Source organism: Oryctolagus cuniculus, chromosome 16, assembly GCF_964237555.1.
Source record: "Oryctolagus cuniculus chromosome 16, mOryCun1.1, whole genome shotgun sequence".
Classification (NCBI taxonomy): domain Eukaryota; kingdom Metazoa; phylum Chordata; class Mammalia; order Lagomorpha; family Leporidae; genus Oryctolagus; species Oryctolagus cuniculus.
The window spans coordinates 68,027,524-68,099,612 of NC_091447.1; the positions used below are offsets into that span (position 1 = coordinate 68,027,524).

The following is a 72,089-nucleotide window of genomic DNA, read 5'->3' on the forward strand; positions in this document are numbered from 1 at the left end:
TGGAGGCTGGTTCAAGACCCAGCTGCTCCACTTCCAATCCAGCTCTCTGCTATGGCCTGGGAAAGCAGTAGAAGATGGTTCCGGTCCTTGAGCCCCTGTACCTGGTGGAAGACTAGGAAGAAGCCGCGGCCTCCTGGCTTCAGATCAGCACAGCTCCGGCTGTTGTGGCCAACTAGGGAGCGAACCATAGGATCGAAGACCCCTTTCTCTCTCTCTCTCTCACTCTCTCTCTCTGCCTCTCCTCTCTGTGTAACTCTTTTTTTAAACTTTTATTTAATGAATATAAATTTCCAAAGTACAGCTTATGGATTACAATGGCTTCCCCCCCATACCGTCCCTCCCACTCGCAACCCTCCCCTTTCCCACTCCCTCTCCCCTTCCATTCACATCAAGATTCATTTTCGATTCTCTTAATATACAGAAGATCAGTTTAGTATGCATTAAGTAAAGATTTCAACAGTTTGCTCCCACACAGAAACATAAAGTGAAAAATAATAGATGATTTTTTAAATGATGATGAAATCAGATCAGACCTATTGTCATGTTTAATCCCAGTGAGAATCAATTTGGGAATTGATAATTTCTTTTTTTTTTTTTTACAGAAGATCAGTTTAGTATGCATTAAGTAAAGATTTCAACAGTTTGCACCCCCATAGAAACACAAAGTGAAATATACTGTTTGAGTACTCGTTATAGCCTTAAATCTCAATGTACAGCACACTAAGGACAAAGATCCTACATGAGGAGTAAGTGCACAGTGACTCCTGTGGTTGACTTAACAAATTGACACTCTTGTTTATGGCATCAGTAATCACCCTAGGCTCTTGTCATGAGCTGCAAAGGCTGTAACTCTTTCAAATAAATAAATTAATTAAAAAAACTTTGTGGAAGATACATATCATGAATCAAAATAGGAATTTCAAAAATCACACTGCACCAAGAAAACTTTTCATTTCATTTATTCCACACACCTACGAGTTACCTTTGTGTTATACCCGTGACCAGCTGAAATGAAAATATATACAAGTGCTATGTGACCATTCATCTGCATCATTTTACCAACACTGTTTTCTTTTCCAGAAGGAGTATGGGTTACATTGGAAAACAAAATCTCACACATGTCTCAGATTTCCATCTCATGGGCTTCACAGAGGATTGAGACTTGCAGCCCCTCAGTGTCTTTTGCTGTTCCTATCCATGTACCTGATCACGGTGCTTGGGAACCTGCTCATCATCCTGGCCATCAGCTCAGACTCCCACCTGCACACCCCCATGTACTTCTTCCTTTGTAGCCTCTTCTTGGCTAATGTGGGTTTCAGCTCCTCCACAGTTCCTAAGATGATTGTGGATGTTCACACTCACAGCACAGTCAACTCCTATGTGGGCGGCCTGACACAGATGTCTTTCTTCATCATCTAAGGTTGCATGGATGATTTGATTTTGACTGTCATGGCCTATGACCAGTTTGTCACCATCGGTCACCCATTGCCTTACCAGGTCATCATGAACCCCCAACGCTGTGGCTTCTTAGTTTTAGTGTCGGTTGTGGCCAGCCTTTTTGATTCCCTGCTGCACAGCTTGATGGTCTTGCAAGTTACCTGCTTCAAGGATGTTGAAATTTCTATTTTCTCTGTGAACCTTCTCACCTTCTCAACCTCACTTGCCTTGACACCATCGCCCATTTGTTTATTTTGCTGGCATCATGTAGTTTTTTTTCCCCTCAGGGATCCTTTACTGTTCCTATGAATGTGTTTCCTACATTCTGAGAGTCCCATCACCAGGTGGAAAGTCCAAAGTCTTCTCTACCTGTGACTCTCACCTGTTGGTTGTTTCCTTGCTTTATGGAACAGGCCTTGGGGTGTATCTGATTTCAGTTTTCTCACTTTCTCCCTGGAAGTGTGCAGTGGCCTCAGTGGTGTACAGTGTGGTCACTCCCACAGTCTGAGCAGCAGGGACATCGAGAGCACTATGCAGAGGCTCCTCAATAAAAGTCTAATTTCAGTCCCTGTGCCCTCCATTGGATGGGAGTTTGGACAAGGCAGGAAACTAGACATCTAGGGACTGGTGCTGTGGCACAGCAGATTAATGCCCTGGCCTGAAGCATCAGCACCTTATATGGGCGCCAGTTTGAGACCCGGCTGCTCCTCTTCTGATTGAGCTCTCTGCTACAGCCTGAGAAAGCAGAAGATGGTCCAAGTCCTTAGGTCCCTGCACCCGCATGGGAGACCTGGAAGAAACTCCTGGCTCCTCTCTTTGGATCAGCACAGATCTGGCCATTGCAGCCAATGGGATGTTAACCATAGGATGGAAGACCTCTCTCTCTCTCTCTGTTTCTCTCTCACTCTCTGCCTCTCCTTTCTCTGTTTAACTCTTTCAAATAAATAAATAAATAAATCTTAAAAAAAAACCTTTGCACATCTTAACCAGTTCATGCCTGAGTTTTTTTATATTATGGAGCCTTCTTCAGTATGTTATTAATAATCCAGGTATCCTGTATAAACAACTTTTTTGTATCCTTAATGCTTGCCTCTTTACCATAATTCATATGTGCTTTCCATACACAGTTTTTATCTATTTTCTTTATCTATGCTAGTGTCTGTGGGGATGCACATTGCTGCTCATCTTTAGGGAATCACCCAGGGAGCTTCAACAAATCCAGGCCTGTGTCTCACCACCAGAGATTCTCATTTCTTGAACTGGTGTTAAGGCTGAGTTAAGAATTTTTAAAGCACTGTAGGTATGTGCTGAAAACTATGCTGATAAAAAACGTCTGTTGTTGGTTTTTAAGCAGCTTCATTTTATGTAATGTCACTTTTCACTCACTGCTTTTAAATTTTCACCTTTTTTTGACTTTGGACAGTTTCATTATAATTTTTTGTGGTAGTTTTTTGGCTTTATTATAATTGCAGTTTAATGAGCTTCTTGAATGTGTATGTCCAGTTCCTTCTTCAAATTTGGGAAGTTTTAATTTTCAGTCATTATTTCTTCAAATTGGTTCTCTGTTATACTTCTCTTCATTCTTACTCTGTATTCTTTTACTTGAAAATTTCATGTGAAAAAAAAAAACCCAATTAAATAGGAATACAGAATGTTGATTACTAGAGGCTATGAAGATGGAGAGAATAAAAGGTTTTTGATTAAAAAAATAGGGGAATCTTGGTATGGTTCATTAATTGTAATGAGGATGTTAATATGAGAGGTAATAGGGGTTACAGGGTGAGGGGTACTTGGGGCCTCTTTTACTACCACACATTTTTATTTTTGTAATTTTAAAGATTTTTTACATTATTTACTTTATTTGAAAGTCAGAGTTACACACACACAGAGAGAGAGAGGTCATCCAACCACTGGTTCACTCCTCAGATGGCCGCAATAGCCAGAGCTGTGCCAATCAGAAGCCAGGAGCCAGGAGCTTCCTCCAGGTCTCCCATGTGGGTGCAGGGGCCCAAGGACCTAGGCCATCCTCCACTGTAAAAGCTATTTTGAAACACAGTGTTAAAAAACAATGATATAACTTAATACTTGAAAAGTAAAATAGTTTACTGATTTTTTCTTCTTCTTAAAAAGTCTGTTGTTGACCACTCTATCTAATGTTCTAGTTTGGTTATTCTTCATCTACACTATTTCTGTTTCTGTCTTTGTTAAGTGTCTTTTTTTTTAAAAAAAAAGATTTTATGTATTTATTTGAGAGGTAGAGTTAGAGGAAGAGACAGAAAGAGAGGTCTTCCTTCCACTGGTTCACTCCACAAATGCCTCCAATGAGATGTGCAATTTGGGACATGCTCAAGCTGACTTGCCCCAAATGGTAGAGTTAGAAACATACCAGGGGATTCCAATTCAATCCCATCAAGGTGGCATGTACCAATGCCATCTCACTAGTCCAAGTGATCAATTTCTGTTCACAATTGATCATAATGATAGGACTAAGAGTGAAAGGGATAACATAAACAAGACTAGTGTCTGCAAATACTAACTGATAGAATAAAAAAGGGAGAGAACGATTCAACATGGGAAGCGAGATACACAGCAGACTCATAGAATGGCAGATGTCCTAAATAGCACTCTGGCCTCAGAATCAGCCCTTAAGGCATGCAGATCTGGCTGAAATGCCCATGAGAGTATTTCAGGCATGGAAAGCCAAGACACTCTGGCAAAAAAAAAAAAAAATTACCTAAATGAAAGATCTCTGTGAGTGAGATCCCAGTGGAAAGAACAGGTCATCAAAGAAGGAGGTACCTTTCTCTGTAGGAAGGAGAGAACTTCCACTCTGACTATGATGTTGTCTAAATATGATCAGAGTCGGTGAACTCAAAAGGTTTGCATAGCCTTGGCAACTCATGACTAGAGCCCAGGGTGATTACTGATGCCATAAACAACAGTTCCAATTTGTTAAGTCACCAACAGGAGTCACTGTGCACCTACTCCTCATGTAGGATCTCTGTCCTTAATGTGCTGTACATTGTGATTTAATGCTATAACTAGTACTCAAACAGTATTTTTTACTTTGTGTTTCTATGTGGGTGAAAACTGTTGAAATCTTTACTTAATATATGCTAGACTGATCTGTATATAAAGAGAATTGAAAATGAATGTTGATGTGAATGGAAGGGGAGAGGGAGCAGGAAAGGGGAGGGTTACAGGTGGGAGGGAAGTTATGGGGGGGGGGAAGCCACTGTAATCCATAAGCTGTACTTTGGAAATTATATTCATTAAATAAAAGTTTAAAAAAACATTTTCTTATGGGATATGTACTCTATGAAATACTACACAGCAGGTCTGCGCGCCAGTACAGGAAGGGGAGTGCATGTCACACAGACAGCAGCGGGGAGAGTTGGGACGTCCAGGGCTCTGAGTCCACACATCAGCGCTGGAAGGGGAGGTGAGCTCAATAACCCGAGACATTGGCGGGGAAACGGGGGTCAGAATCTAGAGGGGGGCCGGAAAGTGCAGCAGACTCACTACTGGAGAGAAGGAAAAAAAGAAGCTTGGGGGTTTCTCTCTCCCCCAATCTTGCAAATGTTGCAAGGCTGCAAAGCTTGAAGAATTCCCAAGAGACAAAGAGCAGGCCCCCTCTCTGGATTTACATATCAACAGGGGAGAGCTAAGGAACTGAGTCACTACAATTCAGTAGCCTAGGCAACCCAGTGGGAGTCCAGAGGAGCCTACACAGACTCTTTGGGTAGAAGACAGAGACTGGAAGCTAAATACCATCAATTCTGCACAGCCATGCCATGCGGTATTACTTACCCCCTGAATAAATAAAATAAATAAATAAATAAATAAATAAAAAGAGAGAGATTTACCATGCATAACCTGAGGGTGTCACCTTTGCACACCCTTAACAAGGAAGAACCAAACAGAGCTCTCAGGCCACACCCATCTCAAGCCTCCAAGTCTCCTCCAACAGCAGGCAGTCCACTTAACACGGATAGTATAAAATAAAAAAAATTAAAAAAAAAACGCACAGTGACGAAAGAAGAATTAACTATGCCAAGCAACAAACACAGAAATTGAGGGAACAAGATCAACGATGACACTATGATGCCTCCAAATAAACAAAACACCCCAAACCAAGATTATGAAGATGATGAGATAGAAGAAATGCAAGATACGGATTTCAAAAAATTTAAGAACATTTAGAAGTTTTCAAAAGCAAATCCTTGAACTACAGAAATCCTTATTGACAGGATTGAAAATCTCTCTCATGAAAATGAAATTTTAAGGAAGAATCAAAATGAAATGCAGAAACTGGTAGAACAGGAAAGTGTGATAGTGAAGAGAAATCAAAATGAAATGAAGAGCTCAATAGATCAAATGACAAACACATTAGAAAGCCTTAAAAACAGAATGGGTGAAGCAGAAGAGAGAATATCAGACTTAGAAGATAGAGCACAGGAAAACATACAGTCAAACCAAAGAAAAGAAGAAGAAATTAGAAATCTAAAAAATATAGTTGGGAATCTACAGGATACTATTAAAAAAACCAACATTCGAGTTCTAGGAGTTCCTGAAGGCATGGAGAGAGAGAAAGGATTAGAAGGCCTTTTTAGTGAGATACTAGCAGAGAACTTTCCAGGTTTGGAGAAGGACAGAGATATCCTAGTACAGGAAGCTCATAGAATCCCCAGTAAACATGACCAAAAGAGATCCTCACCATGACACGTGGTAATTGAACTTACCACAGTGAAACATAAAGAAAAGATCCTAAAATGTGCAAGAGAGAAACATCAGATTACTCTCAGAGGATCTCCAATCAGACTCACAGCAGACTTCTCATCAGAAACACTACAGGCTAGGAGGGAATAGCGAGACATAGCACAGGTGCTAAGAGAGAAAAACTGTCAGCCCAGAATATTATATCCTGCAAAGCTATCATTTGTGAATGAAGGTGAAATAAAGACCTTTCATAGCAAACAGAAATTGAAAGACTTTGTGGCCACTCGTCTGGCCCTGCAAAAGATACTTAAAGATGTGCTACACTTAGAAACACAGAAACACGGCCATCAATATGAAAGAAGGGAAAGGAAGAACACCTACCAGTAAAAGAGCATGGGAAGCTCAAAGCATATACTAGAAAATATCTTTGGGAAAATGGCAGGGAAAGTCACTATGTATCAATAGTCACATTAAACATTGATGGTCTGAATTCTTCAGTTAAAAGACACCGATTGGCTGATTGGCTCACAGAACACAACCCAACTATTTGTTGCCTACAAGAAACACATCTCTCTAACAAAGAGGCAAGCAGACTGAAAGTGAAAGGTTGGAAAAAGATATTCCATGCCAACAGAAACCAAAAAAAAGCAGGTGTAGCCATATTAATATCAGACAAAATAAACTTTAATACAAAAACTGTTAAGAGAGACAAAGAGGGACACTATATAATGATTAAGGGTTCAATTCAACAGGAAGATGTAACTATTATAAATGTATATGCACCTAATTACAGGGCACCGGTCTATTTAAAAGATATGTTAAGGGACTCAAAGGGAGACTTAGATTCCAATACAATAGTACTGGGGGACTTCAATACTCCACTCTCAGAAATAGACAGATCATCCGGACAGAAGATCAACAAGGAAACAGCAGATTTAATTGACACTATTGCCCAAATGGATCTAACAGATATCTACAGAACTTTCAATCCGACATTTAAAGTTTTTACATTCTTCTCAGCAGTGCATGGAAGCTTCTCTAGGATTGATCACATACTAGGCCATAAAGCAAGTCTCAGCAAATTTAAAAGAATTAGAATCATACCATGCAGCTTCTGGGACCACAGTGGAATGAAGGTGGAAATTAGGAACTCAGGAATCCCTAGAGAGCATGCAAACACATGGAGACTGAACAACATGCTCCTGAATGAACACTGGGTCATTCAAGAAATCAAAAGAGAAATCAAAAACTTTCTGGAATTAAATGAGGATAACAGCACAACATATCAAAACTTATGGGATACAGCAAAAGCAGTATTGAGAAGCAAATTTATAGCAATAGGTGCCTAGGTCACTAAATTGGAAAGGTACCAAATAAATGAGCTTTCAGCGCATCTTAAGGACCTAGAGAAACCTCAGCAAACCAAACCCAAATCTAGTAGGAGAAGAGAAATAATTAAAACCAGAGAAGAAATTAACAGGATTGAATCCAAAAAAACACTACAAAAAATCAGCCAAACGAGGAGCTGGTTTTTTGAAAAAATAAACAAAATTGGCCCAACTTACTAAAAAAAGAAGAGAAAAGACCCTACCCAATAAAATCAGAGATGAAAAAGGAAACGTAACAACAGACACCACAGAAATAAAAAGAATCATCAGAAATTACTACAAGGACTTGTATGCCAGCAAACAGGAAAATCTATCAGAAATGGATAGATTCCTGGACACATGCAATCTACCAAAATTGAACCAGGAAGACATAGAAAACCTAAATAGACCCATAACTGAAACAGAAATTGAAACAGTAATTAAGGCCCTCCCAACAAAGAAAAGCCCAGGACCAGATGGATTCACTGCTGAATTCTACCAGACATTTAAAGAAGAACTGACTCCAATTCTTCTCAAACTATTCAGAACAATCGAAAAAGAGGGAATCCTCCCAAATTCTTTCTATGAAGCCAGCATCACCTTTATCCCTAAGCCAGAGAAAGATGCAGCACTGAAAGAAAATTAGAGACCAATATCCCTGATGAACATAGACACAAAAATCCTTAATAAAATTCTGGCTAATAGAGTACAACAACACATGAGGAAAATCATCCACCCAGAGCAAGTGGGATTCATCCCTGGTATGCAGTGATGGTTCAACATTCGCAAATCAATCAATGTGATTCACCACATTAACAGACTGCAAAAGAAAAACCATATGATTATCTCAATTGATGCAGAGAAAGCATTTGACAAAATCCAACACCCTTTCATGATGAAAACTCTAAGCAAATTGGGTATAGAAGGAACATTCCTCAATATAATCAAAGCGATTTATAAAAAATCCCATGGCCGGCATCCTATTGAATGGGGAAAAGTTGGAAGCATTTCCACTGAGATCTGGGACCAGACAGGGATGTCCACTCTCACCACTGCTATTTAACATAGTTCTGGAAGTTTTAGCCAGAGCCATCAGGCAAGAAAAAGAAATCAAAGGAATACAAATTGAGAAGGAAGAAGTCAAACTATCCCTCTTTGCAGACGATATGATTCTTTATTTAGGGGACCCAAAGAACTCTACTAAGAGAATATTGGAACTCATAGAGGAGTTTGGCAAAGTGGCAGGATATAAAATCAATGCACAAAAATCAACGGCCTTTGTATACACAAGCAATGCCATGACTGAGAAAGAACTGCTAAGATCAATCCCATTCACAATAGCTACAAAAACAATCAAATACCTTGGAATAAACTTAACCAAGGACGTTAAAGATCTCTACGATGAGAATTACAAAACCTTAAAGAAAGAAATAGAAGAGGATACCAAAAAATGGAAAAATCTTCCATGCTCATGGATTGGAAGAATCAATATCATCAAAATGTCCATTCTCCCAAAAGCAATTTATAGATTCAATGCAATCCCAATCAAGATACCAAAGACATTCTTCTCAGATCTAGAAAAAATGATGCTGAAATTCATATGGAGGCACAAGAGACCTCGAATAGCTAAAGCAATCTTGTACAACAAAAACAAGGCCAGAGGCATCACAATACCAGATTTCAGGACATACTACAGGGCAGTTGTAATCAAAACAGCATGGTACTGGTACAGAAACAGATGGATAGACCAATGGAACAGAATTGAAACACCAGAAATCAACCCAAACATCTACAGCCAACTTATATTTGATCAAGGATCTAAAACCAATTCCTGGAGCAAGGACAGTCTATTCAATAAATGGTGCTGGGAAAAACTGGATTTCCACGTGCAGAAGCATGAAGCAAGAACCCTACCTTACACCATACACAAAAATCCACTCAACGTGGATTAAAGACCTAAATCTACGTTCTGACACCATCAAGTTATTAGAGAACATTGGAGAAACCCTTCAAGATATTGGCACAGGCAAAGTATTTCTGGAAAAGACCCAGGAGGCACAGGCAGTGAAAGCCAAAATCAACTGTTGGGATTGCATCAAATTGAGAAGTTTCTGTACTGCAAAAGAAACAGTCAGGAGAGTGAAGAGACAACCGACAGAATGGGAAAAAATATTTGCAAACTATGCAACAGATAAAGGGTTAATAACCAGAATCTACAAAGAGATCAAGAAACTCCACAAAAACAAAACTGACAATCCACTTAAGAGATGGGCCAAGGACCTCAATAGACATTTTTCAAAAGAGGAAATCCAAATGGCCAACAGGCACATGAAAAAATGTTCAAGGTCACTAGCAATCAGGGAAATGCAAATCAAAACCACAATGAGGTTTCACCTCACCCCGGTTAGAATGGCTCACATACAGAAATCTCCCAACAACAGATGCTGGCGAGGATGTGGGGAAAAAGGGACACTAACCCACTGTTGGTGGGAATGCAAACTGGTCAAGCCACTATGGAAGTCAGTCTGGAGATTCCTCAGAAACCTGAATATAACCCTACCGTTTGACCCAGCCGTCCCACTCCTTGGAATTTACCCAAAGGAGATTAAATTGGCAAACAAAAAAGCAGTCTGCACCCTAATGTTTATCACAGCACAATTCACAATAGCCAAGACCTGGAACCAACCTAAATGCCCATCAATGGTAGACTGGATAAAGAAATTATGGGATATGTACTCTTTAGAATACTATACCGCAGTAAGAAACAATGAAATCCAGTCATTTGCAACAAAATGGAGGAATCTGGAACACATCATGCTGAGTGAAATAAGCCAGTCCCAAAGGGACAAATACCATATGTTCTCCCTGATCGGTGACAACTGACTGAACACCAAAAAGGAAACCTCCTGAAGTGAAATGGACACTATGAGAAACGGTGACTTGATCAGCATAGCCCTGACTATTAATGAACAACTTAATACATTATCCCTCTTAGTATTTTTTTTGTCTGTTCTACTTAATATGACTGGTTTAATTCTGTAATTAACACACAGTTATTCTTAAGTGTTGAAAATTAACTGAAATGTGATCCCTGTTAAACATAAGAGTGGGAATAAGAGAGGGAAGAGATGTACAATTTGGGACATGCTCAAGCTGACTTGCCCCAAATGGTAGAGTTAGAAACATACCAGGGGATCGCAATTCAATCCCATCAAGGTGGGATGTACCAATGCCATCTCACTATTCCAAGTGATCAATTTCAGTTCACAATTGATCATAATGAAAGAACCAAGAGTCAAAGGGAGCACATAAACAAGTCTAGTACCTGCTAACACTAACCGATAGAATAAATTAAGGGGAGAGTGATCCAACATGGGAAGCGAGATACTCAGCAGACTCATAGAATGGCAGATGTCCTAAATAGCACTCTGGCCTCAGACTCAGCCCTAAAGGCATTCCGATCTGGCTGAAAAGCCCATGAGGGTATTTCAGGCATGGAAAGCCAAGATACTCTGGCAAAAAGATCTCTGTGAGTGAGATCCCAGTGGAAAGAACAGGTCTTCAAAGAAGGAGGTACCTTTCTCTGAAGGGAGGAGAGAACCTCCACTTTGACTATGACCTTGTCTAAACAAGATAAGAGTCGGAGAACTCAGAGGGCTTCCATAGCCTTGGAAACTCATGACCGGAGCATAGGGAGATTACTGATGCCATAGACAGGAGTGTCAATTGGTAAAGTCAACAACAGGAGTCACTGTGCACTTACTCCTCATGTAGGATCTCTGTCCTTAATGTGCTGTACATTGAGGCTTAGTGCTATAACGAGTACTCAAACAGTATATTTCACTTTGTGTTTCTATGTGGGTACAAACTGTTGAAATCTTTACTTAATGCATACTAAAGTGATCTTCTGTAAAAAAAAAGAAATTATCAATTCCCAAATTGACTCTCACTGGGATTAAACATGACAATAGGTCTGATCTGATTTCATCATCATTAAAAAAATCATCTATTATTTTTCACTTTGTGTTTCTGTGTCGGAGCAAACTGTTGAAATCCTTACTTAATGTATACTAAGCTGATCTTCTGTATACTAAGATAATCGAAAATGAATCTTGATGTGAATGGAAGGGGAGAGGGACTGGGAAAGGGGAGGGTTGTGGGTGGGAGGGACGGTATGGGGGGGAAGCCATTGTAATCCATAAGGTGTACTTTGGAAATTTATATTCATTAAATAAAAGTTAAAAAAAAAGAAATACTACACAGCAAGAAAAAAATGAAATCCAGTCATTTGCAACAAAATGGATGAATCTGGAAATCATCATATTTAGTGAAATAAGCCAGTCCCAAAAGGACAAGTATCATATGTTCTCCATGATCTGTGACAACTGAGTACCCAAATGGACACTTGTAGAAGTGAAATTAACACTATGAGACCTTTTCCTTACTGTTGAGGTACAGCTTATTATTTATTTTCTTTTTACTCTTTTCTTTTTCTACTTAATACCATTGGTTGAACTCTTTACTAATACAGAATTGTTCAGAAGTGTTTAAATCCAACTGAAAATTGATCCCAGAAAAAGTAATAGTTGATATAATAGAGGGAGGAGATGTACAGTTCAGCACATGTTCCCACAGACTTATCCCTAAAGGTAAAGCTATAAACTTGCCATGGGACTTCAAATCCTAAAAGCTGAGTGGTACTAATGCCACCTTACTAGTTAAAGTGATTATCTTAAGTGCAAAGCTGATCATACAGATAGGAATAAGTGTCAAAGGTATCATATGAATAAGACCAGGTGTCTGCTAATAACACTAGATAGAATTATAGCAGACTCATAGAATGACAAATACCCTAAACAGCACTCTGGCCTCAGAATCAGCCCTTAAGTCATTCGGATCTGGCTAAAAAGCCCATGAGAGCATTTCAGGCATGGAAAGCCAAGACAAAAAAAATTACTTGAAAAGTAAAATAGTTTACTGATTCTTTCTTCTACTTGAAAAGTCTGCTGTTGACCACTCTATCTAATGTTCTAGTTTGGTTATTCTTTATCTGCACTATTTCTGTTTCTTTGTTAAGTGTCTTTTTTTAAAAAAAAAAAGATTTTATGTATTTATTTGAGAGGTAGAGTTAGAGGAAGAGACAGAAAGAGAGGTCTTCCTTCCACTGGTTCACTCCCCAAATGGCTGCAATGGCCAGAACTGGGCCAATCTGAAGCCAGGAGCCAGGAGCTCCTTTCAGGTCTCCCACTTAGCTGCAGGGGTCACTTGAACCATCTTCTACTGCTTTCCTATGCCGTAGCAAAGAGATGGATCAGATGAGGAGCAGCTGGGACACCAACTGGCACCCATATTGGATGCTGGCACTGCAGGCAGAGTCTTAGTCTACTATGCCACAGTACTGGCCCTGTATCTTTATTTTTATTTTCATTCGATTCATGTTTTCCTGTTGGCTTTAAGCTCTCAATCTGTGTCATCTTTTAGTTTTTGACTAGTTTTTATGTTATTTTTTTAAAGATTTATTTTATTTATTTGAAAGACAGAGTTAGAGAGAGAGGTAGAGAAAGAGAGAGAGGTCTTCCACCCACTGGTTCACTCCCCAGATGGCCGCAATGGCTGGAGCCATGCCGATCTGAATCCAGGAGCCAGGAACTTCTTCCTGGTCTCCCACATGGGTGCAGGGAACCCAGGGATTTGGGCCATCTTCTCCTGCTTTCCCAGGCCATAGCAGGGAGCTAGATTGGAAGAGGAGCTGCCAGGATTAGAACTGGCACCCATATGGGATGTCAGTGCTTCAGGCTAGGGCTTTAACCCACTGCACCACAGCACTGGCCTCAGCTTTTGACCATTTTAAAGAGGATTTTTTTTTTTGATTTTGTTGTCAGAAGATCCAATAACTCCATATCTTTTAGGAAGGTTTTCTAATTTATTTCTGGAGAAGTAAAGGTTTCCTTTGACTGGGCTGTATTTCCCTGTTGTATGCATTACCGTGTTCTCTGCTGAGATTTGAGTATTTAAAAAATCAGGTTCTCCTAGTCCCTATGGATTGGCTCTATGCATGGAGAGGCCTTTGCCACTAGATTTTTCAGAGATTCTGGGGGACCCTCAAATCTTTTGTGGGGGAGGCATCTTCTCTGGGCTTGTGTTGTACTTTTCCTTTAAAGAGGTCTGCCATAATTCTCAAGGGCTTATCATCTCTTCCTTTAGCTGGTGTCTGTGGTACAGTAATTCCTCTAAGGTATGTAACTAGGGGCCTTCTATTATTCTCAGTGGCTCTTGAACTTGTACCCACATAACATTGTAACTACCATTAGCACCTGAAGAGCCAAAGTGACTCCATTTTAAAACAATAAAAAGCAGCCTCTGTTTCCCGTAGCAGACCCGAGTCCTTGTAAAAGCAGGCATTCTGGAGATACCAAAGCTTAACAAAGGGCAGTTCAGTAGACCAAGGACAGCTTAGTAGAGATTGCTAAATAAAGTAACTCCCTGAACCCAAGCCAAATGGAGCCCCCCCTTCCACTAAGAACAACCCAGAAAAGTCCTGTCCAATCACCAAAAGCCCCCATACTGTAAGCCCATGCTGATGTAACCCTATGGTTTTTTTCCTTTAAAAGCACTCCTAAAACAAAGGCCGGGACCTCCATCCTGCCTCTGTTGTGCTGGTAGGTTGGATGGGGTCCTGGCTGCGGCTTGTACTCCCGAATAAACCTTGCTTTTGCATTTTGGTGTGATTGACTCTCTGGGGGAATCTGCGGGGATCTAGCGATCTGGGCACTTTGGTGCCCAAGTTAGCCAGGGTATCCACCAGTTCCTCAGGCAGCCCCGAGAAGACAGAAGAACACTACACCTTCTCTGCCCCTTCCAAGACAGACTGTAGTATTTGGATATTTTCTTCTGCCTAGCTGTTTCAGGGACTTGGAGGATCTTGGTGGGCCAATGCAGTAAATGTTCTTATCCATTTTGACACAGTTCTCCTTGGCTTTGCACTCACCTGGATGATACAATCTCTTAATGTGTTTGTGGCATTCTCACAAAGGCAATTGGGTCCATATATGTTGCTAAGTCCTGCGTCAATGGGGGAAGTGAGGACCTGGAGTTCCTATTCCATCACCTTCCTGATATCACTGTGGCCCAAAGTATATTACATTGAAGACATAATGAGCTGATAACACATATGAAAAATATCTAAAGAAAATACATTCTGAAGGGAAATGAGCACTTACTTGATGAGTAAACACCAGAAGCCAGTGGGAACATGTGTTTCCTTTGGACACAGAATGCCTAACACTGTCTGTGACATCATAGATTCTGCTGGAAGAAGGGAAACCCTGGTTACTCCTTTGGACTGTATGATCATGGATACACCATGCAGCAGTATGATAGACACTGTGTAACTGCACAATACAGAGAAACATCTGTCCATATGGTAGTTCTTCTGTAGGAACATTTGGCTGAGAGCAGATGGTTTATGGGTTGTGTAACATGCTGGGAAGAAGAGGAATATATATACAACCTTGTGGTGCTTCCAGAACATCAAAAGTACTCGTTAGTCTCTAAAGTGCTCAAGAACAGCACGGGCAATCACAGCCAAATATACAAATGGGATTACATCAAGCTGAGAAGCTTCTCCACTGCAGAAGAAACAACAAAGTGAAGAGGCAACTTATAGAATGGAAGACAATATTTGCAAACTATGCAACTGATGAAGGATTAATACCCAGAATCTACACAGAGCTCAAGAACCTCAACAACAAAGCAATCCATTTGAGAAATGGTCAAAGAACTTGAACAGGCATTTTTCAAGAGAGGAAACTCAAATGGCCAACAGACACATGAAATAAAATGTTCAGGATCACTAGCCATCAGGGAATTGCAAATCAAAACCACAGTGAGGCCTTACCTCAGCTCTGTTAGAATGGTTCTCATACAGAAATCAACAAACAGTAAGTGCTGGTGAGGACGTAGGGGAGAAGGTACCCTAATCTGTTGCTGAGAAGGTAAACTAGTACAGCCATGTGAAAGTCAGTATGCAGATACCTCAGAAAGCTGAAAACAGATATGCCTTATGGCCAGCAGTCCCACTGCTAGGAATTTACCCAAATGAAATGAAATCAGCATATGAAAGTTATCTGTACCCTATGTTTATTGCAGCTCAATTCACAATAAGATATCGGATCAACCAGATGTCCATCAACTGATGACTGGACAAAGAAATTATGGTAAATATCCACTATGGAGTACTATTCAGCTGTAATACAGAATGAAATTCTATCATTTGCAACAAAATGGATGCAACTTGAAACCACTATACTTAGTGAAATAAGCTAGTCCCCAAAAGACAAATTCATGTATTTTCCATGAACTGTAGTATTAGAGTACCAAAAATGTAATGTATAGGAAAGAAATTGACATTTTGAGCTTCAACAATTGTTTACAGCCCTTGTATTTACTGTTGAGGAACAGGTTTTTTTCTTATTATTTGTTGAACATATAATCTTATGAATATAAAGTAAACTGAAAGTAGATCATTGTAAAAATTAAGAAAAGGATTAGGAGAAGAAGGAAGAGGAAGGGTAGGAGTGTGGGTGGGAATGAGAGCAGGCTAGGAAGTATCACTATGTTCCTAAATCTGTATATATGAAATTTATATACCTTAATTTTTAAAAAGCAATAAAAATAAAAAAAGAACCTATGAGAAAGATATCAATCTATATTCAGTCTTTAAGATGCTGGTCCCAGGAGAAGGTGTTTTGCACAGCAGTTAAGATGCCACTTGGGATGCAGGCATCCCATAACTGAGTGCCTGGATTTGAGCCCTAACTCTGCTTCATTGTCTGCTTCATGCTAATATGCACCCTGAGGTGAAGCAGACAATGGCTCAGGTATTTCTGTCTCTGCCACCTACATGGGAATTCCTGGGTTTGCCTGGCTTAGCACTGGCTCTTATGATGTTGGGGGAGTGAATCAGTCAATGGAAATTCTCTCCCTCTCTGTCCTTGTCTCATTTTGCCATTCAAATGAAACATATTTTAAATAAGAACACTGTTTCCAGTCTAGTAAAAATTGTACCGGTGTCTCTCCCCCGAGTCACCTGTAAGAGGAAGCCAAGTCCTGGCTGTGTTCCTAGCAGTCCTGAGGAGAGAGCCTCAGCCTGCATTGCCCAATGGACATGTAAGGGAAATGGACCCTCACTCCCCAGTCATGCCCCACAGAAAGGGAGCCCCGTGAGAGGCCTGCAACCTTGAGCAGAGTGTGTGGGTTACAGCCACAGCCCCAGTTCAAATTCCCACTTCCTACTAATGCACACACTGCAGGGTAGCAGTTGCGAGCTTAAGCAGTTGGGTTCCTGCCACCCATGTGGGGAATTGGGTTGGGTTTTTAGATCCAGGCTTAAGCCAGAGCCATAACCAGCTGTTGTGAGCATTTGGGGAGTGAACAATAGATGGAAGTTCTTTGTATCTCTTTGTCTCTCTCTGCCACTTAAATATTAATAAATACTAAAAGAATAATTAGATATTAAAAAGAATGTTGGTCCCAAGCCAGTAAAATAGTATGTGTATGTCTTTCTCCAAGACTCACATGCATTAGGAGGCCCAGGCCTGGCTGTTTTCCTGACAGTCTTGAAGAGAAAGCCTCAGCCCTCATTGCTCACTGGGCATTATGGGGTAGTGGACCCTCACCCCCCAGTCATGCCCCTCAGCAAGGGAGCCCAGTCCCATGAGTCCTCTGGGACACAGAGGATGCAGGAGGGAATGTTGGGAACCTTGTCTCCTTGAGTGTAGGACCAGCAATGTGGTTGGGTAACCAGATTGACCAGGATCAATATGAAAAGTCTCAGCCCCAAAGCATGAGGTGTATAATCTAGGATTTTAGAGGGACTTCCTAAACCATAAGTGAGAATTCTAATTTTCTTTAACATTTTCTCTTTATAGGGCTAGTCATCACGTTTACACAACCATTTGCTACACCTCAAGAATAACTGAAGATATTTTATATACATGGGGTCTCTCAAAAATTTTACAGAAGACAGATATCATGAACATTAGTTTCAATTTTTGAAACAAACATTTTGAAGTATCTGTTCTTCCTGTTGCTCCTATATTACTTAAGTATAAAATAACAAGTAAATATGTGATTATCAATAGTTTTATAATATATCAATTTACTTCCATAAGAGACACAACTCAGAAATGAAGACTAAATCAAACTGGTAAAAGGCCCAGAGGTCCCCAGACATGAAATATCAATCCAAGCAAGGGCTTAGGAAATAAAAGTAGGAATTTGTGTTTTGAAACTAAGAAAATGGTAAAGGCATCAGATTCTTGGCACAGAAAACCCAATTATCCTACTTTTATAATTTATATAATATTTGGACAGATGAAGCAATCACACATTGAGGTGTGAAAATGTAAACCAGAAACTGAATTTCATGTAAAGATCCTACAACTTGGAAGTCAGCAGCAAGGAGCACCAATGGGTGAGCTCTCTGTGAACAGGTTCTGGGTACACTTGCTTTTCTCCTTTTCCTCTTCCAATGATATCAGAAAGTCCTCAGAGACGAGGGTGACATGGACCTATGGGCTAATTAGGAGCTCTGTGCCTTGTGCACACCCCCACCCCGAGTCCTACAAGTGCAAATAATGAGCCAGTGACTTCAGAACTTGACTTGCCAAATGCAGTGGCTCTCTACTCATGTCTGGTCCTCTTGAACATCTGTGTGTCAGGAGGCCCAACCTGTCTGTCTTCCTTCCACCCCTGAGTACAGAACCTGAGGCTTCCCCACATACCATGCAAGAAGCAAGCAGTGGACCCAGCTCTTTCTGCCATGCTTCAGTGAGTGCTGAGGGACACAGTGGAAGGAGGTGGGAATATCATCCTTGATCTCCACATCTTTGGGACAAACAGAACAATTGGAGTAGATGGATGGGAAGGAACCAGTGGGCAAAGTTCCAGCTTAGATAATTGTGAAGTTCACGTTCTTGGTTCTCAAGGGTCTCAACTTATTGAGCATTTTTCTTTCCTTCCACACTGATTCTTCTCACTAGATTCTTCTTCTTGATAGGAGCAAATGAGTCTCTGAATTTCAGAGCACTCACACGTAATCATGAAGGTGAGGAGGAGGAGGATGCAGTAACCATAAAGTCTCCAACCTTACTGAGGGCTTCCTACGAGCCAGGCTCTGAATTCTAGATCCTATTCAATCTGCTTCTTCTCATCTATGTACTCCCCCACATTATGTTGCAGATGCTACTTTTGTTTTACAGAAGAGGAGAGGAGCACAATGTTTTTTGCAACTTGTACCAGGCTGTGATGTAGAAATGGGTGAAACCACAACTGAGTCAGGTTGTCTGACTGCAGACACGAGCATGCCCAGTCTCCCCCCTGACAACCCATCCATTCATCTCTCTTTCCTGTCACTCCAGGCTGACAGCCCTGCTCACCGTGCTTTGTCTTTGGGGTTTCTTGGTAAATCACAGCAGGCAGCAGCGGGACAAGGTGACTGAGCTCACAGAGAGAGCAGACATGGGATCAGAGTCTCTCTTTCTCCACCCCACCCCACACTTCAGTCATCCACTTTCTCCCCAACTCTTGTAATCACCTCATTTGATCTCAAAGAGAGACAAGATTGGGGTCTTGGGTTCCATTTCTATTGCCAAAACTGGGAACAATTTTAAAGGACCTCGTAGAACCTGTGGTTTGGATCTCTGGTTCTCTAACACTCCCTGATGGTTGGGAGAAAATGGGGGTCTTTGATAAATTGGATCCAGAGACTTTCAATGTCATTTTGACTCCTGCCTGCTCCACTGATGATTTCTGTGATGTAGGGCAGGTTGTCAGTACCCTGAGAATCTGCGTTGTCATCTGAGATGATGCCTCATTGATAGCACTTCACTGGGTAATTTTTGAACTGATGATAGATACATCCCAATCATCCAAAATCATTTTGGAGCATAGCCATACTCTCACAAATGTATTTGCTGTGTATTTGCTGAAGAACAGTCTTTCATTTCAGATTCCTCAGACACTAATCTGTTGCTTGGCACAGAGGAGGCATAAAAAAAGAAGTTAAATAATGAATAGACCTTACCTTGGCTCACAATAGCTGGCCATACTCAGTAACATGGGTCCTATAATCTCATCAGCAGCATCTGCAGCATTACTATTGTTTATAGTTATTCAAAAATCAAGGCAGAGGTTGTTTTATGTAGAATAAAAAAAAACCTAGAGAAAGGGCAAACATGTTGTGTGGGTGAGACTCATTTTCAAGTTGGATATCATTGTAGCTTCCCGTGCCTTGGACAATGGTATACACTGACAAACTTGCTATCTCCATAATGAGAGAATTGTGTATTTTATATTTTTAAAAAATATTTATTTATTTGAAGGTGGAATTATAGACAGAGAGGAAGTGACAGAGAAAGGTCTTCCATCTGCTGGTGCATGTCACAATGGCTAGAGCTGGGCCAATCCAAAAATCCAGGAGCCTCCCATATGGACACATTGTCCCAAGTGCTTGGGTCACCTTCTACAGCCTTCCCAGGCCAGAACAGAGAGCTGAATCAGAAGAGGATCAGCTGGGACTTGAACCAGTGCCCAAATGGGATGTTGGCACCACAGGCAGAGGCTTAGTCTACTCTGTCACAGTGCCAGCCCCAAATTCTGTGTTTTAAAATGTCACAATGACCAAATATTTCGGTTCTAAACTTCCTTAGATGCTATGCCTGTCATAGATATGTGTGTTCTTCTTCCTGTATCCAGTAGACAATACAAGCACACAGGGGTGCAGAGATTCTCACGCATTGTGCCTATAGTGGGTGAATGATCTGGGATGGAAACATTGATTTCCTCACTCCTTCTCAGAGCACTGTCTCCTTCACTGGAGTCAAATGGAAATATTATTCTGTCTACAAGATGAAACATCTCAGTGAGTAATCATGGGGGGATTATGACTAGATATAACCCAGGGATATATATTCAATGGTATATCTTAATAAGAGGATGTAAGTTGATTACAATTGTTTTATTGGGGCAGCAGATGTAAATGATTAATAGTAAAATTGCCCGTGTACTGAATATTGCAACTCAAACAACTCTATCCCATGCACATATCTTATAGCAATTCTCATTTGTGATATGGAGACAAGAATTTTTGAAAGATTGTCAGAATAAATAGACAAATGAAATGATGTTCCTCTCTCAGGTAAGGACAGGAAACAAAGTATATGAAGGAGACATGAGCACTTCACAGAGAGACTTAAACCCAAACATCAATGTATGCTTGTACATTTCATGGGCAAGAGGTATAGAATTCTACTCAGATGAGCTTCAAGCACTTTGCAGGTAAGTTTTAGAGAAAACTATTTAGGGATGCAGAAATTACTGCTGACTCAGAGGGGCAGGCATTGTGATAAAGTAGGTTAAGCTGCTTCATCCATATTACATTGGCTTACTCTTCCTCCAATTCAGCCTCTTGCTAATATGCCTGGGAGGCAGCAGATGATGGTCCAAGTACTTTGGTTCCTGCTACTTGTGTGGGAGACATGGATGGGGTTCCTTATTCCTGGCTTTGGCCTGGCACAGCCCCAGCTGTTGTAGGGATTTGGGGAATGAACCAGAGGATGGAAGATCAGTCTCTATCATTTTTACTCCAGATCTCTCTGCCTTTTGAATAAAATAACAGAAATCTAATAACATATTTAAAAAATTTTTCTTACAACAGCTCTACAAGGGAGATAATTATTATTGCTATTTTACAGAGGTGGTAACTATTGAGTATCTTTACATTGTTTTCTGGAATTCTGTTTCACATTTTTTCACCATTCAATGATAGTATAACCTAGCAAAATAATAAACTAACATTGCTTTTAGGCAGCTGAAGTTAGAAAAATTCATGTACCAGGAAGTGGTGACATAAAAATCCTTGAATTATGCATAGGAAGTTTGGGACTCAGAGCTGTCTTTGGAGCTTTCCTGATATCACTCACCTCAAATGGTTTATGACCAGAAAAACAACCAAGCAGTATTGCCAGGCCATTAAGTGACACATAAGAAAAAATTTAAAAATGTTCAAAGTAAAAAGCTCTCATATATCAGGCATTTATTAAGATTCTCAGGGGACCATACAAAGAAACCTGTAGAAAATTTAAAAAATTCAAGTAGTTCTTAATAGTTCACTGTTTCTAATCATTGACAGGTCCAGAATGCACTATTGTTCCAATGGTGGTCATTGAGTTCACATGACTATGTGTATTTGACAATGACTTTTATGAAAATTCGAATTCCACCAAAGCTAAGGACTGGAGTTATATATTAAATGGCACTAAGAGGCAAAAAGGAGTGAGTGTAAATAGCATAGTGGTTAAGGTGCCACCTCCCACACAGTACCTAGGGTTGATGACTGGCCCTGTTTCCTGACTCTTGCTTCCTGTGAATACAGATCCTGGCAGGCAGTGGTCAGATGGTTGAGTCTCTACCCAGGGGAGACCTGGATTGAGATAGGATTAAGAACTCACAATTTCTACCTTGTTCCAGCCACAGCCATCACAGGCATCTGTGGAGTGAAGCAGTGGATGAGAGTATTCTTTCTCTCTAAGCAAATGAGTTAAACAATATTAGAGTGAGCACATACATCCACGAAGGAGGGGAGTCAGAAAAGTCAGGAATGGGTAGATCCCTGGAAGACAACAGACACACAACAGTATTTCCTGGTTGTGAACAATCAATGTTAGTTTGGGGTTCAGACAATACATTTGTAGCTTTATAGATGACTTATAAAAATTGTGACTGAAAGGAATTTGTTCCATTGTCTTAAAATAAAAAAGGCATATTTAACTGTTTTTAGATTTCCTTTAATTAGACTATTTGTCATAAATACTAGATTGCATTAGACTCTGAACATAGACTCGTTAGTTCTAATGTTCTTGGCTTTCTAAAATTTGTGAGACTCTTTAAGGCTTTTACATAGAGAGAGGTAGCTCAGACACCAATCATAAAAGATCTCTCAGAAGACTGAGTTTGTCACCATTGAGAAAGATGACAGAATTTGGTTACCGAGTGTGAATATGAAAGTGGAGTTCCAGAAGCTACTGGAAAATTTGTATCATGCAAAAAATGCATGAATTTCACAACTGTATTACAACAAGAAAACCCTTTTCTTTGAATTCAACTTATTCTGTGAACACTAGTGTTACCCTCATGCTATACCCATACAAACTTGACTTGAAGACATAAAGAGTGCTGGGTGCCTGTTTATCTGTTTCCTTTTACCAATCCTACTTTCCTTTCCAAAAGGAGTCCAGGTTGTTTTGAAACACAAAATCTCACACAAGTCTCAGAATTTCATCTCATGGGCTTTTCAGAAGATCCAGCCTTGCAGCTTCTCCTCTTTGTGCTGTTCCTGTCCATGTACCTGATCACGCTGCTCGGGAACCTGCTCATCGCCCTGGCCATCAGCTCAGACTCCCACCTCCAGACCCCCATGTATTTCTTCCTCTGCAACCTGTCCTTGGCTGATGTGGGTTTCACTTCCACCACGATTCCCAAGATGATTGTGGACATCCACACTCACAGCACAGTCATCTCCTATGTGGGCTGCCTGACACAGATGTCTCTCTTTATTATCTTTGGGTGCATGGGTGATTTACTTCTGACTGTGATGGCCTATGACCGGTTTGTTGCCATTTGTCATCCATTGTATTACCAGGTCATCATGAACCCCTGCCGCTGTGGCTTCTTGGTTTCAGTGTCAGTTGTGGCCAGCCTTTTGGAATCCCTGCTGCAGAATTTGATGCTATTAAGAGCTACCTGCTTCAAAGATGTTGACATTTCTAATTTCTTCTGTGAATCTTCCCAGCTTCTCACTCTTGCTTTCTCTGACACTTTCACTCATGGCATAGCCATATATTTTGTTGGCATCATATATGGTTTTCTCCCTATCTCAGGGATTCTCTACTCTTACTACAAAATCATTTCCTCCATTCTGAGAGTCCCATCAGCTGGTGGGAAGTACAAAGCCTTCTCCACCTGTGGCTCTCACGTGACTGTTGTATGTTTATTTTATGGAACATCCCTTGGGGTGTATCTCAGTTCAGCAGCCTCACTTGCTTCCAGGAAGTGTGCAGTGGCCTCAGTGATGTACACTGTGGTCATCCCCATGCTCAACCCCTTTATCTACAGCCTGAGGAACAGGGACATCAAGAGGGCCATGTGGAGACTTCTCAGTCAGCAAGCTATTTAGAGCACAGATTGGAAGGCAGCAAAACTCAGCATCCAGACCCTAATATCTCACCTGGTTCATCACATCACACTTGAGGCTCTCATGGCTTTCATGCATCTTCTTTTGTAACTGAGATTTCTTGTTTTGCTCTTTCTTTATGGAAGTATTATATCTTTACCCTTGCATACCTGACTCATATTGTACCTATGGAGCCTTCTGTAGTTCGTTATGGACAATCCAGGTATCCTGGAAAATGAAAATATACTTTGCCTTTTTGTTATTTAAAATTGATATCTGGGCCATCCCTGTGGCTCAATAGGCTAATCCTCCACCTTGCGGCGCCGGCACACTGGGTTGTAGTCCCAGTCGGGTCGCCGGAGTCTGTTCTGGTTGCCCCTCTTCCAGGCCAGCTCTCTGCTGTGGCCTGGTAGTGCAGTGGAGGATGGCCCAGGTGCTTGGGTCCTGCACCCCATGAAGGACCAGGAGAAGCACCTGGCTCCTGCCTTTGGACAGTGCAGTGCACCGGCTGCAGCACGCCAGCTGCAGTGGCCATTGGAGGGTGAACCAAAGGCAAAAAGGAAGACCTTTATAAAAAAAATAAAAAAAGAATTGATATCTGTTCCATAATTTTAATGTACTTTCCACTCACATTTCCATTCTTATCCTTGCAACTTATTTGACCTCGTTATCCGTGAGGATGCATATCACTGCTCCTTTTTATGAAACCCTCTAAGGAACTTTAACAATTCTGTTGCCTGGATTTCACTACCAGAGGTTCTGATGTCTTGAACTGATGTGTGGTCTGAGTATGGAAATTTCCAAGCACCCAGGATAAGCTGAAAAATTTGCTGACAGTTCATTAGTAACTTGATTTTATGTTATGAGTCATGTTTCCCTTGCTATTTCCATGATTTTCTCTTTGTTATTTTTACAGTTTAGTTATAATTTGTGTTGAATGTGTTATAATTGGGGTTCATGGAGCTTAAATGTGTATGTCCACTTCTTTCTTCAAATTTGGGAAGTTTCCAATTGCAGTCATTATCTCTTCAAACTGGTGCACTTGCACTCTCTCTCTCCTTTCTGTAGATCTCCCACAATACATATACTTGTCTGCTTGTGTTATCCCATAATATCCTTCCAATAAATAAAAGCCCAGGACCAAATGGCTTCACTGCTGAATTCTATCAGATATTTAATGAGGAATTAATCTCAAATCTATTCAAGACATTCAAAGCAGTTGAAAGGGAGGGAATCGTCCCAAACTTCTTCTATGAGGCCAACATCACCTTAATTCTTAAACCAGAAAAAGATACAACAAAGAATTATCGATCAATACCCTTGAGGAATGTAGATGCAAAAGTCCTCAACAAAATACTAACTAAATGAATCCAACAACACATCAGAAAGAACATTCACCCAGATCAAGTGGGATTTATCCCTGGTATGCAGGGTGGTTCAATATTCAAAAAGGAATAAATGTGATATATGTCACATTAACAAACTGAAGAACAAAAGCCATACGATGATCTCAATAGATGCAGAGATAGCATTTGCTAAAATACAACACCCTTTCATGATGGAAACCTTAAGCAAATTGTGTATGGAAGGAACACTCCTCAACAGAATCAAGGCAATATATGACAAATCCACAGCCAGCATTTTATTGAATGAGGAAAAGTTGGAAGCATTCCAACTATGATCTGGAAACAGATAAGGATGCCCATTCTCACCACTGCTATTCAATAAAGTTTCAACCAGAGCCATTAGCCAAGAAAAAGAAATCACAGGGATGACAATTGGGAAGGAGGAAGTCAAACTATCCCTGCATGCAGATGACATGGTTCTATATATAGGGAACAAAAGACTCACTAAGAGACTATTGGAACTCATAAAAGAGTTTATAAAGTGGCAGGATACTAAAATTTTTGGTATTTTTTTAACTTTTATTTAATGAATATAAATTTCCAAAGTACAGAATATGGATTACAATGGCTTCCCCCCCATAACATCCCTCCCACCTGCAACCCTCCCCTTTCCCACTCCCTCTCCCCTTCCATTCACATCAAGATTCATTTTTGATTCTCTTTATATACAGAAGATCACTTTAGCATACATTAAGTAAAGATTTCAACAGTTTGCTCCCATACAGAAACATAAAGTGAAAGATAATAGATGATTTTTAAATGATGATGAAATCAGATCAGACCTATTGTCATGTTTAATCCCAGTGAGAGTCAAGTTGGGAATTGCTAATTTCTTTTTTTTTTTTAACAGAAGATCAGTTTAGTATACATTAGGTAAAGATTTCAACAGTTTGCACCCCCATAGAAACACTAAGTGAAATATACTGTTTGAGTACTTGTTATAGCATTAAGCCTCAATGTACAGCACATTAAGGACAGAGATCCTACATGAGGAGTAAGTGCACCGTGACTCCTGTTGTTGACTTTACAAATTGACACTCCAGTTTATGGCATCAGTAATCTCCCTATGCTCCAGTCATGAGTTTCCAAGGCTATGGAGCCCCTTGAGTTCTCCGACTCTTATCTTGTTTAGACAAGGTCATAGTCAAAGTGGAGGTTCTCTCCTCCCTTCAGAGAAAGGCACCTCCCTCTTTGAAGACCTGTTCTTTCCACTGGGATCTCACTCACAGAGGTCTTTTTGCCAGAGTGTCTTGGCTTTCCATGCCTGAAATACTCTCATGGGCTTTTCAGCCAGATCCGAGTGCCTTTAGGGCTGATTCTGAGGCCAGAGTGCTGTTTAGGACATCTGCCATTCTACGAGTCTGCTGAGTATCTCGCTTGCCATGTTGGATCACTCTCCCCTTTATTTATTCTATCGGTTATTATTAGCAGGTACTAGACTTGTTTATGTGCTCCCTTTGACTCTTAGTCCTTTCATTATGATCAATTGTGAACTGAAATTGATCACTGGGACTAGTGAGATGGCACTGGTACATGCCACCTTGATGGGATTAAATTGGAGTCCCCTGGTATGTTTCTAACTCTACCATTTGGGGCAAGTCAGCTTGAGCATGTCCCAAATTGTACATCTCTTCCCTCTCTTATCCCCACTCTTATGTTTAACAGGGATCACATTTCAGTTAAATTTCAACACTTAAGAATAACTGTGTATTAATTACAGAATTAAACCAGTCATATTAAGTAGAACAGATTAAAAAAACTACTAAGAGGGATAATGTATTAAGTTGTTCATTAAGAGTCAGGGCTATGTTGATCAAGTCACCATTTCTCATAGTGTCCATTTCACTTCAACAGGTTTCCTTTTTGGTGTTCAGTCAGTTGTCACCGATCAGGGAGAACATATGGTATTTGTCCCTTTGGGACTGGCTTATTTCACTCAGCATGATGTGTTCCAGATTCCTCCATTTTGTTGCAAATGACTGGATTTCATTGTTTCTTACTGCGGTATAGTATTCTAAAGAGTACATATCCCATAATTTCTTTATCCAGTCTACCGTTGATGGGCATTTAGGTTGGTTCCAGGTCTTGGCTATTGTGAATTGTGCTGCAATAAACATTAGGGTGCAGACTGCTTTTTTGTTTGCCAATTTAAATTCCTTTGGGTAAATTCCAAGGAGTGGGATGGCTGGGTCGAATGGTAGGGTTATCTTCAGGTTTCTGAGGAATCTCCAGACTGACTTCCATAGTGGCTTGACCAGTTTGCATTCCCACCAACAGTGGGTTAGTGTCCCTTTTTCCCCACATCCTCGCCAGCATCTGTTGTTGGTAGATTTCTGTATGTGAGCCATTCTAACCGGGGTGAGGTGAAACCTCATTGTGTTTTTGATTTGCATTTCCCTGATTGCTAGTGATCTTGAACATTTTTTCATGTGTCTGTTGGCCATTTGGATTTCCTCTTTTGAAAAATGTCTATTGAAGTCCTTGGCCCATCTCTTAAGTGGGTTGTTGGTTTTGTTTTTGTGGAGTTTCTTGATCTCTTTGTAGATTCTGGTTATTAACCCTTTATCTGTTGCATAGTTTGCAAATATTTTTTCCCATTCTGTCGGTTGTCTCTTCACTCTCCTGACTGTTTCTTTTGCAGTACAGAAACTTCTCAATTTGATGCAATCCCAATAGTTGATTTTGGCTTTGACTGCCTCCCGGGTCTTTTCCAGAAATACTTTGCCTGTGCCAATATCTTGAAGGGTTTCTCCAATGTTCTCTAATAACTTGATGGTGTCAGGTTGTAGATTTAGGTCTTTAATCCATTTTGAGTGGATTTTTGTGTAAGGTGTAAGGTAGGGGTCTTGCTTCATGCTTCTGCATGTGGAAATCCAGTTTTCCCAGCACCATTTATTGAATAGACTGTCCTTGCTCCAGGAATTGGTTTTAGATCCTTAATTAAATATAAGTTGGCTGTAGATGTTTGGGTTGATTTCTGGTGTTTCAATTCTGTTCCATTGGTCTATCCATCTGTTTCTGTACCAGTACCATGCTGTTTTGATGACAACTGCCCTGTAGTATGTCCTGAAATCTGGTATTGTGATGCCTCCGGCTTTGTTTTTGTTGTACAAGATTGCTTTAGCTATTCGAGGTCTCTTGTGCCTCCATATAAATTTCAGCACCATTTTTTCCAGATCTGAGAAGAAGGTCTTCGGTATCTTGGTTGGTATTGCATTGAATCTATAAATTCCTTTTGGGAGAATGGACATTTTGATGATATTGATTCTTCCAATCTATGAGCATGGAAGATTCTGTTATCTAGCAGAGAGCTAGATAACAAGTGGAGCAGCCAGAACTTGAACAGGTGCCCCTATGGGATGCTGGTGCTGCAGGCTTTGACTTGACCTGCTATGCCACAGCACTGGCCCCTACAATGTTTCTTAGTCTGAATGTTTACATGTCTATTTACTGTATCACAAGGTTAAATGAAGATATATATATATATATATATATATATATATATATATATGGGATCCTTCAAAAACATGAGGGAAACAAACTTTGAAATTTGTTTTCATCCTGCCTTTCCACAAACTTCTAGAAGTATCCCCAGCCTTTCTTACTGCTGCACTAAGCATAAGATATCTAATAAATGTGTAATTATCAATAACTTGGTAATATATATTCAATCCTAGAAACAATTGAGAAAAATCCAGGTAAATGATTAAAATGCCCATAAACTTTAACAATTAAATGCCAGCTCAAACAAGGGCTTAGGAAATGAATATAGGAAATTGTCTTTAGAAACTCTTGCTAACTGAGAAAATGCAGATAGTCTCAGATGCTTGGCATAGAAAATGGAATTCTCCATGCTTTTCATATTGCTGCAATGGACTCAAAGAATCACATTGGGATTTGTGAACATGGAGGACAGAAGTCTGAATTTTATGTAAAGATCCTGCATCTTGGAATTCAGCAGCAAGAAGCAGAGGTGAGCAGTCCTTGGAGAACATTACAGGTGCACTTTTCTATTTCTCTCCTATTTGCATCAGCAAGTCATCAGAGACTGGGCTACATGGGCCTACAGGTTAATTAGGAGCTCTGTGCATTGAGCCCCTGAGGTCCTCCAGCACAAATGATGAGCAGAGCCTCCAGACCGTGACATTGCACTGGAAATATAATGGCCACTCCTCCCCATGTGAGTGTCTGCATCACAAAGCCCCAGACTGAGTCTGTCTCCTTCCTTGTCCTGAGTCCAAAGCCTGAGGCTCCCTTGAACTCCAGGCAGAAGAGCAGCAGTGGAGCCATCACCCTTGGTCATGACTCTGCTCAGACTCAGCACAGCCCAGTAAGTGCTGAGGGAGACAGTGGAAGTTGATGGGGCTGTCAGGAACACTGTTGCTTCATTATTAGGACAAGCAGGACAGCTGGGGTAGACAGCTGGGAGGGAAACCATAGACAGTTTCAGCTCAGAGGCCTGTGCCAGTTTATGTTCTTGGTTCTCATCAAGGTCCAAGATTTCTCATTTTGAATTTTTCCCTCCCACAGTGATTCTCAGTCCCACTGGCAGACCCTTCATGACAGCAGCCTGTGCATACCTAAAACTGTCCCCTGAGCACTCAGCAATGTCATGAAGGTGATGGTGAGGAGGAGGGGGAGGATGCCATGTCCCTAACATCACACAGCTTTATTGAGGGCTTCCTAAGTGCCAGGCTCTGAACCCTAGGTTCTAAGTAGCTTGTTTCATTTCATCAACATAAAACCATGTTCCATTGCCCATATTATTTTTATCTTACAGAAGAGGTGAGGAGCCCTGAGTTTTTGTGTAACTTGTGTGAAGCTGTGGGGTAGAAATGGGTGAAATCATGTTGGAGACAAGTCGGTAGTCTGACTGTAGACACGAAGAGCATGTCTAGTATTCCCCTCTGACATAGCAGCCATCTCTTTCTCTTTCCTGTCACACCAGGATGGGACCCCAGTTCATTGTGATCTCTCTTTGGGGTTTCTTGGTAGATCACAGTGGGCAGCAGTAGGTAAAGTATGGTTGAGTTCAAAGGGAAAGATCACAGAAAGACTACAGGATCATTTTGGGGATTCCCTCTCTCTCTCTCTCGATCCCATTTCAAGTTTTCACCTCAGCCATCCACTTTGTCCCCAACTCTTGAAATCACTCAATCTGAGAAAGAGGCATGTGGTTTGGGTCTTGGGTTCCAAGACCAAGGAATGAATTAGCATTGCCTTTAGGCAGCTGAAGTTAGAGAACTGTAATCCAACTATCAGCAAGGGGTGTCATGACAATCTTTGAATTCTACATACGATGATGGGAACTCAAAGCTGGTGCTGGGTCTTCCCTAATCTCCTCACTTCAGCTACAGGCAAGGCTTATGATCAGAAAAACAATAAAGCAGAATGACCAGGCCATGAAAGGAAACAGAACAAAAGCTTTAAACTTGTTTTAAGCAAAAATCTCTTATATAACAGTTTTTTTTCTAAAAACACCTGAGGTTATAAGGGGTGTATATTAAAAAAAAATTAGAAAAATTCAGGTGGCCCTTAAAGTTCATTATTCTATATCATTGTCAGGTGCCTAGTGTAGCAGTGTTACATATGTGGTCACTGATATTACATGATTGTATGTACACACATAAACTATTTTTATCAAGATTTGAAGTCCACAAAACAAATGAAAGGAGTTATATATTAAAGGATGCTAAAAGACAAATTGGAGTGGGCATATAGAATTGTGGTTAAGATGCCCGCCTCCCACACTGGCACCCCTGGGTTGGATTCCAGGATCTGGCCCCTCACTCCAGCTTCCTGCTACTGCAGATGATAGGAAGTAGTGGTGATGATCAAATACTGGGGTTCCTGCCACACATGTGGAAGACCTGGATTGAATTCCATCTCCCAAAGCTTCTGCATGGGAAACGTGACAGTTCACTGGGGCAGTGAACCAGTGGAGGGAAACTCTCAAATCTCTATCCGCCTGTGTCTCTGCCTCTCAAAACAAGCAGATACATGATACTTGAATGACTACTTCCATCTACAGAGGAGGGCAATCAGAAGAGCTAAGAATGATAAAACCCTAGAGGGCAACTGACACCCAGCAATATTTCCTGATTGTGAATACCCAACTTTAATTTGGTGATTATATAATGCAATTCTAGCTCTTAAGGTTATTATAGTTTGTTCAAGTAAACTATACTGTTGGTTACAAGAAAATAAGGTATATAGCACACTGTTAGCAAGAATGTTTTTCTAAACAGGGAAAAGACACTTTTTATTCTTCCTTTTTAAAAACAAAGGGCGCTTCACCAAATGAAAATTTAGCAAGTAGGAAAGCAAAAAACCCTAGTTTAACAGCAATATAGGCAAGTGCTATAAATAGTAATTGAATGGAAAGATGACCATTTCACCCATAGATAGTAAATGTTCAAGTAATCACTGATCATTAAAAGTATAGTAGTATAACATAATGTCAATTACAAATATATTATCTCAAAAAGGAAAGAAAATTAGTGAGGGAGGGAATGAAGAGTGAATATTATTATATTGTATCTATGAACTAAATTAAATCTGCTAAAAACTAAAAAACTAAAAATGAATTCAAAGAATAAGTTACAATTGACTGTGATCATGGACTGAGTCCTTCTAATGTTTATGGTCTTTTAAAATTTTTCATTTGAGTGTCTCTAAAGTAGATGTGCATGGAAGGAGGTGAGTAACATGGAAACCAATCATGAAACACCCTAAGAAGCCTGAATATGTCATGGCTGAGAAGACTGGAAGTTATATGCTCACCAGTGTGAATAAGATGGGGGAAACACATCATAAAAATTATGAATTTCAAAATTATATAGCACCAAATAACATTTTCTTTTAATTCTGTTCATTGTATCAACCTTCGAGTTACTCTTGAACTACATCTATGACTAGTAGATTTGAAAACATATACAGAGTGCTGGATGCCTGTTTATCTGTTTCCTTTTACCAACACTATTTTCTTTTCCAGAAGGAATGCAGGTTATATTGAAACACAAAATCTTACACGTGTCTCAGAATTCCATCTCTTGGGATTCTCGGAGGATCCAGACCTACAGCTCCTCATTTTCGTGCTGTTCCTGTTCATGTACCTGGTCACAGTGCTTGGGAATCTGCTCATCATCCTGGCTGTCACCTCAGACTCCCACCTCCACACCCCCATGTACTTCTTCCTCTGCAACCTATCCTTGGCTGATGTGGGTCTCACCTCCACCACGGTTCCCAAGGTGATTGTGGACATCCACACTCACAGCATAGTCATCTCCTATGTGGGTTGTCTGACACAGATGTCTTTTTCCATCACCTTTGGATGCATGGATGATTTGATTCTGACAGTGATGGCCTATGACAGGTTTGTTGCCATCTGCCACCCTCTTCATTACCAGGTCATCATGAACCCCCAACGCTGCGGTTTCTTAGTTTCAGTGTCGGTTGTGGCCAGCCTTTTGGATTCCCTGCTGCACAGTTTGATGGTCTTGCAAGTTACCTGCTTCAAGGATGTTGAAATTTCCAGTTTCTTCTGTGACCCTTCTCAGCTTCTCAACCTCACCTGCCTTGACACGATCACCCATGACATATTCATATGTTTTGTTGGTGTCGTATATGCTTTTCTCCCTATGTCAGCACTCTTCTTCTCTTATTATAAAATTGTTTCCTCCATTCTGAGGGTCCCATCACCAGGTGGGAAGTACAAAGCCTTCTCCACCTGTGGCTCTCATCTGACAGTTGTTTGCTTATTTTATGGAACAGCTATTGGGGTGTATCTTAGTTCAGCAGCCTCACTTTCTCCAAAGACGTGTGCAGTGGCCTCGATGGTGTACAGTGTGGTCACCCCCATGCTCAACCCCTTTATCTACAGCCTGAAGAACAGGGACATCAAGAGGGCCATATGGAGGCTCCTCAGCAACACAGTCTCTGTGCCGTGCATTTGGAGTACTGGTTGGAAAAGCAGCAAAGCTTAGTTCTAGAACTACACATCTCACCTCCCTCATTCCATGGTATTTGAGGCTCTTGTTCTCACCATTTTTTTATATTTTATTTTATTTAATGAACATATATTTCTAAAGTACAGCTTATGGTTTACAATAACTCCCCCCCATAACTTCCCTCCCACCCACAACACTCCCCTCTCCCACGTCCTCTCCCCTTCCATTCACATCAAGTTTAATTTTCAATAATCTTTAAATACAGAAGATTAATTTAGCATATATTAAGTAAAGATGGTCCAGGTCCTTGGTCCCCTGTACCTGGTGGGAGCCCAGGAAGAAGCACCTGGCTCCTGGCTTTGGATTGGCGCAGCTCCATGTGTTGAAGCCAACTGGGGAGAAAACCATAGGATGGAAGGCCTCTCTGTCTGTCTGTTTGTCTCTCTCTGCCTCTCCTCTTTCTCTGTGTAACTCTTTCAAACAAATAAATTAATTAAAAAAAACTTGTGGAAGATACATATCATGAAACAATATAGGAATTTCAAAATCATACTGCACCAAGACAACTTTTCATTTCATTTATTCCACACACCTGAGAGTTACCTTTGTGTTATACCCATGACCAGCTGAATTGACAATATATACAAGTGCTATGTGACCGTTCATCTGCATCATTTTACCACCACTGTTTTCTCTTCCAGAAGGAGTAGGGGTTATACTGAAAAACAAAATCTCACACATGTCTCAGAATTCCATCTTAGAGGATCGAGACTTGCAGCCCTTCATTTTGGTGCTGTTCCGGTCAATGTACCAGGTCACTGAGCATGCGAACCTGCTCATCATCCTGGCCATCAGCTCAGGCTCCCACCTCCACTCCCCCATGTACTTCTTCCTCTGCAGCCTCTCCTTGGCTAACATGGGTTTCACCTCCTCCACATTTCCTAAGATGATTGTGGATGTCCATACTCACAGCACAGTCATCTCCTATGTGGGCTGCCTGACGCACATATCTCTCTTCATCATCTATGGTTGCATGGATTTTTGATTATGAATATCATGGCCTGAGCAGTTTGTTGCCATCTGCCATCCTCTTCATTACCAGGTCATCATGAACCCCCAACGCTCTCTTTTGTGGCTAGTCTTTTGGATTCCCTGCTGCACAGTTTGATGGTCTTGCAAGTTACCTGCTTTAAGGATGTTGGAATTTCCAGTTTCTTCTATGACCTTTCTCAGCTTCTCAACTTCACCTGCCTTGACACCATCACCCATGACATATACGTTTATTTTACTGGCATCATGTAGGTTTTTTCCCCACTCAGGGATCCTTTACTCTTACTATGAACGTATTTGCTACATTGTGAGAGACCCATCACTATCTAGGAAGTACAAAGTCTTCTCCACCTGTGACTCTCACCTGTTGGTTGTTTCCTTGCTTTATGGAACAGTCCTTGGGGTGTACCTGATTTCAGCTTTCTCACTTTCTCCCTGGAAGTGTGCAGTGTCCTCAGTGGTGTACAGAGTGGTTACTCCCACAGTCTGAGGAGCAGGGACATCGAGAGCACTATGCAGAGGCTCCTCAATAAAACAGTCTAATTTCAGTCCCTGTGCCCTACCTTGGATGGGAGGTTGGACAAGAAAGCCAAACTAGACATCTAAGGGCTGGAATGTGTTGCAGCAGGTTATTGCCCTGGCCTCAAGTGCTGGCACCTCATATGGGCACTAGTTTGAGACCAAGCTGCTCCACTTCCCATCCAGCTCTCTACCATGGGCTGGGAAAGAAGTAGATGATGGCCCAAGTGCTTGGGCCCCTGTACCCACATGGGAGATCCAAAAGAAGCTCCTGGCTCCTGGCTTCTGATCGGCATAGCTCTGGCTGTTGTGGCCAATGAGAAGTGAATCATAGGATAGAAGACCTCTCTCTCTTTCTGCCTCTCTTTCTCTGTGTAACTCTTTCAAATAAATAAATACATCTTAAAAAAAAACTAGACTTCTAGACACAAGAATCTCACCTCTCTCATGTTTGAGACTCTCGTGGCTTTCATCATTCTCTGCATTTCCTAAAGAAAATACATTCTGATGGGAAATGACTACTTACTTGATGAGGAAACACCAGAAGCCAGTGGGAAGCCAGTTTGGGCACAGAATGGTTAACGCTGTCTGTGACATCATAGATTGTGTGGGAAGAAGGGAAACCATGGTTCCTCCATTGGACTATATGATCATGGATACACCATGGAGCAGTATGATAGACACTGTGTAACTACACAATACAGAGAAACATCTGTCTATATGGCAGTTATTCTGTAGGAACATTTGTCTGAGAGCAGATGGTTTATGGGTTGTGTAACATGCTGGGAAGAAGAAAAATATATATGCAATCTTGTCGTGCTTCGAGAACGTCAAAAGTACTCTTTAGTCTCTAAAGGGCTCAACAACAGCACAGGCAATCACAGCCAAATAGACAAATGGGATTGCATCAAGCTGAGAAGCTTCTCCACTGCAGAAGAAACAACAAAGTGAAGAGGCAACTTATAGAATGGAAGAAAATATTTGCAAACTATGAAACTGATAAAGGATTAATATCCAGAATCTACACAGAGCTCAAGAACCTCAACAACAAAGCAATCCAGTTGAGAAATGGTCAAAGAACTTGAACATGCATTTTTCAAGAGAGGAAACTCAAATGGCCAACAGACACATGAAAAATATGCTCAGGATCACTAGCATTCAGGGAAATGCAAAACCACAATGAGGCCTTACCTCAGCTCTGTTAGAATGGTACTCCTACAGAAATGAACAAACAGTAAGTGCTGGTGAGGATGTAGGGAAAAATGCACCCTAATCTCTTGGTGGGAATGTAAACTAGTACAGCCATGTGAAAGTCTGTATGGAGATACCTCAGAGAGTGGAAAACAGATATGCCTTATGACCTAGCAATCCCACTGCTGGGAATTTACTCAAATGAAATGAAATCAGCATATGTAAGAGTTATCCATACCCTTATGTTTATTGCAGCTCAATTCACAATAAGACAGTGAATCAACCAGATGTCCATCAACTGATGACTGGATAAAGAAATTATGGTAAATATCCACTATGGAGAACTATTCATCTGTAATACAGGATGAAATTCTGTCATTTGCAACCAAATGGATGCAACTTGAAACCACTATACTTAGTGAAATAAGCTAGTCCCAGAAAAGACAAATACATGTTTTCCCTGATCTGTGGTAATAGAGTACCAAAAATGCAATGTATAGAAAACAAATTGACATTTTGAACTTTAACAATTGTTTACAGCCCTTGTATTTACTGTTGAGGAACAGGTTTTTTTTCTTATTATTGGTTGCAATATAATGTTATGAATATAAAGTAAACTGTAGATTATTGTAAAAATTAAGAGAAGGATTAGGAGAAGGAAGAGGAAGTGTGGGAGTATGGGTAGGAGGGAGGGCAGGCTAGGAAGTATCATGATGTTCCTAAATCTGTATATATGAAATGTGTATACCTTAAGCAAAATTTAAAAAGCAATAAAAATAAAAAAGAACTTATGAGAAAGACATCAACCTGTATAATCAGTCTTTAAGATGCTGGTCCCAGGAGAAGGTGTTTTGTACAGCAGTTAAGATGCCACTTGGGATGCAGGCATCCCATAACTGAGTGCCTGGATTTGAGCCCTGGCTCTACTTCTTTTGTCTGCTTCTTACTAATGTGCACCCTGAGGTGAAGCAGAGAATGGCTCAGGTTTTTCTGTCTCCACTACCTACATGGGAATTCCTGGGTTTGTCTGGCTCAGCCTGGCTCTTATGGGCATTTGGGGAGTGATTCAGTCAATGGAAATTCTCTCCCTCTCTGTCCTTGTCTCATTTTGCCATTCAAATGGAACAAAGACCATCCTGAGGAGAGAGCCTCAGGCCTCATTGCCCAGTGGGCATGAAGGGGCAATGGACCCTCACTCCCCAGTCATGCCCCTCAGCAAGGGAGCCCAGTGAGAGGCCTGCATCCTTGAGCAGAGTGTGTGGGTTACAATCACAGCCCCAGTTCCAATTCCCACCTCCTGCTAATGCACACACTGTGGGGTAGCAGGTGAGAGCTTAAGCAGTGGGGTTCCTGCAACCCATGTTTGGAACTGGGTTGAGTTTTTAGATCCAGGCTTAAGCCAGAGCCATAACCAGCTGTTGTGAGCATTTGGGGAGTGAACAATAGATGGAAATTCTATGTATCTCTTTGTCTGTCTCTGCCACTTAAATATTAATAAATATGATTTAATGCTATAACTAGTACTCAAACAGTATTTTTCACTTTATGTTTCTGTGTGGGAGAAAACTGTTGAAATATTTATTTAATGTATGCTAAACTGATCTTCTGTATATAAATAGAATTGAAAATGAGTCTTGATGTGAATGGAAGGGGAGAGGGAGTGGGAAAGGGGAGGGCTGCAGGTGGGAGGGATGTTATGGGGGGAAGCCATTGTAATCCATAAGCTGTACTTTGGAAATTTATATTCATTAAATAAAAGTTAAAAATAAAAAAATAAATAAAAATAAATAAAATAAATACTAAAAGAATAATTAGATATTAAAAAGAATGTTGGTCCCAAGGCAGTAAAATAGTATGTGTATGTCTTCCTCTAAGACTCACATGCATTAGGAGGCCCAGGCTTGGCTGTTTTCCTGACAGCTTTGAGAAAGCCTCAGCCCTCATTGCTCACTGGGCATAAAGGTGCAGTGGACCCTCATTCCCCGTCATAGCCCTCAGCAAGGGAGTCCAGCACCATTAGTTCTCAGGGACACAGAGGATGCAGGAGGCAATGTGGGAATGTTGGAAACCTTGTCTCCTTGAGTGTAGGACCAGCAATGTGGTTGGGGTAACCAGATTGACTAGGATCAAAATGAAAAGTCTCAGCCCCAAAGTATGCGGTGTATAATCTAGGTTCTTAGAGGGACTTCCTAAACCATAAGTGAGAATTCTGATTTTCTTTAACATTTTCTCTTTATAGGGTTAGTCATCATGTTTACACAACCATTTGCTATACCTCAAGAATAACTGAAGCTCTATAAGGGAGATAATTATTATTGCTATTTGCAGAGGCGGTAACTATTGAGTGTCTTTACATTATTTTCTGGAATTCTGTTTCACATTTTTCACCATTCAAAGACAGTATAACCTAGGAAAATAATTAATAAACTAGCATTGTCTTTAGACAGCTGAAGTTAGAAAAATTCATGTACCAGAAAGTGGTGACATAAAAATCCTTGAATTATTCATAGGAAGTCTGGGACTCAGAGCTGTCTTTGGAGCTTTCCTGATATCACTCACCTCAAATGGTTTATGATCAGAAAAACAACCAAGCAGTATTGCCAGGCCATTGAGTAACACATAATAAAAAATTTAGAAATGTTTAAAGATAATAGCTCTCATATCAGGCATTTATTAAGATTCTAAGGGGAATATACAAGAAACCTGCAGAAAATTTTAAAAATCAAGTAGTTCTTAACAGTTCACTGTTTCTAATCATTGACAGGTGCAGAATGCACTAATGTTCCAATTGTGGTCATTGATTTCATATGACTATGTGTATTTGTCCATGACTTTTACAAAAATTCGAAGTCCACCAAAGCCAAGCACTGGAGTTATATATTAAATGGCACTAAGAGGCAAAAAGGAGTAAGTGTAAATAGCATAGTGGTTAAGGTGCCACCTCCCACACAGTACCTAGGGTTGATTACTGGCCCTGGTTCCTGACTCTTTCTTCCTGTGAATACAGATTCTGGCAGGCAGTTGTCAAATGGTTGAGTTTCTACCAGGGGAAACTTGGACTGAGATGAGTATAAGAACTCGCAATCTCTACCTTGTTCCAGCCACAGCCATCACAGGCATCTGTGGAGTGAAGCAGTGAATGAGAGCATGCTCTCTACGAAAATGAGCTAAAGGCCAGTGCCATGGCTCACTAGGCTAATCCTCCACCTGCGGCACCGGTACCCCAGGTTCTAGTCCCGGTCTGGGTGCTGGATTCTGTCCCGGTTGCTCCTCTTCCAGTCCAGCTCTCTGCTGTGGCCTGGGAAGGCAGTGGAGGATGGCCCAAGTACTTTGGCCCTGCTCCTGCGTGGGAGACCAGGAAGAAGCACCTGGCTCCTGGCTTTGGATTGGTGCAGTGCACTGGCTGCAGTGGCCATTTGGGGGGTGAGCCAATGGAAGGAAGACCTTTCTCTCTGTCTCTCTCTAACTCTGCCTGTCCAAAAAAATGAGCTAAAACAATATTAGAGTGAGCACATACATCCAAAAAAGGAGGGATGTCAGAAAAGCCAGGAATGAGTAGATCCCTGGAAGACAACAGGCATACAACAGTATTTCCTAGTTGTGAAGAATCAACCTTAGTTTGGGGTTTGGACAATACACTCATAGCTTTATAGATGACTTATAAAAATTGTGAATGCATGGAATTTGTACCATTGTCTTAAAATAAAAAAAATTAACTGTTTTTAAAGTTCCTTTAATTAGACTTTTTTCATAAATACTAGATTGCATTTTACTATGGTCATAGACTTGTGAGGTCTAATGTTCTTGGCTTTCTAATATTTGTGAGACTCCTTAAAGCTTTTGCATAGAGAGAGGTAGCACAGAAACCAATCATAATATCTCTCAGAAGATTGAGTTTGTCACCATTGAGAAAGGAGACAGAATTTGGTTGCCAAGTGTGAATATGAAAGTGGAGTTCCAGAAGCTACTGGAAAATTTTATCATGAAAAAAAATGCATGAATTTCATAACTGTATTACAACTTGAAAACCCTTTTCTTTGAATTCAACTTATTCTGTGAACACCAGAGTTACCCTCATGCTATATCCATACATACTTGACTTGAAGACATACAGAGTGCTGGGTGCCTGTTTATCTGTTTCCTTTTACCAATCCTATTTTCCTTTCCAAAAGGACTCCAGGTTGTTTTGAAACACAAAATCTCACTCAAGTATTGGAATTCATCTCATGGGTTTCTCAGAGGATCCAGAACTGCAGCCCTTCCTCTTTGTGCTGGTCCTGTCCATGTACCTGATCACAGTGTTCGGGAACCTGCTAACTGACCTGGCCATCAGCTCAGACTCCCACCTCCACACCCTCATGTACTTCTTCCTCTGCAACCTGCCCTTGGCTGACATGGGTTTCACCTCTATCACGGTTGCCAAGATGATTGTGGACATCTACACTCACAGCACAGCCATCTCCTATGTGGGCTGCCTGATGCAGATGTCTCTCTTTATTATCTTTGGGTGCATGGGTGATTTGCTTCTGACCATGATGGCCTATGACCGGTTTGTCACCATTTGTCATCCACTGCATTACCAGGTCATCACGAACCCCTGCCGCTGTGGCTTCTTTCCAGGTCCTTTGTGGCCAGCCTTTTGGAATCCCTGCTGCAGAATTTGATGCTATTAAGAGCTACCTGCTTCAAAGATGTTGACATTTCTAATTTCTTCTGTGAACCTTCCCAGCTTCTCACCCTTACTTGCTCTGACACTTTCACTCATGACATAGCCATAGATTTTGTTGGCATCATATATGGTTTTCTCCCTATCTCAGGGATTCTCCACTCTTACTACAAAATCATTTCCCCCATTCTGAGAGTCCCATCAGCTGATGGGAAGTACAAAGCCTTCTCCACCTGTGGCTCTCATGTGACTGTTGTATGTTTATTTTATGGAACATCCCTGGGGGTGTATCTCAGTTCAGCAGCCTCACTTTCTTCCAGGAAGTGTGAAGTGGCCTCAGTGATGTACACTGTGGTCGTCCCATTGCTCAACCCCTTTATCTACAGCCTGAGGAACAGGGACATCAAGAGGGATATGTGGAGACTTCTCCATCAGCAAGCTATTTAGAGTACAGATCGGAAAGCCAGCAAAACTCAGCATCCAGACACTAAAATCTCACTTGACTCATCACATCACACATGAGGCTCTCATGGCTTTCATTCATCTTCTTTTGTAACTGAGATTTCCTGTTTTGCTCTTTCTTTATGGAAGCATTATATCTTTACCCTTGCATACTTGACTCATACTGTACCTATTGTACCTTCTGTAGTTCATTATGGATGATCCAGGTACCCTGGAAAAAGAAAATATACTTTGCATTTTTGTTATTTAAAATGGATATCTGTTCCATAATTTGTATGTGCTTTCCACTCACATTTCCATTCTCATCCTTGTAACTTATTTGACCTCGTTATCCATGAGGATGCATATCACTGCTCCTTTTTATGAAACCCTCTAAGGAGCTTTAAAAATTCTGATGGCTGGATTTTACTACCAGAGGTTCTGATTCATGAACTGATGTGTGTCCTGAGTATGGAAATTTCCAAGCACCCAGGATAAGCTGAAAACTTTACTGCCATTTCATTAGCAGCTTGATTTTATGTGATGATTCATGTTTCCCTTGCTGTTTCCATGATTTTCTTTGTGATTTTTGTAGTTTAATTATAATTGAGGTTCATGGAGCTTAAATGTGTATGTCCACTTATTTCTTCAAATTTGGGAAGTTTCCAATTTCAGTCATTATCTCTTCAAACTGGTGCACTTGCATTCTGTCTCTCCTTTCTGTGGAACTCCCACAATACATATACTAGTGTGCTTGTGTTATCCCATAAGATCCTCCCAATAAATTAAAGCCCAGGACCAGATGGCTTTGCTGCTGAATTCTATCAGATATTTAATGAAGAATTAATCCCAAATCTATTCAAGATAATCAAAACAGTTGAAAGAAAGGGGATCTTCCCAAACTTCTTCTATGAGGCCAACATCACCTTAATTCTTAAACCAGAAAAAGATACCACAAAGAATTATAGATCAATATCCTTGAGGAACATAGATGCAAAAGTCCTCGACAAAATACACATTAGAAAGATCATTCACCCAGATCAAGTGGGATTTATCCCTGGTATGCAGTGGTGGTTCAATATTCAAAAAGGAATAAATGTGAGATATGTCACATTAACAAACTGAAGAACAAAAGCCATACAATGATCTCAATAGATGCAGAGATAGCATTTGATAAAATACAACACCCTTTCTTGATGGAAACATTAAGGAACTTGTGTATGGAAGGAACACTCCTCAACAGAATCAAGGCAATATATGACAAATCCACAGCCAGCATCTTATTGAATGGGAAATGTTGGAAGCATTCCAACTAAGATTTGGAAACAGATTAGGATGCCCATTCTCACCACTGCTATTCAATAAAGTTTCAACCAGAGCCATTAGCCAAGAAAAAGAAATCACAGGGATGCCAATTGGGAAGGAGGAAGTCAAACTATCCCTGCATGCAGATGACATGGTTCTATAGATAGGGGAACCAAAGACTCACTAAGAGACTATGGGAACTCATAAAAGAGTTTGTAAAGTGGCAGGATACTAAAGTAACACACAAAAATGAATAGCCTTTCTATATGAAGACAATGTCATGGCTGAGACAGAACTTCTAAGATCAATCCCATTTACAATAGGTACAAGAACAATTAAATCCCTTGGAATAAATTTAAACAAGGAGGTCAAAGACTTCTATGATAGAAATTACAAAACCTTCAAGAAAGAAATGGAAGAGGAGATAAAAATGGAAAAACCTCCATTTTCATGAATTGGAAGAATCAATATCATCAAAATGTCCATACTACCAAAAGCAATTTACAGATTCAATGCAATACCAATCAAAATATCAAGGACATTCTTTTCAGAACTAGAAAAAATGATGGTAACATTCATATGGAAACAAAAGAGACCCTGAATAGCTAAAGCAATTTTATAAGACAAACACAAACACAAAAAAGGCATCACAATGCTAGATTGCAAGACATACTGCAGGGCAGTTATTATCAAAACTACCTGGTACTGGAAAAAATATAGATGTGTATACCAATGGAATAGAATAGACACTCCAGGCATCATCCATGCATCTACAACCAACATCTTTGATGAAGGAACTAAAATCAATCTCTTGAGCAAGGACAGTCTCTTGAACAATGGTCCTGGGGAAACTGGATTTTCACACGCAGAATTATGAAACTAGATACTTACACAAAAATCCACTCAAAATAGATCAAACACCTAAATCTATGACCCGATACCAGCAAATTACTAGAGATCACTGGGGAAACTCTGCATGACATTGGCATAGGCAAAGACTTCTTGGAAAAGACACAAGAAGCACAGGAATCACAGCAAAAATAGACTAATTCTCTCCTCTGCCAAAGAAACACTCAGCGACATGAAGAGGCAAATGACAGAATGGGAGACATTCTTTGCAAGCTATGCAACAGATAAAAGATTAATATCCAGAATTTTGAAGAACTCAAGAAACTCAATAACAACAAAACAAACAATCCAGCTAAGAAATGGGCAGAGGACTTAGACTGGCATTTTTCTTTTTTTTTTTTTCAAGATTTATCTATTTATTTATTTGACAGGTAGAGTTACAGACAGTGAGAGGAAGAGACACAGAGAAAGGTCTTCCATCCATTGGTTCACTCCCCAAATGGCCACAATGGCCAGAGCTGTGCCGATCCAAAGCCAGAGCCAGGAGCATCTTCCAGGTCTCCCACGTGGGTGCAGGGGCCCAAGGACTAGGGCCATCTTCTACTGCTTTCCCAGGCCATAGCAGAGAGCTGGATTGGAAGAGGAGCAGCCGAGACTATAACCAGAACCCATTTGGGATGCTGGCGCCACAAGCAGAGGGTTAACCTACTGTGCTGCAGTGCTGGGCCCTAGACTGGCATTTTTCAAAAGAGGAAATTCAAATGGCCAATAGACACTTGAAAAAATGCTCAGGATCACTAGCCATCAGGGAAATGCAAATCAAAACCACAATGAGGTTCTATCTCCTACCCCAGTTAGAACGGCTTTCATACAAAAATCAACAAACAACAAATGCTGGTGAGGATGTGGTCAAAAGGCATCCTTGTCCACTGTTGGTGGGAATATATACTGGTATAGCCACTGTGGAAGACAGTATAGAGATACCTCAGAAATCTGAATATAGACCTACCATATAATTTAGCCATTCCACTCTTGGGAATTTAAACAAACCAAAAGAAATCAGCATATGAAAGAATTATCTGTACCCTCATGCTCATTGCAGCTCAATTCACAACACCTAAGAGATGGAATCAACCCAGATGTCCATCATCACAAGACTCAATAAGGAAATTATTGTGTGTACACACTATGAAATATAACACCAGTGGTTAAAAAATACCAAAATCCTGTTATTTACAACAAAACGGATACAACTAGAAACCATTATACTTAGTGAAATGAGGGTGTCCCAATAAGACAAATACCACGTTCTTCCTGATCTGTGTTAACTAAGAGAGCCCATAAAAGGTAATCAATAGGAGTGAAACTGACACTTTGAGATGCAATGCTTTTGAGCAGCCCTTGTCTCAACTGTTGAGCAACAGTGCTTTTTTTTTTTTTCTTTATATTTGTTGAACTCTTTACAGAGTATAGAGTAAATCTTATGGTATAATGTTAACTGAAAATAGATCATGTAAAAAATAAGTATGAGAATAGGAGAGGGAAGAGGAAGAAGGGTGGGAGTATGGGCAGGGAGGAGGCTAGGGTGGGAAGTATCACTATGTTGTTGAATCTGTATATAGGAAATACATGAAAGTTGTAGACCTTAAAATTTTGCAAAAATCTAAATACAATTGGGAGTGAAATGAGCACTTAAGTGATAAGCAAACATCAGAAGCCGCTGGGAACATCTGGTGCATTTGGACCCAGAATGGCTGCCCCTGGTTGTGATGGCACTGGAGAGATTCTTCTGGAAGAGGAGAAAGCAGGGTCACTTATTTGAACTATATGACCTGGAATACACCATGGAGAAGTATGGTGGAATAGGAATAAATACACGAGGCAGACAAAACCTGCCTTTCTAAATGCTCTCCTGCAGGACAATTTGGCTGAGAGCATGATGGTTTGCTAGGATGTCTGATATGCTGGAGACACAGAGATGTAGTCACAGTCCGTGGTGCTCATAGACCACCACCAAAAGCACTGTACATCTCAGAGTGCTCAAGAGCACACAGGAGGACAGATCAGCCTGTGTCTTCAGCCTCACAGAATGCTGGTGCCAAGGGCAGGCATTTGGCTGAGCACTTGGGATTCCTCTTGGGATGCCCACATCCCATACTGAAGAACCTGAGTTTGACTCTTGGCTCCTCTGTCAGTTCCCTCTTCCCATTAAAGTGCTTGTTGAGAGGCAGCAGATCTTGGCTCAAGCAATTGCATTCCTGCCTCCTGTGTGGGAGACTCAGGTTGAGTTCTTAGCTCCTGGCTTTGGCCTGGCCAAGTTCTGTGGGTTTTTGGGGAGTGACCTGCTGACTAGAACTCTCCCTTTGTCTGCCTTTGTCCTCTACATTTAAATACAAGTGAATAGTTAATTTTTAAAATCTGATACTAATGCAGTAAAAATTGTGCTTGTGTCAATTACTCCCAGAGTCATCCACATTGGGAGGCCCAGGGCTGTCTTCCCAACAGTCCTAAGGAGAGAGCCTCAGCTCTTATTGCTTACTGGGAATGATGGGGCAATGGGACCTCACTCCCTAGTCATATCCCACAGCAAGAGAGCTCAGCCCAGTGTGTTCTATGGGATACAGATGACCCATGAGGCACTGTTGGAAGCATTTTTTCCTCCTATACCAGACCAGTAGGATGGTTGGAATAACTGGACTGACCAAGCCCCAAAATGAAAAGTGTCCACCTGAAGTTTATAGTCTTGGTTCATTGGGGGCAATTCAAGAAATCTAAGTCAGAAATCTGCTTTGCCTTCACACTACTACTAACTACTATATGACAATACACAAACTGGAGATGCTTTTGTACATATGTAGGATCTTTTATAAGTTCATGAAAATACATATTATCAACTTCTCAGTTAATTACATTTTTCTGCAAACTTTTTGAAGTATGCTTTTTCACCTACTTCTTCTGAAGTATTGAAGTATAAGGACAAAGAAATATGTAACTATCAATAGTTTTATAATCTATGAGTATAATTCAGTAAGAATCTTAACCTGGAGATGAAGACTCATTCAAATTAGTAAAAAGCACATCAGTTCCCATGACATAAAATAGAAACTGAAGCAAAGGCTTAGGAAATGAAATAGGAAGCTCTATTTTGAGACTAATGCTAACTGAGAAAGTGAAAAGAGTATCTGATTATTAGTATACAACATACAATTCTCCTTAGGTTTCATGATGAATAAAATGGATTGGGAGACATAAAAAAAATCACATACTCAGCTGTGAAACTGAAAACAGAAGGCTGAGTTTTATGTAAAGATTTTGCAACTTGGATGTCAGCACCAAAAGGCACAGGTGAGCTTCCTTGTGGACAGGTTCCAGGTACACTTATTTTCTCCTATTCCTCTTCCATGAATATAGGGAAGTCCTCAGGGACTAGGGTAACATGGACTGGCTGGCTAATTGGGAGCTCTGTGCATTGTGCACCCAAGGTCTTAATAATGAGCTAGCACATTCATACTTTGGCCTTCCTGGTGGAAATATAGTGGCTGCACTCTGATTGTGAGCACCTGCACCAGGAGGCCCCTGCCTGAGTCTGTCTCCAGTCCTGAGTGCAGAGCCTGAGGCTTCCCTCCATTGCAGTCCAGGCAGGTGAGGAGCAGTGGAGCCGTCACCCTTGGTCATGCTTCAGTTGAGACTCAGCGCAGCCCAGTAAGTGTGGAGGGATAGCAGGGAAGGAGGTTGGACTCTTAGGAACATTGTTTTCTCCTCATCAGAAGAAAAGTGAGAGTTGGGATAGACTTGTGGGAGGGAACCAATAAGCAAAGCTTCAGCCCAGAGGACTGTGAAGTCTATGTTCTTGTTTCTCATAGGAGTCCCAGATATCTCATTCAGAGTTTGGCTTTCCTCCTGTATTAAGTCTCACTCCTTTGGAATCCTCTTCATGACAGCAGCAAATGGATCTCTAAACTGTCCCCTGAACTCAGAAACATGATCATAAAGGTGATGATGAGGATGCCAGAGACCATAACATTGTGAGCATTTACTGAGGGCTTCCTAAGTGCCAGGCTCTGAACTATTGCAAGTAGGCTATTTCACTACATCTGCACAATATAGCAAGCTTTGTTGCACAGAGGAGCTCAGGAAATTTTTGTGACTTGTATCTGGTTATCAGGTACAATGAATTGAGGCCTCATCTTTAAAAAAAAGAATTACTTTATTCGAACGTTAGAGAGAGAGAAAGGCAGAGAGTGAGAAAGGTCTTCCATCCATTGGTTCACTCCTGGGATGGCCATAGCAGCTGGGGCTGTGCCAGGATGAAGCCAGGAACTCCATCCAGGTTTCTCTTGTGGGTGCAGGAGCCCAAGGACTTGGATCATCTTATGTTGCTTTCCCAGGTGCGTTACCAGGGAAACGGATTGGAAGTGAAGCAGAGAGGAGTTGAACTGTGGTCCATTTGGGATGCCAGGGCTGCAGGCTGTAGCTTTAGTCAATACACCACTGCACCAGCCCCTGAAACCGCATCTGAATCAGACACAGGCACACGGCCACTCTACCCCTCTGGTGACCCCAGCAGCAGTTTCACTTTCTGTCCACTGTGCTCTTTCCATGGGCTTCTCTGTCGATTGTGGGCAGTCATGGGTGAAGTGTGGCTGAGCTCAAAGGCTAAGACCACAGGAGCCCAGGCCCACAATAACTCAGAGGAGATGGCTCTCCTGACCCCACACCTGACTTTCACTTCTGCCTCCTTCCTCACCACTCTTGTAATCACTCCTGTATTCTCAATCAGAGACTTAAAAATGGGTGTTGGTTTCCATTTCTGACTACAGAACTGGCAAGAGATTACCAACGGTCCTCAGAGTTTCCTGTAGTTTAGATCACTGGAGCTCTGCTTTAGTCTTTCTAAGCAGGAAGAGATAATGGAGAAGTTGAATACATCAGATTTCAGATGCTGATAATGTAGTGTTGAATCCTATCTGCTCCACGCCAAGTTGTTGGCATCTCTGAGAGTCAGCATTGTCATTTGAGTTGGGACCTCATCCACAGAGCTGACAAAGCTCTTGTCCTCCAATGAGAGGACTTCGGAATGTTCATGGAAAAATGGAATGAAAAATATGAATTACTGCTTTTGAAATCCACACATAGATTTTTTTTCATAATACATTATTTTCCATACATTATAATTTTTTACAGATGTTTTTGTAAAATAAACACAGTTTATGTCTAAAAAGGCTTTGAAGCTTCAATATGGCCGTGAACATGTATTTTTGAGAATGATGCACTCCCTTTCATTTCTGATTGCCCTAATTCTGTACCTTGCTTGGCAGAGTGGAAGCATCAGCAATGAAGATCTCTGTTACACGTTTAGTAGACCCTTCCATGGCTCGCAATAACTGGCCGCCATCAGTGTGGCTTTAACCCACTGGTACTTTCTTGAAGACCCCTTTCAGGAAAGTCCCACAGAACTAGAGACCATGGAATAGCACATGTTTGCATCTCTGTGAAGGACACATGGATCCTGTAATGACGCTTAATGGAATCTACAGCAAAATCTTTGTTTCTGAGTATTCAAAAATCAAGGCAGAGATGTGTTTCACATCTAGCATAAATGCACAGGTGAAGGGGGCAGGCAATTCTTGTGCCAGTGCTGAGGCACCATCTAGATTTGGATGTCCTTGCAGCCACCAGTACCCTTTGCCAGCATCATTTATCAACAATTTGCTATTTCTCCACTTACAGAATCTGTATTTTGAAAAATCACAATGAGCACATGCTTAAGCTCTCATTCCCCTAGATGATACCCTGACACAGATATGGGTGTTATTCTTCCTATGTCCAGTGGACAATACAATCATGGTTAGGTGGAGAGATTTACACATGTGTTGGCATGTATTGTAGGTGAATGATGCTGATTTCCTCACTCCTTCCATACAGCAAGCAGAAATATTATGCCAAGTAGAAAGAACTTTCCCACACAACATAAAATTTCTTGTTATTATGAAAGGAGTACTACTAGATATTACAGAGAAACATTTGATGATACAAATATATAGTTGATATATATATATATATATAGATAGATGCTATATCAAATATATAGTTAGTATATATAGTTGGTTTATTAAAGATGTGTTTTTTTTTGAATAGCAAACAGGTGTTGGACAAAACTACACATGCATCAAATTTTGCTACTCAACCAGAAATCCTCACTTGTGTGATATGAAGAGAGGGACAAAGATTTTCAAAAGCTTGTCATAATAATATACGTACAAATTAGATGATGTCCCCCTCCCAGGTCAAGATCTGACGCAGATGAAATGTTTGAAGTGAATGTACTTCACAGAGGGGCTGAAAACTCAACTTCAGTGCATCCTAGTCTGTTTCAGGGGCAGTAGGTGTGTATACTAGATACCTACACATACTTTTCATGTGAGTTTTAAAGAAATCTACTTAGAGATGCACAAACTAATACTGACATGAAGGAGCATGCATTGTGGTGCAGTTGGTTGAGCCTCGGCTTGGGAAACTCATATCTCCTAGAGGAGTACCTGGTTTGAGTCCCAGTTACTCTGCTTCTGACCAAGCTTTCTACTAATATGCATGACAGACTCGGATGATGGCCCAAGTACTCAGGTTTCTGACATCACATAGGAGATCTGGATGGAGTTCTGGGCTCCAGCCTCAGCCTGAGCTCTTGTGGGCATTTGGGGAGTGAAGCAGTGGAGGAAAGATACCTCTGTTTCAAATAAGATGAAAAAATGAATAAAGAAAAATAAAAAGATTTAAGAAAACTTCCTTGAAACAGTCTTGTAGGGCAAAAATACATTTCACGGATGAAGAATCTGCACAAGTATGTTTGCACTACTTCCTGGAATTCTCTGTTTTACATTTTTCTGATTTCAACCATAATATCTCCTGCTACCATAATGAACTACAGTTTTCTTAGGGCAGATAAAGTTACAGAATTGCAACCCATGAATAAGGAAAGGTTAATATGAAAATATTTTTTATGCATAGGAAGATTGGGACTCAAAGTTGACTTTGTGCCCTCCCTGATACCAAACACTTTAACTTTGAATAAGATGGTTTATGATCATAAAAATTGTAAAGCAGCATCACCAGGTTGCTAAGAAAAAAGAAAAAATTTAAAATATTTAAATAAGATACACCTTTCAAACACAAGATAATTTACTGAGATCTTGAGGCAAATACAAAAATTACCTGTTCAAGCTTTTGAAAAATTCAGACATTTCTTTTAAAAAATCCTTATTTCTGATCACTGACAGGTGCAGAATACACTAAAGTTACACTTGATCACTGATTTTTGTATGATTATGTGCACTTATCTAAACCACATTTATCAAAATTTGACCCCCACCAGTGACCAGGATAGAAGTTATGGATCACATGGGAGACAGACACACAACAGTGGGCACACAACATGGTTAAGATACCCCCTCCACAAGGGAGTGTCTGAGCTTGATTCCTGGCTATTGTTCATTACTTGGCTTCCTCCCAGACTGTGGGAGGCAGTGGTGATGACTAAAGTACATGGGTGACTGCTACCCATGTAGGAGACCTGGATCAATTTCCAGCTCCCAGCTTCTGTAGTAGTCCATCCAAAGACATTGTAAGCATTAAGGAGTGAATCAATGGATGGGTGCTCTTGCTTTCTTTCTCTCTCTCCCTCTCCCTCCCTGTCCATGTCTCTCTGTGTGTTTTCCTATTAAACAAAAAGGAGATACAAAAGGGAAAGCAGAAAACTGGAGAATGATGAAACCTCTGAATGGTAACTAACACAAAACAGTATCTTCCTATCATGAACGATCAACATTAAGTTAGTGTTGACAAAACACAGTCTTGTCATTTAGAGCGCACTTAAGTCAATGGAATTTGTATCATTGTTAAGATAAGGTATATTTAACTGCTTCTTAATTACCCTTATTTAGAATATTATCTTTGAAGACAAAGGGGCATTTCCTATTCTTTTTTGTTAGAAGTCTTGGTTGCATTTGACTATGTTCATGGACTAGGTATGTCTAATATTCTGGGTTTCCTAACTTTTTAAAGTTGCTCTAAAAACATTCTTTTAATTATATTTCTTCTGTGGACCTTAGAGTTACCCTGATGTTATACCCATGATTAGCTGAATTAAAACTATATACAGAAAAACTATATGCAAGCTGTGTGCCCATGTCTCCTTTTTCCATCCCTATCTTCTTTTCCAGAAGGAGTGCAGGCTCTGTTGAAACACAAAATCTGACATGTGTCCTAGAATTTCATCTCGTGGGCTTCTCAGAGGATCCAACCCTCCAGTCTCTCCTGTTAGTGCTGTTCCTGTCCATGTACCTGGTCACGGTGCTTGGGAACCTGCTCATCATCCTGCTCATCATCTCTGACACCCACCTGCACACCCCCATGTACTTCTTCCTCTGCAACCTGTCCTTGGCTGACATGGGTTTTACCTCCACCACGGTTCCCAAGATGATTGTGGACATCCACACTCACAGCACTGTCATCTCCTATGTGGGCTGCCTGACACAGATGTCTCTCTTTCTCATCTGTGGATGCATGGATGATTTGATTCTGACTGTGATGGCCTATGACCGGTTTGTCGCCATCTGTCATCCACTGCATTACCAGGTCATCATGAACCCCCACCGCTGTGGCTTCTGGGTTACAGTGTCATTTGTGGCTAGCCTTTTCTATTCCCTGCTGCACAACTTGATATTATTACCAGTTACCTGCTTCAAGACAGCTGAAATTTCTAATTTCTTTTGTGACCCTTCTCAGCTTCTCAATCTTACATGTGATGACACCTTCAAACATGACATTGTCATATATCTTATTGGTATTGTATTTGGGTTTTTCCCTATCTCAGGGATCCTCTTCTCTTACTATAAAATCGTGTCCTCCATTCTGAGAGTCCCATCCCCAGACGGGAAGTACAAAGCCTTCTCCACCTGTGGCTCTCACCTGTTGGTCGTTTGCTTATTTTATGGATCAGGTTTAGGTGTGTATCTCAGTGCATCCTTCTCCACCTCTTCCAGAAAGAGTGCTGTGGTCTCACTGATGTACACCCTGGTCACCCCTATGTTGAACCCCTTCATCTACAGCCTGAGGAACAGGGACATCAAGAGAGCTCTGCAGAGAACTGTCAACAGAATAAGCTAATCTCACTGCCCTTGCCATCCTTGTGCTCCTAGAACTGAAATGGACAGCTCCAAGAAGTCCAGAATCAGTCCTCAGGTCACAGCATGTGAAGGCATCTATCATCATCTCCATGTCTTTTGGGCTTCTCTTTCCACAACCGTTCCTCTCAACATATGGGATGCTAGCGCTGTAGGCTGGGGCTTTAACTTGCTGTGTCACTGTGCAGGCCCCAGGTTGGAGCTCTTAAAAATCACTACTCTACTTTCCACCTTTCTTTAATAAAACATCACTCATGGTCACTAACCTTAACTACATTGGAAGTGTGGTGCATTTCACTCATCTCTTCTCTCCCACTAAGGCCTCAGTGTTGGAGAGAGCCTCTTCAGTTACCATTTCTGTTCAGACGTTTTTCCTTCTTTGCCTTTGTCCTGCAGAAGCTATTGGACCCATTGCCCATATTCTGTTCTCTCCATTATGATAACTGGATTTGTTTCTGTTTCTTGACTGATGAATACATCATGACATGGGGCAAAAGGTAGAGGATGAGCTGTGATGGGAGTATTTAAAAATGTGCACAGAGGGTGGCACTGTTGCATGTTAGGTTAAGTCTCTGCCAGCAGTACTGGCATCCCATAGGGTGCTGGTTCAAGTCCTGGCTGCTCCACTTCCGATGCAGCTTCCTGCTAATGTCCTGGGAAATCAGCGGTGGATGGCCTAAATGCTTGGGCTCATGCATACATGTTGGAGACCCAGAAGAAGCACCTAGCTCCTGGCTTTGGATTAGCCCATCTGCAGCTGTTGCAGCCATTTGGGGAGTGAATCAGTGAATGGAAGATCTGTCACTCCTTCTCTTTCTGTAACTCTGCCTTTTGAATAAAATAAATAAATCGTAATTTTTTTTTCATGTGCTCAAGAAATCAAGCCAGTTTTCAATATCAGTCTTCTCATAAGCACAAAAGAGGCAGAATTTAGGGTCTTCTCATTTCTGTTGATGACACTCATAATTTGAGGTGGGTGTTAGTGCCATGTGGGATGTCTGTATCCTATACTGTGGGGCCTGGTTTTTTATCTTAGCTCCACTCTGAATCTGAATTCCTACTAATGTGCATCCTTGGAGGCAGCAGGTGATGGCTCAAGCAGTTGGGTCCCTGCCACACATGTGGGAGACATGGACTGAGTTCCTAGCTTCCGGCTTTGGCCTGGCCCAGCCTTGGCTGTTGTGGGCATTTAGGAAGTGAACCAGAGGATGGACAACATTGCTCTTTTAATCTCAGTCTTTTCCTTTCAAATAAAATAAATTTTCACAACTAAAAAGGAACTTCTTCGTGTGAGGGAAAAACAGCAAATGTCTTATTTTATTGTGCCAACATAACTCTCCTGGGTTTCACACAGTATGTCTGGCAGGTGAGAACCTTAGTTTTGTTTTAAAGAAGGTTTGCTTATTTGAAAGGGAGAGAGACAGAGAGACAGAGAGACACACACAGAGACACACACACACAGAGACACACACAGAGAGACACACACACACAAAGAGACACAGAGAGAGACACAGAGAGATCTTCTGTCTGTTGGTTCACTGCCCATAAGGCTGCAATGGCTGGGCTACGTCAGTCCAGAGCCAGGAGCCTGCAAGTCCATCCTGGTCTCCCATGTGAGTGTCACGGGTCCAGGCACTCGGACCACCTTCCACTGCTTCCTCAAGTGCATTTGCAAGGAGCTGGATTAGAAGCAGAGCAGCCTGGACTCGACTGGTGCCGAGATGAAATACCAGGTGGCAGGCGGCAGTTTAACCTGCTGCACCACAATGCCGTCCCTGCCCAAACACTGAACGAGGCAATAGCGTGTGCCTCCCACCCTTCAGGTTTTCAGTCCATCCAGTGGGAATTGTTCCTGCGCTTTCCATCACCGGAGGTGCCACAGGGGTTAGCTGGCCCATTCCCGTGCCTGTCTTCTTGCCAGTCCTCAGGACAGAACCTCAGCTCTTATTCTAAGAACCTTAGAGTTACTCATGTGCTATACCCATAATGGGTTGAGTTGAAAATATAGGCACAGGCCATGAGCCATTTGTTCCTATACTAATGTTATTTTCTTTTCAAAGATTCCCAGGTTATATTGAAACACAACATGTCACATGTGTCCCTGAATTCCACCTCATGGACTTCTCAGAGATGACAGAACTGCAGCCACTCCTCTTTGGGCTGTTCCTGTCCATGTACCTGGTCATGGTGCTCAGGAACTTGCTCATCATCCTTGCTGTCAGCTCAGACTCCCACCTCCACTCCCCCACATACTTCTTCCTCTGCAACCTGTTCTTGGCTGATGTGGGTTTCACCTCCACCATGGTTCCCAAGATGATTGTGGACATCCACACTCACAGCACAGTCATCTCCTATGTGGGCTGCCTGATGCAGATGTCTCACTCTGTTATCTGTGGATGCATGGATGCTTTGCTTCTGACCGTGATGGCCTGTGACCGGTTTGTTGCCATCTGTCACCCCCTGCATTACCAGGCCATCATGAATCCTGGCCGCTGTGGCTTCTTAGTTTTGGTGTCCTTTGGGGCCAGCCTTCTGTATTCCCTGCTGCAGAATTTGATGGTCTTAAGGGATTCCTGCTTTAAGAAAGTGGAAATTTCTAATTTCTTCTGTGAGCCTACTCAGCTTCTCAGCCTGACTCCCTACGATTCCTTCACCAATGATGTATTCACATATCTTGTTGGCATCATCTATGGTTTTCTCCTTATCTCAGAGATCCTCCTCTCTTACTATAACGTTGTGTTCTCCATTCTGAGAATCCCCTCACCAGGTGGGAAGTACAAAACCTTCTCTATCTGTGGCTCTCAAGTGTCAGTTGTTTGCTTATTTTATGGAACAGGCCTTGGAGTTTATCTCAGTTCAACTTTCTCACTTTCTCCGGGGCAGGGTGCCTGGGCTTCAGTGGTGTACACTCTGGTCACCCCCATGCTCAACCCCTTTATCTACAGCCTGAGGAACAGGGACTTGAAGAGAGCCATACAGAAGCTCCTCAGCAACACAGCCTAATTTCTGTCCTTGTGCCATGTGTTTGGACTGCAGGTTGAAAAAGGAAGCAAAACTAAGCATCTAGAAGTACAAGTCTCACCTCTAACTACATGATGTATGAGGCTCTCGTCTCTCTAAATTTTGTGTCTGAATATTGCTTCCTTTGCCATTTTGAATGGAGAGTATTACAGATTTTTTATACATCTTAACCATTGCATGCCTGAATCCTACTTTAGCTCTGCAAAACTCTCTGCAGTTTATTATGGATGATCCATGAATCCTGGTCAAATGAACAACCCTTTCTGAACTTTTCAAGTTGACATCTTTTCCATAATTCTTCTGCATGTTTCATCCCATTTTGAACCTATCTAACTTATTTGTGCTGGTTTTCAGTGTGGATCCCTATCACTGCTCCATTTTTTTAATGGACCACCAGGGTTGTTCACCTAACCTCAGGCCTGGGTCTTCCCACTAGAGATTCTGATTTTTTTGACTTCTGTGAAGGCTGAAGTGAAATTTATTTGGAAAGCAGAGTTACACACACATGCACGACTGGGGAGTAGTGATAGAGAGGGAGATCTTTCATCCACTTGCTCACTCCCCAAGTGGCTGCAATGGCCAGGGCTGGGCCAGGCCTAAGCCAGGGTCAGGAGCTTCTTCTTGGTCACCCCCATGAGTGGCAGGGGCCTACGCACCTGGGGCATCCTCTGTTGCTTACCCAGGTGCATTAGCAGGGAGCTGGAACAGAAGTGGAGCAGACAGGACTTGAACTGGCACCCATATGGGATGCCAGAGCTGCAGGCAGCAGCTTAACCCACTTTGCCACAGCTCCTGGCCCTGGCGTGAGAAATTTTAAGGTACCCTAGAGATAATCTGAAAAGTCTGTAGTGTTTTAGAGCTTCATTGTATGTGATAAGTTACTTCTCCTTTGCTGTTTTCAGGATTCTCTTTTTCTGCAACATGGATATTTTGATTATCATTTGGCTTAGTGGTAGTTCTTTGGATTTATTTTAATGGAGTTAACTGAGCTTTCATAATGTGTATATGGACTTACTTCTTGAAATGTAGGAAGCTCCAAATAGGAGTCACTGTTTCTTAAAAATGGCTCTCTACCATACTCCATTTCCTAATTTTTTGTGTAATTTTCCTAAGGCATATGGAATATAAGGCATAGGGCATATCTCCTTATGGTATCCCATACATCCCTCTAGTTTTATTTACTTCATTATTTTTCTTTTGTTCCTGTGAGTAGATAATTTTAAATAAAAAATTCTGAATCTTAACAAAAATGTTGATTACTGGAGGTTGGGAATCATGGAATAAGTGAAAGTGTTCAGGATGAAAAGATAGGGGAAAAGGCATCACTGTGGCACAGCGAGTAAAGCTGCTGCCTGCAACACCGGCATCCCACATGGGTGCCAGTTTCAGCCCTGGCTGCTCCACTTCCAGTCCAGCCCCCTACTAATGCACCTGGGAAAGCAGTGGAGGTGGGCCCAAGTGCTTGGGCCCCAGTGCCCATATGGGAGATCTGAAAGAAGCTCCTGAATCCTGGCTTTGGCCTGGCCCAGTTCCAAGCATTGCAGCCATTTGGGAAGCCAACCAGTGAATGGAAGATCTCTTTCTCTGTTTCTTCCTCTTTCTGTTAACTCTTTCAAATAAATAAATAAATAAAGCTTTAAAAATAATTGGGGAAGATGGGTGTGGTTCACTGTAACAATGATATTAACATGTGATGTAATAGGGGGAGTAGAATGAGGGATATATGGGGACTCACGACTTTTGTATATTTAAAACTATTCTGAAATAAAGTGTTAAAAATATAGATATAACTGTTAAATAAATTATTTGAAAAGTCCAAAAGTTCACTGATTCTTTGTTGTACTTGAACCTGCTATTGAACACTCTATAGAATGTTCCAACTTAGTTATTGTATTCTTTATCTCCAAAATTTGTGTTTTTTTTATAGTTTGTTACCTTTATTTTCTTTTTTTTTCTTTTTTTTTAAACTTTTATTTAATGAATATAGATTTCCAAAGTACAGCTTCTGGACTACATTGGCTTCCCCCCCAATGACTTCCCTCCCACCTGCAACCTTTCCCTTTCCCACTATCTCTCCCCTTCCATTCATAACAAGATTCATTTTCAATTTTCTTTATATACAGAAGATCAGGTTAGTATACATTAAGTAAAGATTTCAACAGTTTGCACCACATAGAAACACAAAGTGAAAAATACTGTTTGAGTACTCGTTATAGCATTAAATCTCAATGTACAGCACATTAAGGACAGAGATCCTACATGAGGAGTAAGTGCACAGTGACTCCTGTTGTTGACTTTACAAATTGACACTCCTGTTCATGGCATCATTAATCTCCCTATGCTCCAGTCATGAGTTTCCAAGGCTATGGGAGCCTTTTGAGTTCTCCGACTCGTATCTTATTTAGACAAGGTCATAGTCAAAGTGGAAGTTCTCTCCTCCCTACAGAGAAAGGTACTTCCTTCTTTGAAGAACTGTTCTTTCCACTGGGATCTCACACACAGAGATCTTTCATTTAGGTTTTTTTTTTCTTTTTCTTTTTCTTTTTCTTTTTTTGCCAGAGTGTCTTGGCTTTCCATGCCTAAAATACTCTCATGGGCTTTTCAGCCAGATCCAAATGCCTTTAGGGCTGATTCTGAGGCCAGAGTGAAAAGCTGAGTCTTAAGAGTTAAAAGTTGTATATATACTTGTTTCATTTATTCCTTTTTTTTCTGGTTGTACAGTTGATCTCTTTGTGTCATCATTTAGCTAGCTGACAATCTTTGAGATGATTTTGAATTTGTTTAAAAATCAAATATCTCCATATCTTTATTTTATTTAAAAGATTTTATTTATTTATTTGACAGGTAGAGTTAAAGACAGTGAGAGAGAAAGAGACAGGTCTTCCTTCCATTGGTTCACTCCCCAAATGGCTGCAATGGCTGGAGCTGCACCAATCTGAAGCCAGGAGCCAGGTGCATCTTCCTGGTCTCTCATGTGGGTGTAGGGGCCCAAGCACTTGGACCATCTTCTACTGCTATCCAAGGCCACAGCCGAGAGCCGGATCCGAGGAGAGGCAACCGACCAGAACTGGCACCCATATGGGATGCCTGCACTGCAGGCAGAGTATTAACGTAGTGTGCCACGTGCCGGCCACTCTCCATATCTTTAAAGAGGGTTTAGTAACTTATATTGATGAAGCAATTTGTTCCTTTGGGTCATATTTCCCAGTTTCTATGCATTCCTTTTGTTCTCTGGTTAGATGTGATCATTTGGGAAAACACCTGCCCCAAGTTTTCTGGACTGGATTCATATGGGGAAAGACCTTCATGGAGATTGTTGGGGACTCTCCAACTTTTGCTGGGAGGCACCTTCTCTGGGCTGTGTGTGTTTATAGTTGTTTTCAAGAGCACATCATCATCTCTGCCTGGTGTCTTGCTTCTGGTACTGAAGTTGCTCTGGGAGGATAACTAGGTGTTTTCCATAGTTCTCAGTGGCTCCTAATCTGATACCCATAGGCCACTGCCATTTCCATTAGAACTCCAAGTCAGGCAAGGTATAATGCACTTCCTCAGGTAGCCCCTGAGAGGACAACACATCTTCTCTTTCCCTTCCAAGACAGATGCTAGGAGTTGGGGGGTTTCTGCTTATCCTGAGATGGTGTTTCTGGCACTGGCAGGCCCTTGGCTGACAAACACAAAGAATGCTGCCACCCACTGTGAGGAAGTACCTTTTGGCTTTGTGTTCATCTGGGCATGATGTAAAGCCTTAACCAGCTTGTGGAGCTCTTACAGATAATTTGGACCATGTTGGCCCATGTATGTTAAGTCAGGACTCTGTGGGTGAAACGAAGATCTGGGACTTCCTATTCCTTTGTGTTACTGATAGCACTGTGTCCCACATCGTATTTTATTAACCACTAATGAATTGATGACACTCATTAAAAAAATCTAAAGAAAATACATTCTGTAGCAAAATGAGAACTACATGATGCACAAAAATCATACACTGCTGGAATCACTTGTGAATTTTGCCACAAAATGGCTACAGCCTGTTGTGATGTTGGGAGATTCTGGTGGATAAAAAAGAAACCAAGATGACCTCTTTGGACTAGTTGGCTGTGGATACATCACGAAGCAGTATGGGTAGAAACTTTATCAGTACAAAGACAGAGACAGTTGTGCGGCAGATATCTGAGAGCATGATGATTTTATGGGTGTTCTGCTGAAAGGCAGCCGGGTCATTGCATAACCTCAGTGCATACAGATGTTAGCACTTAAAGTGTTCAAGATCACATGAGCATCAAATTAGGCTGTGCTTTTAGACTTTCAGTACTCCGCTCCCAGGGATTTGCATTTAGCACAGTGATGCCTGAATCCTGTACTGAGGTGCTAGGTTTGTGTTGCAGATTTGCTTCTTAATCCACTTCCTGCAAATGCACTTGATGGGAGACAGCAGACGATGGCTCAAGTATTCGGTTCCTTCTACTTATGTGGGAGACCCACACTGACTTCTTTGCATTGGGTTAGTCCTGGCCCTGCCCTAGGTATTGGGGGCGCCTGGGGAGTAGACTACAAGATGGGTTTTATCATTCTCTGATAATTTATCATTATCTTACCTTTGTATCTCTGCCTTACAGGTACATAAGAATGAATGAAAAATTTAAAAGGACTGCTAGCCCCAGTCCAACAAAAATCATAGATGTGTATCCATTACTGGACTCATCTGTTTTGGGAGGCCAAGACCCAACTGTGTCCTGAACAGTACTGAGGAGACAGCCTCAGCCCTCTACTCACTGGGCATGGAACGGAAATGCATTCTCATTTGTCCACCCATGGGCCAAAGCAAGAGAGCCCCACCCAGTGAATTTTGTGGGACACAGAGGCTGCAGGAGGGATTGTTGGAATCATTGTTTCCTCATATGTGGGCCAGCAGGGTAGTTTGGACAGCTGGACAGATGAGCTCCAAATTTTATAATCCAGGTGACAAGAACCAGTGGAAATACTGCTTTCCTTTTACCCTGGTTCCTTACAGAGTGACTCAGTACATTTACACAACTATTTACCATACAGCAGGAACAATAGAAGATATATATATATATATATATGGAATTTTTTAAATTTCATGGAAAATGTATATTATGAACATTTCTCTTAATGACATTTTCTTTTTTTCCCCCAGATTTATTTATTTGAAAGGCAGTGTTACAGAGAGGCAGAGGCAGAGGCAAATGCAGAGGTCACTCTCCAAATGGTTGAAATGGCCAGAGGTGTGCTGATCTGAAGCCAGGAGCCCGGAGCTTCCTCTGGGTCTCCCATGTGGGTACAGGGGCCCAGGCACTTGGGATATCTTCCACTGCTTTTCTAGGCATTAGCAGAGAGCTGGATGGGAAGTGGAGCAGCCAGAATTCAAACCGGTGCCCATATGGGATGCTGGCACTGAAGGTGGCAGTTTTACCTGCTACAGCACAGCACCATCCCCTTAATTACATTTTTTTTCTAAACACTTTTTGAAGTACTCTCTCTCTTTTTTTGCTATTTCTAAAGTACTGGGGTGTGTTACCAAATAAACATGGAAACATCAATGATTTATGTCAATGCAATTTGATAAGAGACACTCTTAGACATACTTATTCAAATTAGTAAGAAGCCATAAGTTTCCAAGACACAAAATACCAACCCAAGCAAGTGCTTAGGAAATGAACACAGGAAGCTTGTCTATAGAGACTAATGAGAACCTAGAATCAGATTCTTGGCAAAGAAGAGTGAATTCTCCTTAGATACCACCCTTAATACAATGAATTTACAGACATAACAATCACATGCTGAGTTGTGGAATTCAAAATGGGAGTCTGAATTTTACATAAAGATCATGTAACTTATCAGCAGCAAGGAGCACAGGTGAGCTTTCACTCTGAAAAGTTTCCAGGTACACTTAACTTTTCCTCTTCCATTAATATCAGCAAGGCCTCAGAGACTGGGATAACATGGACCATGGCTAATGAGGAGCTCTGTGCACTGAGCCCCCAGGGTCTTCCAAGTATAAATAATGAGCCAGCACCTTTAGACCTTGACTTTGCCAGTGGAATTCTAGTAGCTCCATGCTGATTCCTACCACGGGGAGCTTCAGCATCAGGAGGGCACGGCCTGACTGTTCCCTTTCCTGTCCTGAGTATAGGATGCAAGTCTCCATTGCACTCCCCACAGAAGAGGAGCAGGGGAGCCATCACTCTTGGTCATGCTTCAGCCAAGACTCAGTGCAGCCTGGTAAGTGCTGAGGGAGATGGTGCAAGGATCTGGGAATGTTGGGACCATTGTTTCCTCATCATTAGGTTGAAATGTTTGCTGTGAAAGACAGATTCACTCCCCAAATAGGCCACATTTCAGCTTAGGAAGTTGTGATGTTTATGCTCTTAGTTTTCAAGAGACTCAGACAGTTTTTTTCTTTCCTCTCATGCTGATTGTTCTTCCCACTGGCATCTCCTTCATGATTGCAGCAAACAAATCTGTACAAGTTATCCCTGAACACCCCAATGTGAACATGAGTTTCAGGATGAGGATATCAGTAACCAAAGTATCACAGGCCTTAAGTGCCACTGTCTGAACTCTACGTCCTTAGTAGCTCATTTCATTTCATCACGTAGCCCACATTTTTATTTTATAGAGGAGGAGAGGGGCTAGGCACTCTCATGGAATTCACATCAGGTTGTCAGGTAGCAGCAGCAGCGGGCAATTCTGAATCAGGTGGTCTGATTTCAGACACAAGGAACCTGTTCGGTATTCCCCTGTGACTATCCAAGCAGTCATTTCCCTTTTCTGTCCTTCCAGGAAGAGACCTCCTATTTGCTGTGCTCTTCCTTTGGGGTTTCTTTGTAGACCATGGTGGGCAGCAGCCAGGGAAGGGTGCTGAGTTCAAAGGCAAAGATCACAGATGAACAGGCACAGGGTAACTCAGGGAAGATCTTTCTTTTGAGAGTTCACTTCAGCTTTCAATTTCCTCCAGTTCTCGTTATTCTTGCCACTTACTATCAATATGAGACATTAATATGAGGGGTTAGGTCCCATTTCCCATGCAGAATTTGTGAAAAGATTGACAACCAAGTTCAAAGGTACCTAGTGTTGTAACTTAGGGAACTCTGCTTAATACATTCTGATGGTTGGGAGATAATGGAGATGCGTCAGATCCAGAGACCATACAGTTTTGAATCCTGTCCAATCGCTGATTATTCCTATGCATAGAGGATTTTCCAGGATCTTTGACCCGGGCATTGTCATCTGAGTTGATACCTCATTAAGTAATGAATGGATTTATAGAAGCTTCATATGTGATGTATATGCAATAGATGAATCAAAAGTGGACAAAAGAAAATTTAGATATTGTTATTACCATTTTAAGGTTGATCTTCATTTCACTCACTAAAATATAAGCTGCTTGACCCTGTGCATTCCTATTTCTGTAGCAGGACTTGTAACTGCTTTCCTTGTATGAGAACTTCAAAACATTCACAGAAAAATGGAATGAAAAATATGAATTTATTTTGGTCCCAATTTTTAAAAAATCATGACAAGTTTTTCATAATATACATTTTCCACATATTATGACAAGATTTTTATATCCCAAAGTTTAATTCTATTAATATTAATTGATACTTTATTTTCATTCCTACAAAACCTTTTAGAGTACAAGTATATCCTCGCAACATATAAGCAATGTATTTTGGGAACAATGACATTCCCATTCCCTTTTCCTTTTTTGATTCCTCAGACTCTATTATGTGCTTTTCACAGAGGAGGCATAAAAATAACCTCTGTTGCATATTGAGAAGAGCATTCCTTGGCTCATAGTCTCTGATTTTCAAATAAAAAAACTTTTTTAAAAAATTTCTTTGCCAGGTAGTGTTACAGAGAGTGAGAGAGATAGAGAGAAAGGTCTTCCTTCCATTGGTTCACCCCCCAAATGGCTGCTACAGCTGGTGCTGCGCCGATCCAAAGACAGGAGCCAAGTGCTTCTTCCTGATCTCCCATGCAGGTGCAGGGGCCCAAGCACTTGGGCCATCCTGCACTGCCCTCCTGGGCCACAGCAGAGAGCTAGACTGGAAGAGGAGCAACTAGGACTAGAACCCGATGCCCATATGGGATGCCAGTGCTGCAGGTGGAGGATTACCCAAGTGAGCCACGGCACAGGCCCTCAAATAAAAATTTAAAAAATAAATCATGAAAGAGCTGTAAGATTGAGCTCATCACTGTCAAGAAATTATTATGGAGGCCGGCACTGTAGTGTAGAGGGTAAAAGCCACTGCCTGCAGTGCTGCCATCCCATATGGGCACCGGTTCGACTTCCGGCTGCTCTACTTCTGATCCAGCTCTTTGCTATGGCCTGGGAAAGCAGTAGAAGATGTCCCAAGTACTTGGGACCCTGCACCCATATGGGAGACACAGAAAAAGATCCAGGCACCTGGCTTCAGATTGGCTCAAGTCCTGCCGTTGTAGCCATCTAGCGAGGAACTGGTGGATGGAAGACCTCTCTCTCTTTTTCTCTCTGCCTCTGCCTCTAACTCTGCTTTTCAAATAAACAAATAAATCTTTAAGTATTGTATTGCATTAAAATTTTTCTCTTTTAATTCAATTATTCTAAGAACATTAGAGTTACCCATGTGCTACACACATAACTGGTTGAACTGAAAATAATAAAATGTGCCGATTGCCTGCTTGTGTGCTTCCTTTTACCAACACTGTTTTGTTTTCCCATAGGATTCAAGGATATATTGAAATGCAAAATATCACACGTGTCTCAGAATTCCATCTCATGGGATTCTCAGAGGATCCAGAACTGCAGCCCTTCCTCTTTGTGCTGTTTCTGTCCATGTACCTGATCACAGTGATTGGGAACCTGCTCATCATCTTGGTCATCATCTCAGACTCCCACCTGCATACCCCCATGTATTTTTTCCTCTGCAACCTGTCCTTGGCTGATGTGGGTTTCACCTCCACCACGGTTCCCAAGATGATTGTGGACATCCACACTCACAGCACAGTCATCTCCTATGTGGGCTGCCTGACGCAGATGTCTCTCTTTCTCATCTGTGGATGCATGGATGATTTGATTCTGACTGTGATGGCCTATGACCGGTTTGTTGCCATCTGTCACCCCCTGCATTACCAGGCCATCATGAATCCCAGCTGCTGTGGCTTCTTAGTTTTGACATCCTTTATGGCCAGCCTTTTGGATTCCCTGCTGCACAGTTTGATGGTCTTGAAAGTTACCTGCTTCAAGGATGTTGAAATTTCTAATTTCTTCTGTGACCCTTCTCAGCTTCTCAGTCTTGCCTGCTCTCACTCCTTCACCAATGACATAGTCCGGTATCTTGTTGGCATCATATATGGTTTTTTCCCTATCTCAGGGATCCTCTTCTCTTACTATAAAATCGTTTCTTCCATTCTGAGAGTCCCATCACCAGGTGGGAGGTACAGAGCCTTCTCCACCTGTGGCTCTCACCTGTTGGTCGTTTGCTTATTTTATGGAAGCTCCATTGGGGTGTATTTCAGTTCAGCTTTCTCAGTGTCTCCTGGAAAGGGTGCCTTGGCCTCAGTGGTGTACACTGTGGTCACTCCCATGCTCAATCCCTTTATCTACAGCCTGAGGAACAGGGACATCAAGAGGGCCCTGTGGAGGCTCCTCAGGAAAACAGGCTCATCTCAGTCCCTACACCATGCATCTGGACTCATGGTGGGAACTGCAGCAAAATGAAGCTCTCGACCTATAAATCTCACTTTTCTCCATACATGATGTGTGAGGCTGGTGCTCTCCAGATTTTGTGTCTGGTTATTTTTTTTTGGCCCTTTTAATGAGGCACATTATAGATTTTTTGTACATTTTTCATACATAACCAGAGACTGGGAGGAAGGAAGTGATAAAAGGTTTTTGGAGAAAAACTAAGAGAAGCTGTGTGTGGATCCATAATTGTGACTAAGACATTAATGAACTATTAATACAGGAAATGATGAGCTGAGGGGTGTAGGGGAATTCTTTGTATGACTACCTCACAATTTATGTTGTATAAATTTAAACCTATTCTGAAATAAAATGTTAAAAATATACAACTGTCAATAAAACTTATTTGAAAAGTTAAAGAAGCCACTGATTCTTCTTGATACTCTGCTGAACACTCCACTGAATATACCGATAACGTTATGGTATTCTTCAACTGCTATATTTCTGCTCACTTTTTTAGAGTTTATGTCTCTGTATTTTTATTACCATTTTGCTAATTCATTATTTTCCTGATTGCTTTGTTTCTTTGTTTCTATCTGTGTTATCTGTTAGCCATCACAAAACACACCGGACACTGGAGTAAGGGAAAGGGTTTATTGGGGAAAACTCAGTAGACCAGAGGGAAGGGACAAAGAAGGATGAGAGAGAGAGAGAGAGAGAGAGAGAGAGAGAGAGAGATAGTGGAGAGGAGCTAGTGAGGAGAGAAGATAGAGCAGAGAGAAGAGAGACGAGAGGAGAACAGAGAGCAGGAGAGGAGAGCCAAGAGAGCACGTGTTCAGGAATGGGCCCTTTTAAAACTTTGCCTGAAGGTGGGCAGGGAAGCAGGAGCAGTGAATCCCATTAGGATGGGGGTGGAGCTTGACAACAGAGGTTGGGCCCTGTGGCCACCTGGCTTCCAGCAATGGTGGTGGGAGCTAGAGCTTGGGATGTAAATCAGGGTATAGATCATGCCATAGCAAAAACTGCACCAGTTTCCTAACAACACTGATAATCTTTAAGTGAGTATTTTGAGTTTGCTGTGGGATGATCAAATATCTGTATTCCTTTAGAAAGATGTAGTATTTTATCTCTGGAGATGCCGTTTGTTAATTTTATTAGGTTAGATTTCCCTGTTTCCATGCATTCTCGTACTCTCCATGGATATTTGAGCAATGAGGAAAAAAGCATCTCCCAGTCCTTATGGATGGGCTTCCAACATGGAAAGACCTTCACAACAGAATGTCTAAGGATTGTGGGTGACACCCAAAACTTCCCTGGGTTTCTGTGTGTGTGATTTGTGCAGTTAAAGAGCTCAGCATCTCTTCCTCCCCCTCTTGTCTGTTTGTGGTACTGCATTTCCTCTGAGGTCTGTAAGGAGGTGCCTTCCTTTGTTCTCTTCAACCAGTACCATTCAATGCCATTACCATTCCAGCTCCAAGGCAGGCAAGGTATGAACCAGTTCCTCAGGCAGCCATGAGAAGACAGAACTTTGGAAGAACACTCCACCTTCTCTTTCCCTTCCCTGAGAGATTAGAACTCCCTTCCAGCAGGGGGAAGTTTTCTCCTCATCCTGTTATGCTGTTTCTGGGACAGGGAGCTCTGTAGTGGGAAAATGCAACAAACATATTTTGATACACTTCTCCCTGGCTTTGCACTCATCTAGGCTGACACAATCTCTGAACTGTTTGTGGAGTTCTAACAAAGGCAATTTGGTCCAAAATGTTGGTAAATCCAATCTCAATGGGAGAAATGAGCCATAGAGTTTCCTATTCCATCCCCTTCTTGATAGTACTAATCTCCAAAGTATACTGCATTAAAGACTTAATGACATGGTAACACACATTAAAATACCTAAGGTAAATACATTCTGGTGTGCAGTGATCACTTACTTGGAGAGCAAACATCAGAGGCCACTGTACTGGCAGCATTTGTTTAATGATTACAGCTGTTTGTGACATCATAGGGAGATTCTGCTGGAAGAAGAGAAATCATAGTTATTTCTTTGGACTACATGACCAATGATACACCATGGAGCAGTGTGGTAGAAACTGTATAACTATACAATGCAGAGATACACCCACCCAACTGAGAGTTCTTCAGGAAAATGTGGCTGAGAGCAGATCATTTTATGGTTTTTGTAACATGCTGGGAGAAGACCGATATTTGCACAATCTTGCAGTGCTTACACACCAACATCAGAGACCCACTCTTCAGTACCTAAAGTGTTCAAGAAATTCATAGAAAATGCCTGTACAGTCTTTTTTTTTTTTAAACAAACAGGTAGACAGAGAGAGATACAGAGAGAAAGGTCTTTCTTCCCTTGGTTCACTCCCCAAATGGTCGCTATGGCTGGTGTGGTATGCCAACCTGAAGCCAGGAGCCAGGTGCTTCTTCCTGGTCTCCCATGCAGGAGCAGGGCCAAGGACTTGGGCCATCCTCCATTGCCCTCCCGGGCCACAGCAGAGAACTGGATGGAAGAGGAGCAACTGAGACAGAACCGGCACCCCAACTGGGACTAGGACCCGGAGTACTGGTGCCGCAGGTGGAGGATTAGCCTAGTGAACCGTGGCACCAGCCAGCCTATGCAGTCTTTAATGCTAGTCCGAGGGGCAAGCATTTGGCATGGCAGTTAAGATGCCACTTGGGATGCAGGCATCTTATTTTTGAGTGCCTGGGTTTGAGTCCTTGCTCTGTTTCCAATTTTTACTTCTTGTTACTGTTCACCCTGGGATGCAGCAGATTATGGCTGAAGTATTTTTGGCTCTGCCACCTACATGGGAGACCCAGGTTGAATCCTCAGTTCCTGGCTTTGCCTGACTCAGCACTGGGTCTTATGGGCTGCTGGGGAGTGAATCAGTCAACAGAAGTTCTCTCCCTTTATCTTTTTGCCCTTGTCTCTTCTTGTCATTCAAATACAAAGGATGACTTTTTAAATAAGAATACTGGTTCCAGACTAGGAAGAACTGTACCTGTGTCTTCTCTTTCCAGAGTCATCTGTATTAGGATGCCCCGACCTGGCTGTCTTCCTAACTGTCCTGAGGAGACAGCTCAGCCTCACTGCTCACTGGGCAAGATGAGGCAATGGACCCTCATTCCTCAGACATGTCCTACAGCAGGGTCCAAGCCCAGTGAGTTCTATAGGACACAGTGGATGCAAGAGGCACTGTAGGAAGCAAGGTTCCCTCATGGGCAGGACTGGCAGGGCAGTTGGGATAATTAGACTGACTAGTCACCCAAAAGAAAAGTATCAGTACAAACACCTGAATTGTAAATCTTGGTTCATGGGTAGCATTCAGGAACTAACAGTAAGAATTCTGCATTCCTTTTCCAATGTTTCTTTTTTTAAAAGAAGATTATTTGAAGACAGAGTTACAGAGAGAGAGGGAGTCAAAGAGAGGGAGAAGGAGAGGGAGAGGGCAAGGGAGAGAGAGAGAGAATATGTTCCATATGCTTGTTCATTCTCCAAATGGTCAGGAGCTTCCTCCTGGTCTCCCACATGGTGACAGGGGTTCAATCACTTAAGCCATACTCTACTGCTTTTCCAGGTGCATTAGCAGAGAGCTGGATCACAAGTGGAGCAGCCAGAACTGGAATAGGTGCCCCTATGGGATGCTGGTGCTGCAGGCTTTGACTTGACCTGCTATGCCACAGCACTGGCCCCTACAATGTTTCTTAGTCTGAATGTTTACATGTCTATTTACTGTATCACAAGGTTAAATGAAGATATATATATATATATATATGCGATCCTTCAAAAACATGAGGGAAACAAACTTTGAAATTTGTTTTCATCCTGCCTTTCCACAAACTTCTTGAAGTATCCCCAGCCTTTCTTACTGCTGCACTAAGCATAAAATATCAAATAGATGTGTAATTATCAATAACTTGGTAATATATATTCAATGCTAGAAACAACTGAGAAAAAGGTAAATGATTAAAATGCCCATAAACTTCAACACATTCAATGCCAGCTCAAGCAAGGACTTAGGAAATGAATATAGGAAGTTGTCTTTAGAGACTCTTGCTAACTGAGAAAAATGCAGATAGTCTCAGATTCTTGGCATAGAAAATGGAATTCTCCATGCTTTTCATATTGCTGCAATGAACTCAAAGAATCACATTGGGATTTGTGAACATGGAAAACAAAAGTCTGAATTTTATGTAAAGATCCTGCATCTTGGTATTCAGCAGCAAGAATCTGAGGTGAGCGGTCCTTGGAGAACATTACAGGTGCACTTACTTTTCTCCTATTTTTCTCCTATTAGCATCAGCAAGTCTTCAGAGACTGGGCTACATGGGCCTACAGGCTAATTAGGAGCTCTGTGCATTGAGCCCCCAAGGTCCTCTCAGCACAAACAATGAGCAGAGCCTCCAGACTGTGATGTTGCAGTGGAAATATAATGGTCACTCCTCTCCACGTGAGTGTCTGCATCAGGAAGCCCCAGAGTGAATCTGTCTCCTTCCCTGTCCTAAGTCTGAAGCCTGAGGCTCCCTTGAACTCCAGGCAGAAGAGCAGCAGTGGAGCCATCACCCTTGGTCATGACTCTGCTCAGACTCAGCACAGCCCAGTAAGTGCTGAGGGAGACAGTGGAAGTTGATGGGGCTGTCAGGAACACTGTTTCCTCATTATCAGGACAAGCATGACAGCTGGGGTAGACAGCTGGGAGGGAAACCATAGACAGTTTCAGCTCAGAGGCCTGTGCCAGTTTATGTTCTTGGTTCTCATCAGGGTCTGAGATTTCTCATTTTGAATTTTTCCCTCCCACAGTGATTCTCAGTCCCACTGGCAGCCTCTTCATGACAGCAACCTGTGCATACCTAAAACTGTCCCCTGAGCACTCAGCAATGTCATGAAGGTGATGGTGAGGAGGAGGGGAAGGATGCCATGTCCCTAACATCACACAGCTTTATTGAGGGCTTGCTAAGTGCCAGGCTCTGAACCCTAGGTTCTAAGTAGCTTGTTTCATTTCATCAACATAAAATCATGTTCCATTGCCCATATTTATTTTTGTCTTAGAAAAGAAATTAGGAGCCCTGAGTTTTTGTGTAACTCTTGCAATGTTGTGGAGTAGAAATGAGTGAAGTCATGTTTGAGACAGGTGAGTAGTCTGACTGTAGACACGAGGAGCATGTCTAGTATTCCCCTCTGATATAGCAGCCATCTCTTTCTCTTTCCTGTCACTCCAGGAAGGGACCCAAGTTCATTGTGATCTTACCTTGGGGTTTCTTGGTAGATCACAGTGGGCAGCAGTAGGTAAAGTATGGCTGAGTTTAAAGGCAAAGAACACAGAAATATCACAGAGTCATTCTGGGGATATTCTCTCTCTCTCTCTCTCTCAATCTCATTTCAAGATTTCAACTCAGCCATCCACTTTGTCCCCAACTCTTGAAATCACTCACTTAATCTGAGAAAGAGGCATGTGGTTTGGGTCTTGGGTTCCAAGACCAAGGAATGAATTAGCATTGCCTTTAGGCAGCTGAAGTTAGAGAACTGTAATCCAACTATCAGCAAGGGGTGTCATGACAATCTTAGAATTCTACATAGGATGATGGAAACTCAAAGCTGGTGCTGGGTCTTCCCTGATCTCCCTCACTTCAACTACAGGCAAGAAAGTTTATTATCAGAAAAACCATAAAGCACAATGACCAGACCATGAAAGGAAACAGAATAAAAACTTTAAACAAGTTTAAAGGAAACAATTCTTATATAGCATTTTTTCTAAAAGAAAAACTGAGGTTATAAGGGGTGTATATTAAAAATATTTGAAAAATTCAGGTGGCTCTTAAAGTTCATTATTTTATATCATTGTCAGGTGTCTAGTGTAGCAGTGTTACATATGTGGTCACTGATATTACATGATTATATGTACACACATAAACTATTTTTATCAAGATTTGAGGTCCACAAAACAAATGAAAGGAGTTATATATTAAAGGATGCTAAAAGACAAATGGGAGTGGGCATTTAGCATTGTGGTTAAGATGCCCACCTCCCACCCTTGCATGCCTGGGTTGGATTCCTGGATCTGGCTCCTCACTCCAGCTTCCTGCTACTGCAGATGATAGGAAGTAGTGGTGATGATCAGATATTGGGGTTACTGCCACACATGTGGAAGACCTGGATTGAATTCCATCTCCCAAAGCTTCCACATGGGAGAAGTCACAGCCATGGTAGTCATTTGGGGAAGTGAACCAGTGGAGGAAAACTCTCAAATCTCTAGCCATCTGTGTCTCTGCTTCTCAAAATAAGCAGATACACAATGCTTGAGTGACTACTTCCATCTACAAAGGAGGGCAATCAGAAGAGCTAAGAATGATAAAACCCTAGAGGGCAACTGATACCCAGCAATATTTCCTGATTGTGAATACCCAACTTTAATTTGGTGGTTAGATAATGCAGTTCTAGCTCTTCAGGGTATTATACTTTGTTTAAGTCAAGTAAATTACACTGTTGATTACATTAAAATAAGGTATATAGCACACTGCTAGCAAGAATGTTTTTCTAAACAAGGAAAGACACTTTATATGCTTCCTTTTAAAAAGCAAAGGGTGCTTCACCAAAAGAAAATTTAGCAAGTAGAAAAGCAAAAGACCCTAGTTTAACAGAAATATAAACAAGTGTTATAGTCATTGAATAGAAAGATGACCATTTCACCCATAGATAGTAAAATTTAAAGTAATCACTGTTCATTAAAAGTATAGTAGCATAACATAATGTAGATTAAAATATATTATCTCAAAAAGGAAAGAAAGTGAGCGAGGGAGGGAATAAGAACTGAATATCATTATATTGTATCTATGAACTAAATTACATCCGCTAAAACTAAAAAACTAAAAATGAATTCAAAGAATAGGTTACAATTGACTGTGATCATGGACTTAGTCCTTCTAATGATTATGGTCTTCTAAAATTTTCATTTGAGTGTCTCTAAAGTAGATGTGCATGGAAGGAGGTGAGTAACACGAAAACCAATCATGAAAGCACCCTAAGAAGCCTGAGTGTATTATGGTTGAGGAGACTGGAAGAAG

The 72,089-nt window shown here is 41.5% G+C and overlaps 5 protein-coding genes, 1 long non-coding RNA gene and 1 pseudogene across 6 annotated transcripts; all 7 read left to right on the forward strand.

Annotated features, from left to right (window-relative positions):
* The first annotated feature begins 14,558 nt into the window (after nt 1-14,558).
* LOC138845841 (uncharacterized) lies at nt 14,559-19,766 on the forward strand. The gene is made up of 3 exons (XR_011383023.1): nt 14,559-15,463; nt 15,672-15,739; nt 17,453-19,766. It is a non-coding gene; the product is annotated as an uncharacterized lncRNA (long non-coding RNA).
* Nucleotides 19,767-22,833: 3,067 nt separating this feature from the next.
* On the forward strand, nt 22,834-25,150 carry LOC100340560 (olfactory receptor 7E178-like). Its single transcript, XM_070059301.1, has one exon. It carries the CDS (start codon nt 22,867-22,869, stop codon nt 23,755-23,757), a length of 891 nt encoding a protein of 296 aa, XP_069915402.1. The 5' UTR covers nt 22,834-22,866; the 3' UTR covers nt 23,758-25,150.
* Nucleotides 25,151-31,969: 6,819 nt separating this feature from the next.
* Nucleotides 31,970-33,184, forward strand: LOC127488532 (olfactory receptor 7E178-like). Its single transcript, XM_051838267.2, has one exon. It carries the CDS (start codon nt 32,108-32,110, stop codon nt 33,143-33,145), a length of 1,038 nt encoding a protein of 345 aa, XP_051694227.2. The 5' UTR covers nt 31,970-32,107; the 3' UTR covers nt 33,146-33,184.
* Nucleotides 33,185-40,095: 6,911 nt separating this feature from the next.
* Nucleotides 40,096-41,400, forward strand: LOC127488534 (olfactory receptor 7E24-like; annotated as a pseudogene).
* A 9,877-nt stretch (nt 41,401-51,277) lies between these two features.
* LOC127489338 (olfactory receptor 7E24-like) lies at nt 51,278-52,295 on the forward strand. Its single transcript, XM_051840616.2, has one exon. The coding sequence runs from the start codon at nt 51,315-51,317 to the stop codon at nt 52,293-52,295; it is 981 nt and encodes a 326-aa protein (XP_051696576.2). The 5' UTR covers nt 51,278-51,314.
* A 2,132-nt stretch (nt 52,296-54,427) lies between these two features.
* LOC138845763 (olfactory receptor 7E178-like) lies at nt 54,428-55,321 on the forward strand. The gene has a single exon (XM_070059336.1). The coding sequence runs from the start codon at nt 54,428-54,430 to the stop codon at nt 55,313-55,315; it is 888 nt and encodes a 295-aa protein (XP_069915437.1). The 3' UTR covers nt 55,316-55,321.
* Nucleotides 55,322-64,079: 8,758 nt separating this feature from the next.
* LOC100348445 (olfactory receptor 7E178-like) lies at nt 64,080-65,057 on the forward strand. Its single transcript, XM_051840613.2, has one exon. The coding sequence runs from the start codon at nt 64,080-64,082 to the stop codon at nt 65,055-65,057; it is 978 nt and encodes a 325-aa protein (XP_051696573.2).
* Nucleotides 65,058-72,089: the final 7,032 nt, after the last annotated feature.

Excerpts from the sequence above, each read along its gene's own strand:
- LOC100340560 (XM_070059301.1), top strand. The coding sequence starts at position 22,867 with ATGGGCTTTTCAGAAGATCCAGCCTTGCAGCTTCTCCTCTTTGTGCTG.
- LOC127488532 (XM_051838267.2), top strand. The coding sequence starts at position 32,108 with ATGCCTGTTTATCTGTTTCCTTTTACCAACACTATTTTCTTTTCCAGA.
- LOC127489338 (XM_051840616.2), top strand. The coding sequence starts at position 51,315 with ATGTCTCCTTTTTCCATCCCTATCTTCTTTTCCAGAAGGAGTGCAGGC.
- LOC138845763 (XM_070059336.1), top strand. The coding sequence starts at position 54,428 with ATGGACTTCTCAGAGATGACAGAACTGCAGCCACTCCTCTTTGGGCTG.
- LOC100348445 (XM_051840613.2), top strand. The coding sequence starts at position 64,080 with ATGCAAAATATCACACGTGTCTCAGAATTCCATCTCATGGGATTCTCA.